General features: G+C 43.4%; 4 protein-coding genes and 1 pseudogene across 8 annotated transcripts; 3 read left to right on the forward strand and 2 right to left on the reverse strand.

The window, feature by feature from the left end:
- Positions 1–2,992: 2,992 nt before the first annotated feature.
- Positions 2,993–9,768, forward strand: LOC308434440 (vomeronasal type-2 receptor 116-like; the record flags this gene model as incomplete). Its single annotated transcript, XM_080934707.1, is given in 4 exon segments — positions 2,993–3,232; positions 6,227–6,350; positions 8,869–8,918; positions 8,920–9,768. Coding segments are annotated over 4 exon segments (1,263 nt in total).
- Positions 9,769–11,623: 1,855 nt separating this feature from the next.
- Positions 11,624–15,919, reverse strand: LOC308434102 (granulocyte-macrophage colony-stimulating factor receptor subunit alpha-like). The gene is made up of 12 exons (XM_080934294.1): positions 15,866–15,919; positions 15,670–15,764; positions 15,362–15,513; positions 15,141–15,261; positions 14,632–14,761; positions 14,187–14,356; positions 13,769–13,896; positions 13,567–13,596; positions 13,010–13,145; positions 12,642–12,738; positions 12,091–12,157; positions 11,624–11,982 (listed from the first exon to the last, which is right to left on the reverse strand). Exons 2-12 carry the CDS (start codon positions 15,746–15,748, stop codon positions 11,953–11,955), a joined length of 1,140 nt encoding a protein of 379 aa, XP_080790420.1. The 5' UTR covers positions 15,749–15,764; positions 15,866–15,919; the 3' UTR covers positions 11,624–11,952.
- A 1,606-nt stretch (positions 15,920–17,525) lies between these two features.
- Positions 17,526–22,069, forward strand: LOC308433992 (cytokine receptor-like factor 2). Of its 2 annotated transcripts, none has more exons than XM_080934157.1 (8): positions 17,526–17,688; positions 17,915–18,017; positions 18,788–18,951; positions 19,592–19,725; positions 19,838–19,991; positions 20,116–20,233; positions 20,371–20,455; positions 20,776–22,069. In XM_080934157.1, the coding sequence occupies exons 1-8, from the start codon at positions 17,622–17,624 to the stop codon at positions 20,992–20,994; spliced, it is 1,044 nt and encodes a 347-aa protein (XP_080790283.1). In that variant the 5' UTR covers positions 17,526–17,621; the 3' UTR covers positions 20,995–22,069. The 2 variants fall into 2 exon arrangements, with proteins under 2 accessions (XP_080790283.1, XP_080790282.1); XM_080934156.1 differs by having other exon boundaries at positions 20,579–20,944.
- A 47-nt stretch (positions 22,070–22,116) lies between these two features.
- On the forward strand, positions 22,117–27,487 carry LOC308433991 (serine/threonine-protein phosphatase 2A regulatory subunit B'' subunit delta-like). Of its 3 annotated transcripts, XM_080934155.1 has the most exons (13): positions 22,117–22,335; positions 22,544–22,741; positions 23,078–23,181; positions 23,325–23,427; positions 23,535–23,609; positions 23,880–23,966; positions 24,214–24,370; positions 24,477–24,525; positions 24,735–24,815; positions 24,930–25,105; positions 25,397–25,509; positions 25,718–25,806; positions 26,094–27,487. In XM_080934155.1, the coding sequence occupies exons 1-13, from the start codon at positions 22,123–22,125 to the stop codon at positions 26,170–26,172; spliced, it is 1,524 nt and encodes a 507-aa protein (XP_080790281.1). In that variant the 5' UTR covers positions 22,117–22,122; the 3' UTR covers positions 26,173–27,487. The 3 variants fall into 3 exon arrangements, 1 of the variants encoding a protein (XP_080790281.1); XR_013975459.1 differs by lacking the exon at positions 26,094–27,487 and having other exon boundaries at positions 24,930–25,086; positions 25,718–25,800; XR_013975460.1 differs by lacking the exon at positions 26,094–27,487 and having other exon boundaries at positions 25,193–25,509; positions 25,718–25,751.
- Positions 27,488–44,988: 17,501 nt separating this feature from the next.
- LOC308434442 (serine/threonine-protein kinase NLK-like) lies at positions 44,989–54,212 on the reverse strand (annotated as a pseudogene). The gene is made up of 3 exons: positions 54,176–54,212; positions 48,203–48,532; positions 44,989–46,519 (listed from the first exon to the last, which is right to left on the reverse strand). The product of its transcript is annotated as a serine/threonine-protein kinase NLK-like (transcript).
- Between the last annotated feature and the right edge of the window lie 16,412 nt (positions 54,213–70,624).

Genomic DNA, 70,624 nt, shown 5'->3' on the forward strand with positions numbered 1-70,624 from the left:
TCTCAGCCATTTTTTTTCTTTAAGTAGAGAAAGGCTACTGATTTCTTTGAATAATTTTATATCTGGCCACTTTACAGAAGGTGTTTATCAGCTGTAAAAGTTCTCTGGTGAAATTTTTGGGGTCACTTAAGTATACTATCATATCATCTACAAATAGTGATATTTTAACTACTTCCTTTCCAATTTGTATTCATTTGACTTCTTTTTGCTGTGTGATTGCTCTAGCTAGTACTTTCAGTGCTATATTGAATAGGTCGGGAGAGAGTAGGCAACCTTGTCTAGTCCCTAATTTTAGTGGAATTACTTCAAGTTTTTTGCCATTTAGTTTTAAGTTGGCTACTGGTTTGCTGTATATTGCTTTTACTATGTTTAAATATGAGCCTTGAATTCTTGACCTTTCCAAGACTTTTAACATGATGTGGTGTTGAATTTTGTCAATTTTTTTTCAGCATCTAGTTTTTTTTTTCTTTGAGTTTGTTTATATAGTGGATAACATTGATGGATTTCTGTATATTGAACCATCCTTGAATCCCTGCAATGAAGCCTACTTGACCATGGTGAATGATTGTTTTGATGTGTTCTTAGATTCAGTTTGCAAAAATTTTATTGAGTATTTTTACATAAATATTCATGAGGGAAATTGGTCTAAAGTTCTCTTTCTTTGTAGGGTCTCTGTGTGGTTTAGGAATGAGCGTAATTGTGGCTTTGAAGAATGAGTTGGGTAGTGTTGCCTCTGTTTCTATTTTGTGGAATAGTTTGGAGAGTATTGGTATTAGGTCTTCTATGAAGGTCTGATAAAATTCTGCACTAAACCCATCGGGTCCTGGACTTTTATTGGTTGGGAGCCTTTTGATGACTGCTTTCATTCCTTTAGAGGTTATGGAGCTGTTTAGATAGTTTATCTGATTTAACTTTTGTATCTGGTATCTGTCTAGAAAATTGTCCATTTCCTCCAGATTTTCCAGTTTTATCGAGTATAGGCTTTTGTATTAGGTTTTGATGATTTCTTCACTTTCCTCTGTTTCTGTTGTTATGCCTCCCCTTTCATTTCTGATTTTGCTAATTTGTATATCCGCTCTGTGCCCTCTAATTACTCTGGTTGAGAGTGTATTAATCTTGTATATTTTCTGAAAGAATCAGCTCCTAATTTTATTGATTCTTTATATAGTTCTTTTTGTTTCTATTTGGTTGATTTCAGCTTTGAGTTTGATTATTTCTGGCCATCTACTCCTCTTGAGTGTATCTGCTTCTTATTATTCTATAGCTTTCATGTGTGCTGTATAGCTGTTAGTGTGTGCTGTCTCCAGTTTCTTCTTGGAGGCACTCAGAGCGATGAGTTCTCCTCTTAGCACTGCTTTCATTGTATCCCATAAGTTTGACTATGTTGTGCCTTCATTTTCATTAAATTCTGAAAAGTCTTTGATATCTTTATTTCTTCCTTGACCAAGCTATCATTGAATAGAGCATTGTTTAGCATCCATGTGTTTGTGGGATTTTTGTTGTTATTGAAGACCAGCCTTAGTCCATGGTGATCTGATAGGATGCATGGGATTATTTTGATGTTCTTATATTTGTTGAGGCCTGTTTTGTGACTTATTATATGGTCAATTTTGCAGAAGGTGCCATGAGGTGCTGAGAAGAAGGTATATTCTTTTGTTTTAGGATGAAATAATCTATAGATGTCTGTTATATCCATTTGGTTTATAACTTCTGTTAGTTTCACTGTGTCTCTGTTCAGTTTTTGCTTCCATGATCTGTCCATTGATGAGAGTGGGGTGTTTAAGTCTCCCACTATTATTGTGTATAGTGTAATATATGCTTTGAGCTTTAGTATAGTTTCTTTTTATGAATCCCCTTGTATTTGGGGCATAGATGTTCAGGATTGGGAGTTCATCTTGATAGATTTTTGTTTTGATGAGTAAGAAGTGTCCTTCCTTATATTTTTGATGACTTTTGGTTGAAAACCTACTTTATTCAATATTAGGATGGCTACTCCAGCTTCTTTTTTGGTACCATATGCTTGGAAAATTTTTTCCCAACATTTTACTCTGGGTTAATGCCTGTCTTTGTTGCCGAGATGAGTTTCCTGTATGCAGCAAAATGCCAGATCTTGTTTAAGTATCCAGTCTGATAGTCTATGTCTTTTTATTGGGGAATCGAGTCCATTGATGTTAAGATATATTAAGAAATAGTAATTGTTGACTCCTGCTATTTTTATTGTTAGAGTTAGTATTATGTTTCTGTGCTTTTCTTATTTTGTTTCTGTTGCAACAGGATTAGTTTCTTAATTATTCTAGGGTGATGTTTTCATCTTTGTAGTGGAGTTTTCTGTCTATTATTCTTTGTAAGGCTGGATTTGTGGATATTGTGTAAATTTGTTTTTGTCCTGGAATATCTTGGTTTCTCCATCTATGGTGACTGAGAGTTTTGCTGGATATAGTTACCTGGTCTGGTATTTGTGTTCTCTTAGGCTCTGTGCGATGTCAGTCTAGGATCTTCTAGCTTTCATAGTCTTTGTTGATATAATTCTGATCAGTCTGCCTTTATGTTACCTGTCCTTTTTCCCTTACTTCTTTTAGTAGTCTTTCTTTGTTTTGAACATTTGTTGTTTTGACTATATGTGTCAGGAAGAATTTCTTTCCTGGTCCAAACTATTTGGGGTTCTGTAGGCTTCTTGTATGTTTGTGGGCATGTCTTATTTTTAGGTTAGGGAAGTTTTCTTCTATAATTTTGTTCAAGTTATTTTCTGGGCCTTTTTGTTGGGAATCTTTGCTCTCTTGTACACCTGTTATCCTTAGGTCTGGTCTTTTCATTGTGTCCTGGATTTTCTGGATGTTTTGGGTTAGAAGCTTTTTGACTTTTGCATTTTCTCTGACTGATTTTTGCATTTTCTCTTACTGACTTTTGCATTTTCTCTGACCCATTTAAAAAGCCAGGGGACAATCTCAATTTTGTATTGCCTTAATTGATATGCATATATAATTATTTAATGATGCATCTTATTTACGTGGCTTCCTTGTTAAAGACCAGGATATTTACTAACCCTGATGGAGAACTTGTGAACATGAATCATAGGGAAAATCGGTGTGCAGAGTATGACATTTTCAACATTTGGAATTTTCCACACGGCTTTGGATTAAAAGTGAAAATAGGAAGCTATTTTCCTTATTTCCCACAGAGCCAACAACTTCATATATTAGAAGGCTTGGAATGGGCCACAGGAAGAACATCAGTGTGTATGTGACAATTTTCAGTCTTTTTGTAATTGTTGTTGTTGCTCTTTCTTTTTTTAAAAAAGAAAAATTCCTTCTTCTTATTTAATCTTTTTTTTCACTGCTGATATTTATAACCCTCCTAGTCCACTCTCTGATTATTCTACATCCCATACCTCCTTCCTACCCCACCCCCCTCCATGAGGATGCTTCCTCCCCACCCACCCCACTAGATCTTAAACTCCCTGGGGATTCCAGTCTCTCATGGGTTAGGTGCCTCTTCTCTGACTGAACCCAGATTTAGCAGTCCTCTGCTTGTATGTGTTGGGGCCTTCATATCAGCTGGGGTATGCTGTGTGATTGGTGGTTCAGTGTCTGAGAGATTTCAGCAGTCAGGGTTAACTGAGACTCCTGGTTCTCCTACAGGGTCGCCTTCCTCCTCAGCTTCTTCCAGCTTTTCCCTAATTCAACCACAGGGTCAGCAGCTTCTGTCCACCGGTTGGGTGCAAATATCTGCATCTGACTCTCTCAGCTGCTTAAGGGGTCTTTCGGAGGGCAGTCACAGTAGGTCTCCTTTTGTGAGCACCCCATAGCCTCAGTAATGGTGTCAGTCATTGGTGCCTCCCCTTGAGGTAGATCCCATTTTGGGCCTGGACTTCCCTTTCTTCAAGCTCCTCTCTTTTTCCATGCCTGCAGCTTTTTTTTTTTTTTTTTTTTTTTTTGGGGGGGGGGTTGCTTGTTTGTTTTTGTTTTGTTTTGTTTTGTTTGTTTTTTAGACTGGAAAAATAATAGATCAGAGTATTTGTAGATTGTCCTGAAGCTGTTTGTATTTTAGGGTTAATTCCACTTCACCTAGAAGGGCTGGCTAGTCATATGACTCCAACTGAACCTTCCCATTTTAATTAGTAAAATAAAGGAAAGCCAGTGACTAGGCGGGGCAAAGGAAGTTGAGAGGTCTGAAGAGGTCAGAGAATGGAGGTTAGGGGTTGAGGAAACTTGGAGCTTCCTAGGGACCAGCTGGACCCCGGTGGAATTTATTGGTGTTAAAAAGCTATGAACATTAAAGGATTTTACAGGTCTAATATCTCATATAGAAGGGCAGTTTGTATTTTTGTCTATTTGATGCAATCTTGTTTCGTAGAGGATTTGTAGATTGAGAGTTGAACACATAAATCTGTATGAAACGCTTATGTGGGATTTTGGGGTACAGAAATACCCCAGGACAGAGGCCGAGAACAGGTGGTAGTAAACCGCCAAAGGAAGGGAGTTGCATGGATGAGTTGAGATGTGGTGGCAGCTCAGACGGGGCGCCAGAGGAGCATGCGGCTCTGAACTAAACTGGGCTGGTAAAGAGATAAACCGATTTTTATTTTTTAATATTTACTGCTTAGTCCCTGGGAGTTCCAAGTGGTTAGAATGATACTGTTTCTCTTCCTATAGGTTGCCATCCCCTTCAGCTCCCTCAGTCCTTACCCCAACTCTTCCATAGGGGTCCCCCAGCTGAGTCTAATGGTTGGCTACATCTGTATTAATCTCAACCAGGTGCTGGTAGAGCCTCTCAGAAGACAGCCATGCCTGTCAGCAAGCAACATTATAGGGGTTTGGTGTCTGTGCATTGACTTGACCCAGTTTGAGTGGTCTCTGGATGGCCCTTCTTTCAATCTCCATTTTTGTCCCTGCATGTCCTTTAGATAGGAACAATACTGGGTCAAAGTTTTTGATGGGTAGGTGGCTCCATCCCTCAACTGGGGGCATGTCTAGCTACTGGTCGTGGTTTCTTCAGGTTCCATCTCTCCACTTTTTGAAATTTCAGCTAATGTAATCCACACTGAGTCCATGGAGCCTTGCACATCCCTGGTGTCTGGGATTTTCTAGAGGATCTCTCCACCCCCACCCCACACTGCTATATAGTTCTATTATTTTCTCTGATCCTTTTGGTTTCTCTTGTGTCACCCCCATACCTGATTCTGATCCCATTTTCCCTCCTCTTCCCCTAACCCTCCCAGATTCCTTCCTCCCTCTGCCTCCCACAATTATTTTGTTCCCCCTTCTAAGTGGGCTTTCCTTCCTTTTAAGCTTCATATGATCTGTAGTTGTATCATGGGTATAATGAACTTTTGGCTAATATCCATTTAACAGTGAGTACGTACCATGTATGTCTTTTTGTTTCTGGGTTACCTCACTCAGAATGGTATTTTCTATGTCCATTCAGTTGCCTGCCAAATTCATGATGTCCTCATTTTTAACAGCTGAGTAGCATTTCTTTGCAAAAGACCCATCCTCAGCAGCATGAAAATTTGATAATTCAAAACTTCCTATGAATCTTGGTCGTAGGGGTCAAAGGTCTGTGGATTCATCCCATGCTTTAGTGTACTCACATGCCAATACAAAAACATATTTATAAAGCTTAGAATAATATATGTGTATATTCATGATCAAATTTTCTAAGTATACATAAGCCATAAAATTTTGTGATTTTGTTTGAACATCGTTATAGCCTAACAAAGTACAGCATATTTCATTAAGAAATACTTCTCCACATTTGTTTTAAACTTAGAAAAAGTTTATTAATTCTATAAAAGTTTTATATAACATTCTTTGTTCATATTCATCAAAGAACTTTTACTTGATGCGGCCTACCTTCCCTTTTCACCCAACTCATTATTATTATTCTTTTACTTATAAATTATGTCAGAGAAACTGATGCCACACAAATGTTCCATTTGCATTTAATCACTTTAGGAAGGATATTTTAAAAATGTATACAACACAAATATTACACACTTAATATTACATGATGTAGTAAATATTTTTGGAAGCTTACACAAAATAATAGAGTATCTGAAGTTAAGTGATTTATTAGAGGAATATAGACTAATATCTGTTAAGTATATTTATACTAAAAATTATGTAACTACATATAAACCTTGAAATTTTGTTACATATATGTAAATATATGCATGTGTGTCATTATATACTTGATACATACATACATTACACAAATATATCCTCAGGTTCCCACCTTTATGTGTAGTGTGACATGCACTGCTGGATTCAGGAAAATTCATCAGAAACAAATATCACACTGCTGCTTTGCCTGTGCCCATTGCCCAGAAAATGAAGTTTCCAATGAGACAGGTACATACTTCCATGTAGAAAAACCCTGCTGAATTCAAGTATCTCCTCTTTCCAAACTAGAAATGTAAAATGTCCTAGATGGAAATGGAATACCTAAAATCTGAGTGCTTCAGATTTTAATCATTTAAAAAATACCAACATTTTTGGACTCTGCAAATTATCTGCAGTATCTTCTACAAACAACTAATTTCTCTCACAATAGTTAGTGACTTCATATTTTGCAGGGACTTATAGGCTGCTTTCAGTATCTGGCTATTATGAATGAATCTTCTATGAACATAATTTGAGCAAGTGTCATTGTGAGATTGTAGAGCATCTTTTAGGTATATTCCCAGGGGTGGTATAGGAAATAGGTGGAAAATATGGTGTAATGCTGATAGATCTGCCATTGTATGTTCCTGGCCCCTTTCCCACTGCTCTTAATGTTTTTCTTTGTTTTGTAAATTTTGTAATTTGATTTTTATGTACTGGTAGAATTTTCTGGTCCATTTTAATTGATGTTCTGTACGTGTCTTGTATGTTTATAAGAATCTATTTCTGTAGGTAGGAAAAGATTTCTTCTTTGATTTTCCTGAAAATGTTATTTGGGACTTGGACCTGGAACTCCTCTTCAATTCCTATTATTCCTTGGTTAGGTCTTTTGCTAGTATCACAGATTTCCTGGGTGTTTATGTCAGAATTATTTTATATTGAACATTTTCTTTGATGTATTAATTTATTACAGTGTATCTCCTACATCTGAGAATATCTTTTCCAGCTCCTATACTCTGTTGGTAATACTTGCTTCTGTTGTTTTCCCTAGGTTTTCCATCTCTAGGATTCCTTCAGATTGTATTTTCTTTATTGCTTTTGTTTCCACTTTCAGGTCTCAGTTTTATTTTCATCACTTGTTTAATTGTATTTTCATGTATATCTTTAAGTAATTCATTTTTACCTCTTTAAAGACCTCTACCTATTTGATTTTATTTTCCTGTATTTTTTAAAGGAATTTATTCCTTTATATTCTTTATAACATTAGATTTATGATCATTTTCTTGTGCTTCAGTTGCAATAGGATATCTTTGGCTTGCCTTAGAAGTCTTTCTGTGCTCTGAAAGATGTCATATTGTGCTGGCTTTTGTTGATTCTGTTCTTTGAAGGGCCTTTAGCAACCAGGATGTGTTAGGTCACTGGATGTTATTGTTGTAGTAGGTATTCAGGGGATTAACCTCTATGGTTCTGGTGTTGGTTATGGCAGGCCTTTGATGACTACTATCCTTGGGATATGTGTTTCTGGATCTGCCAGCGTCTTTGGTTCAGGAGCTACAGATCGGATGAAAGTGGGCAGAGAGAGGCAGCAGAAGAATGAGGTAGCAGGCTCTTCATGGCAGCTTGGCTTGCTCCAGAGAACTCAGCAAGCAGGGATAATGGGTGGGATAAAGGAAGCTTATATGTAATGTTCAGCATTCAAAAATGTGATGAAAGTAAGGGGAAGAATGGAAGTCCTCCTGAGATAGCACGCTGCTCAGAGTAGCTTGGTTTGTTTCAGGACCTCAGCAAGCAGGGAAGATGGATGGAGGATGAGATAATTACATTTATAGTTCATGCTCAGCAACTATAATAAAAGAGAGATGGAATCCTATAAGCATTCTTTAAACAATAAATTTTTAAGCTTAGACTATGGATATGTTTAATCTTCCTTGATTCTTTGAACAAAGTAACTTGACGACATGATCCGTTCAAAATGTCTCCCTGCTATAATCCAGCTTGGTCCCTCACAAAGACCAGATGCTCAGGGTAACAACTGCCATTTAATTAAATATATTTTAAGAGCTTAGATGTCTTAAAGGATGAAACATTTGCTGTCAAAGAATTAGAACACCAGTGAAGATTTTTGGAATGCACCCAAAAATGTGATAGTGCTCATCAGCAATCACAGCCCAGCCAAGGAAAGAGGGATGAATGTAAATATCCACAAACTTCATGCTACCTGGCTTGTAATGTGTAGTTGGGAGAAAGGAGACCTAGCCACAATGAGAGGAACCTTCATAGGTCTATGAGGCATATAGTTTCAATAATGGAATTATTGCTTTATGCAGAGTATTTACATGAGTAATGTTATGGTCTTGTACATATGTGATAATATTGACAAATGGTACAACCCTCAAAGCCAACAAAGTACATAATGCATTTCATCATCTGCCATTGAGAACTATGTCAGCACACTGCACAGATCTGTGATAGTTAAAGGTTCAAGAAATTAAATAATATGACTTCATGCATATTATTATATTCTATGCAATTAAAACAAAGTATGTTAATTGACTGTATAATTAATAAGTATTTTTCTCCTCCATTCCCCAAAATGATATGTTGTTCTTTCACCAAGCATAGGGTAAGACTGAGCAGCCCTAAGTCAGTGGTCCCCACAGCAATAAGGAATTACATAAATACTCAACACCAAAATATTCTGAAGTGTTCTCTGAGTAATAAAGATACTCAATATTAAAGAATATAACTATGGTATCTCATTTTCCAGTAAATATGGAGCAGTGTGTGAGGTGTGCAGATGACACATATGCCAACTTAGATAGAGCAAACCCACTGCCTCCAAAGAGCTGTGTCATTTCTGGCGTATGAAGATCCACTGGGGATGGCTCTAGGCTGCATGGCCCTGTGCTTCTCTGCCCTCACAGTCCTTTTCACCTTTGTGAAAAACAAAGCTACTTCCATTGTGAAGGCAAATCACTGCATACTTAGCTACACCCTCCTCATTTTTCTCATCTTGTGCTTTCTCTGCTCATTGCTCTTCATTGGACATCCCAACCAAGCCACCTGCATCCTACAGCAGACCACATTTGGAGTGTTTTTCACAGGGGCTGTGTCTACAGTGTTGGCCAAAACAATAACTGTGGTCATGGCTTTCAAGCTCACATCTCCAGGAAATCAAATGAGAGGGATGCTGGCATCAGGGGCACCTAACTTGGTCATTCCCATTTGTACCCTAATCCAACTTGTTCTCTGTGGAATCTGGTTGGCAACATCTCCCTTTATTGACAGAGACATACAATCTGAACATGGGAAGACCATCATCATTTGCAACAAAGGCTCGGTCATTGCCTTCCATCTTGTCCTGGGACACTTGGACTCCTTGGCTTTGGGGAGCTTCACTGTGGCTTTCTTGGCTAGGAACCTTTCTGACAGATTCAATGAAGCCAAGTTCCTAACTTTCAGCATGCTGGTGTTCTGCAGTGTGTGGATCACCTTCCTCCCTGTCTACCACAGCTCCGGGGGGAAGGTCATGGTAGTCGTTGAAGTCTTCTCCATCTTGGCTTCTAGTGCAGGGTTGCTAGGTGTATTTTTTTCCCCAAAGTGTTATGTTATTTTAGTTAGATCAGATTCAAAATTTCCCCAGAATTACAAAGATAAATCTTATTGAAACTTTGCTACTTTAAAAATATTCAATTGTACTCAATATATCTTCCTGCTTTGTCTTACAAATGTAATACTAAATCATAAAAAAGGTTAAGTAATAAGGATCATACTCACACAGGACAGCACTGCCTGATGAAATAGGAAATACTAAGGCTCCGTGGAAAATGGGTTCATTCTTGAGTACACAAACCTCAACTTTTAGACTAGGGGAATCTCAGTTGAGGAATGGCTGCCATAATGTTGACTTCTGTATGTATGTAAGTCATGTTTGTAATTAATGATTAATTAAAGTGACCCTACTGTCTGTGTACAGTGCCACCTCTACTCAAGTTGCCCTGGGAATTATAAGAAAGAGGATTTTAGACAACATGGACATGAAGTTAGTGATGAGCATTATTCCATGGACTCTAATTGGATGCCTACATTCATGTTCTTGCCTTAGCTTCATTCAAATATTTGTGACCAAGGTATACAGGGAAATCACCACATTTTTATATGTTCCTTTTGACCACAGTATTTTGTTACAGCAAGAGAAACTAAGTTTTAGCAAAATGATAAGTTGTGGGAAGCCACCGCATTTGCCATTACAAGATGGCGCCCAGCCCGAAGGGAGGGTGGCCAGTTTTGAGATAAACAACCTAAGTGCGCATGCACATATGCCTGTTTTGCTGACTCATGCTGACTCCAAGTATGCTAATTAGGGCGCACAGAATGCACCAATCAGGTGGCGACACAGTCCTCCTAAGCATATATAAGGAGGGTTGGTTTCTGGGCTCAGGGTCTTTGGCCACTGCAATCAAACCCGCAATAAACGCCTGTAGAAGGATCCTGTTGTGGTGTGTATTCCTTGCTGGCGAGATAGGTGATCGCTACAATAAGTTGCCTAATTAGTGACTTGGAATACCACAGATTACTGATGCAATAAAAAGAACCAATTTGAAAAGAGAAACAAGAGTGAATGTGAGTAGAGTGTGGAGCATGGTGGCAGCACTGCATATTGTTGAGGCTGTCACTGAGGAACTGGCTTTTGAGTAGCTCTACAGTGTGTTATGAACATGGTATCAATATTGAATAACATACTCAGAAGGCACAGTACATGAAAAGGACGATGGAGTTCAGACTGTGCCTGCAATATAAGACTCTTGCACTTTATATAAAAACCCAGCATTGTAACAGGAAGTAAAGGTACTTCATTCCGAGAGCAATTAACAGTAGTGAAAATAACATCATGCCCAATACCTGTATCACAGTGAGGTCAGTGAATTCTGTGAACATAGATGATGGGTCTTATCAATTTTATCAGAATAAGAGTTACTGAATCTTATTAGAATTTCATCTTACACCTAAAACACACATACAAACACACATTATTATTATTATTGAACATTCGTTGTTGAACTCAATGTCATTTTTCTCTCAAATTATTGTTTGTTGCTCTATTTTTAACTTTTCTAGTTTCTTTTTTTACCTTGTGATTTAATTGTTTTTTTTTTTTTTACATTTTGCTCCTAAAATATCCTTTGTACCCCTTTCTGCAATCCCAAAATGCCCATTGTTCTCTTATTTCTCATTAAATGCCCAGTGTATTTGTATACACTATGGTTTTGGGAGACGTCTGCAGGCTGGTCTTTGTGGTTCACAGACCTGGCACTGAGCAATGACTGTCCACAGGGATGACAGAGACATCGGAAAAAGAACTTGGTTTGTCAATCACGGATGGAAAGCAGGAATTCCTATGGGCAATCACAGATAAAAAAGCCAGATTCGGGGGATCTGTCAATCACTCTCTCTAGAGTGCGACTGTTTAAACTGGCAAGAAAGAAAACAAAACAGAAAGTCTGTGTCTGTATGGGGTGAAGGTTGTCAATCACTGTACATGGGCGGAACTTCCTGTCCGCGGTTCTAATACCAAAAAAAAAAAAAAAAAAAAGTCCAAGATTGTCAATCATAGGGTTGGGGGCGGGACAACCATTAGGTGATGTCACTGATAAAGAGAACAAAACAGAACATCACATCTGTCAATCACTCTCTCTAGGCGGGACTTCCTGTTTCCCATGAAGAATAGCAGGTTGTCAATCAAGTGAGGGGGGCAAAAGCACCAATAAAGAAAAGCCTGAAGTGGTCGAACAACCGTCACACGGTGGGGGCGGGATCTCCCTTCTGTGATGACATCAATGACTGGACTGGGCTACAGGCGCTGCAAGTCCTTCCTCAGCGTCTGCAGGGGAAAGGAGGTGTATTGTCGCGCCCGAGGGGGTGGGTTGTCACAGTGGAGGCACAGCCTCTGCCACAAAGAGACCCCACCCCCGCCACTGCACCCTCCAACCTCTGGGTTGACGCACGCGTTGTCCGACACTTTGTCCGGGATGCGGGGGATTGGGGTGCAGAGGCGCCTGAGGGAGAGGTAGGGGATCACAGCGGCCGTCTTAACCCGGCTGGAAGTACCCATCCCAGAAATGGGGAAACGTCCCGCCCCAGACAGGAAGTTCTTGGTCCAGACCCAAATTCTCATCCATAAGACAGGAAGTCCTCATCCCTTCTTTCAAGCTAAACCCTAAGACATAGGAAGTCCAGCTCCCGACAAGAAATTCCAAGCCCAACGGGAAGTTCTAATCCATGACAAAGAATAAGTCCTGCCACCAAGTAGAAATTTCACTTTTGATGGACAGGAAGTCCACATCCCTGAAAGTTGTCATCCCAGGGAAACAGGAAGTCCCACCCCAGACAAAAATCATCCCTGACAAAGGAAGTCCTTGACCCTGATGTACAGTAAGTCCCACTCGTATGGGACATCCTCAACAACAAAAATTAAGTCCCGTCCCCAAGTAGAAATTTCAGTCCTGATGGACAATCCTCGCCCCACCCCCGACCCCGCACCTGATGCAAGTCACTCCAAGCCCAAGCACACACAATACAACAGCAATGGCCGTGGCTGCTGACACCAGTGGCCCTGGAACTCTCACGTCCTCGGACCCTTGAGGGGGAAGAGACAGGGTCAGAGGTTGGAAGCCCTGCATCTAGGATAGACATTTGCGGGGTCTCCCCTGCCCTGGGCTCCTCTCTACCCGGAATATGGGAATTTGAGAAAAAAAATTTGAGAAAATGGGTGGGAATTGCTGTGTGACAGTCAGGAAATTCCTGCAGGTCCCACCCTTTAAAAAAAAAAACAAAAACGAAACTGAAAGTGGGAGACCAGACTCCCTGTCACAGTGATTTCTGGCTCAGGGCGGAACATGAGAAATCACCGAATCGGAAGGCAGGGCTCCAGCTGCTCCACCTCTTACTCCTCACATCACCCGCACGGACACGGACCTCATGGCGTCCCCGGGGGGCGGGGCTGGGGAAGTCAAAGGTGTTAACATCCTCGCCCCCAATGCGCACCTAAGGGTGGAGATGGTGGGCGTCACTTCCTGTTCTCAAATCTCAACTTTCTGTGCTCAAATCTGCAGTTCATGTCCGCCAAACTCCATTTCCTGTCCCCAAAATGCCACTTCCTGCTGTGATGTCACTTTTTGTTCCTTCATTGTACTTCCTGTCCCCATAAAATCACTTCCTTTCCCTTAAGTTCACTTTTTGATACCATAACATCACTTCCTGGAGTTGAGCTCATTTCCTGTGTCTGTAATAGCACTTCCTGTCCCTACAAGTATACTTCCTTCTCGTGACATCACTTTGCGCCACTGATGCCATTTCCTGTCATCAGGCTCATTTCCTTTGTATGACATCACTGTGCCCATGACATCACTGACAGTCTCCACAAATCCACTTCCCATCATTTGTAAGGGGTCAGGGGTCACCCTACCGTGTGGGGGAGGCTCCCGGGCGCTGAGCTCTGCAGGGGGAAAGTGGAGGGAGAGGGGCTGTGTGAGGGGTGGAACCAGATACATGACTGCCCACCATGAGCTGTCACACCCAAATCTACCCCGCCTACCCTTCTGTCCCCACCCACTCTTTAGTCCCTGCCCACAACAGGAAGTCTCGCCCACCATACCAACCCTACCCACCTTCCACTCCACCTCAAACAGGAAGTCTCGCACGCTCATGGGTGCCCAGGTAGGGGGCGGGGCCCAGGCGACACTGCAGTGGGAGGAGTTACAGGAGGCGGAGACCTCACGGGGTGGGCACAGCCGCTCTGCGGGATTCAGGATGGGGTCAGCAAATCACTCTGCCCACCAGCCTGTCAGACTCAAACCCTGCCCCTTAGCTGTCACCCAGGCTTACAAACCCGGCCCACTGAGCTGTCACTCATACCCGAGAGCCCCAACAGTTGGACGCCAGAGCCCCGCCCGGCAGGAATGCCCTCAGTTAGACAGTAAGTGGGCGGAGCTCATCCAGAAAGTAGGTGTTTCCCCACAGAAAGTATGATAGTGGACTGAAAGTGGGTGTGGCTCGCTCTACCCCCGGCCCTGGCCCCGCCCTCACCGATGAGCTTGGTGTTGACCACGGCATCCAGGAACTGCACAGGCCCCACCCGGCTCTGTCCCCTCACGATGATGTAGGCACGACGCGGCAGCCAGGACAGGTCCTTGGCCTGGCAGCTGAGGGCAGGGTCAGGGCCCAGGGGGGGAAAGCAGTGCGCAGCATCATGCCCCCTGCGGTGGGCGGGGCCATCTGTGAGGTCACAGGCCATGACCCCAATGGGGAATAACTTGGCCCCAAGGGACAGGAAGTCCCGCCCCACACCCTGATTACTGAGAACCAAGAAGTCCCTCCCCCCACAGGAAGTCTCAGCCCTAATAGACAGGAAGCACCACCCTTGACACAAACCTCATCCATTAGACCGGAAAAGCGAACTCTGAGAATCAGAAACTCCCCACCCCCACCCACCAACACCATTGGTCCGTCTCCACCCCTCCCTGTCACTCACGTGGCGTTGAGCACGTGCAGCGAGTAGTGCACGTCAGTGGGCGCGGCCGGCCCCACCCCCCACTCACAGGACAGGAAGCTGGCATCATGGATTTCACAGGTCAGGTTCATCGCCCCCGAGCCGGGGTGACCTGTGGGGGACAATATAGCCACCGAGAGGAAAGACAAGATGGCCAGGTTATGGGGAAAACAAGATGAGCACCAAGAGGACAAATTAGCCGGTTGGGACACAACATGACTGTTGAAAGGGGAGACAAGGTGGCCAGCGTCAGTTTAAGATGGCCACCGTGGGAACAAAATGGACTTACGAGGTGACAGACAAGATGACTGCCATTACTGAAAACAAAATGGAGAAGGTATAGTGGGAGGGTGGCCAACATAGGGAACAAGATGGCCGCCTAGAGTCTGAAATGGCTGAGAGGGCAAGATGGCCACCATAGAATGATGACGTCATTCCAAGCCACCCTGCCCACCCCGAGGCTAAGCCCCCTCCCTGAAGGCCATGCCCACCTGCGTTGACAAATCCCAGCCGGTGCCGCCGGGCAGGGCCATGACTGTAGTTTGCCTCCACCTCCAGCTCTGCCCCAAGGTGCAGCTCCAGAGGTCTGAACCGGCACAGGCCGCCCCGGGGCTGTGGGGTGGGGGTCAGCGAGGTCGGAGGTGATGTCTCCAGGAAATCCGGACCATAAGGAAGCCCTGTCCTTGCTATCCAGCCCCGCCACCCCACGCACCTGCACCCGCCAACGGACCCTGAAAGGGCTAGGCGTGGTCACTGTACAGGACTTCACGTCCATGCCCACCGGGGGGCGGGCCCAGGTCAAGGTCCAGGTCCCAGGGTCAAAGGTCAAGTTCAAGGCTGTGCCCCAGTCGGGTGGGTTCTGGGCTGCGGGTGAGGGGAAAGAACACTGGGGCCACGCCTGGTGCTGGACTTGCCCACTGCAGTAAAGAGACTCAGGGCCACTTCCTCCCCAAGCCCCAACCACAACATTCTCAGTTGCTCAGTGGTAATCAAGCCACGCCCACCCCGCGAGTGACTCACTGGTTGTGGCCCAGGCACCAGGGACAGTGAGGAGAGCAGAGTAGAGCAGGAGCAGTGGTGGCCAGGGGGCGGCGGCCATGGATGAAAGGCAGAGCCTGTCAATCAGGGGAGAGGGGCAGGACCAGGTCTGTGGTGTCAGCAAGGAGGGAGTCAGGGGCCTCCTGGTCAAACTGGTGGGCGGGGCCACGGAGCCTACCTGTCAGTCAAGAGGGGCAGAGTTGGGGGGCTGTCAATCAACTTCAGGGGCGGAGTTAAGGGCCTGGGCTGTCAATGAAGCTGAGTGGGGAGAGGGGAGGTGTGGGCAGGGTTAAAAGAGATCTGTTAATCAAGGGAAAGTTGGAGTAGTCAAACCTTCAGAAATGGTTGTGCAGTGATGTTGCCTGTCAGTAAAGTGGATGGAGCCAGAGCCAGCTGTCTACCAAACATCAGTGGGCGTGTCCAGGAACCTCTAACCTTTGCCGGCCCCGCCCCCACCCACTCTTTGCTTAGGCGTGGAACCACACTCCCCATGGTCGGTGCAGGTGCGTGGCTGGGTTCTGGGGTCTCCCCACGGCCTGAATGTGCACTGCCCTCACCCCAGGAGCCGCCCTTCCCTCGCCTAGGCCCAGGCGCAGGCAACTTCCTCTTCCCACACCCCGAACCCCCCTCTGCTTCCTGTGCAGCAGGCGCTGGAGAGCAGGGGTGGGAAGGGGGGAGGCACAGGGGCCTGGGTGGGAAACCGCGCCCTATGCACCTGCTCTTTTCCACAAGACCACCCTGACAAACACGCAGTGTCACCACAATGACTTCATGCCCCACAGACACTGACCTCAGCCGCGACCTCACTGTGTGCTCATGACCTCCAACCCCTCAGGGGTCCCTCTCACCACCGGGACCCGCCTAGGGGCCCATTTGAAACTGCCCGGGAGGCTGCACACAGTAGGTCCGTAGGTCCAAATTCATCTCTTGTCCCAGAGGCCTCCGGTTCCCCCACCCCAGATCCCTCTGCTGGCCCTGGGCTGAAATGGGGGGTTTGGCACACAGTAGGGCAACAGGGCGTCTGTGGGGTCGGTGGAGGATCCCTCTCTTACCCCGGGTCCCCCAGCCTTCACCCCACCCCAGGCGCACACAGTGTGGCAGCAGGGGCAGCTCACCGGGTCTGGATGTCTGCATCAGTGTCAAGGGCCAGCAGCATCTGCGTCTCAGGGCCGGCAGCTCAGCGGCCACACTGTGCGCCCACACGACTCGCACTTCCTCCTCTGCAAGGTTGGGAAACTGGGAAGGGAAGAGGAGGCGGGGTCGGGGCTGCATGACAGGCAGGCGGGCACACAGTGTGGCCACAGCCTCGGGGTGGGGGGGGGTGGCCGGATATGCGCGGTTTGACTCCAGGTGCAGTACACCTGTTTGGATGACGCGGGACGTGGGGGAACGCATAGCGTGACCCCGGAGCACAGAGTGTGACTCTTGCTTGAGGTCCAAACCCCCTCCCCTGTACACAGGGTGGCCTCAGAGGCTCTGAGTGCGACTTCATGCCTGGACAGTGGGGACGCCCGCCTAACACGGCCCCTGCAGCACTCAGCCCCTGGCCCTAGTGCACACAGTGTGGCCTCAGGCACACTCAGCCTGAGACTTGGAGACAAGAAAAAGGGCTCCTGTCAATCAGCGTTCAATCCTGCCTACTGCTGCCTTCAGTCGCAGGGCCACGCCCACCATCCAAGTCACGCCCCCAGCGGTTGTCACGGAAGCTCAGCCACATTCAAAATGTAGGCTCTGCCCCACACACGTCACTGAGCTCTGTCACTCACAGGTCTGCCACGCCCACAGCCCCTATAATTAACTCAGCTGCGTTCAGGCCCCGCCCCCGCTTCTGCGCCTGTCCATCACCCTGCCACTCCTCCATCGGTCAATCACTCGGTTCCCCGAGCAGCACCCGCCCGGCACCGCTGCCGTCAATCGCGCGGCCCCGCCCCCTCATGGCCTTGGCGGCATGGGCCTTCGCCTTCATTCTCCTACTAAAGAAGCGGACGCCGCAGGCGGCGGGTGAGGGGGTGCGGAGGGTGAGGCGAGCGGTGGGGGGGGTGGAGCCACTTCCCGTTGCCCTGTGACGTCACCGCCACGTTCGCGACTCCGGGGGACATGGAATGAGGTCATTTCCGGGTTAAGGGCTGTCCGTACAGGAAGTTCCGAACCGGCGCATATGGCGTGTCCGGACACTTTGTGGCCTGATTCCCGGGTAACCCCCTACCCCTCCGGGCCCCGCCCCCAGGAGCGGAGGTCACCGTGCATGTCGTCTGCCATGATCTGAAAACGGTGGAAGTGACCTGGGGCCCTGCCTCCCGTGCGCCTGTCAATCTTAGCCTGTACTTCCGGTGAGTGGCATGGCGGGGAGGGGAGATTTCCAATTTCTCATCTCTCACTTCCTATACTCTGTTCCTGTCTTGTGATGTCACTTCCTTTCACTTTTTATCTCCAATTCCTGTCCCTACTGAGGTCTTGCCCTTCAGTCAGTTCCTGGCTCAGGCTCCGCCTCTAGTATTGTGGCTCTCATTTCCTGTTCCCGGTTCCCCTCAAGTGAAGTCACTTCCTTTCATCAGTCTGTTCAGACCATGTCCGGAACCTTCCTGTCAGTCGCTTCGACCACCTATGAAGTTCACCCTCCAAGCCCCCTTTATTTTTCCAACCATTCACCACGGCCCACAACATCACTGTCTGTGATTTGGCTTGCTGTATCCTCATCCTCCACCGAACCGCCCATTAATCTGTACTCCGGTCCCTGTCACCCTCTGACTTTAGTCCTGGCAGTATTGTCACTTCCTGTTTCCTAAAGACCCTGGCTTACACGCCCATTTACCGCTACTTTATCTGTGACCCTGGCCACATCTCATGATGTCACTTCCTATCAGTTTCTATTCTCATTTTTTCCCGTGCCCTTCTGTGATGTCAATTTCTGTTCATGCATTTCAATCATTCCGTTCCCCTTATCCTTAGTCCATCTCCCTATGACGTCACTTCCGGTGGGTGTTTTCTCCCATGTCATGTCATTGGGCAAATCTTCATATGACGTTCTTCCTGTCTGCTTCTGTCATTTTCAGTTCTAATCGCGCCCCTCACCTCCTGTTTTGTCATTCCTGACCCGCAGGTATGCAGACCATGCCCACCGGCCCTGCCCCCACTACTTCCTGGGCTTGTTCGGGCTAACAAATGGCTGTGTCCTCCCAGCAGGACAAGGGCTGCTGGAGCTGCAGCTGCGTGACGGGGGCGGGGCCACGGTTTTCGCCAAAAGGAGGCTGGCGTCGGCATGGTGTAAGTGTTTTTGGGCAGGCAGGACAAAGGTGGGACGTGGGTGCAACATAGACAGGTAGTGCACTGGTTTGAACTGGAAGTGCCTATCTGATAAAGTGGGCTTGATTTTGGGGGGATCTGTGGGTGTGGTTTGGAGTGGGTGGGGCTTAGAGAAAAATAGTTTTTAAGACTTGTAGTGGGCCTTGTTTTCCTTAAATTTTTGTGGGTTTGACCAGGAGTGCGCGGGTCCAGCTTCTTAGATTTGATTGTAGGTTGGGCTTAAACAGGAAGTGGGCATATGAGTCACAAAGGAGCCTTGTTTTCTTTTCAATTTTGTGGGTTTGGCCCAGGCCGACTTTTGGTGCAATTGTGGGCAGGGCTTAGACAGGAAGTTCCCTGGTTTGGACAAAAAGTTGGTCTTGTTTGCTCTTCCCAAAGTGAGTGTGGCCTGGATTGGGAGCCTAAGTGCCTCTGGGTGGGACATGGACAGGGAGTTCCCTTCTAAGACCAGAAACTGGGTGGGCCTATTGAACAGGAAGTGGGTGTGGCCAGGATTGGGTTGTGAAACTAAGCTGGATTTAGGCAGGAAGTGAGTGTTGGAGATGGAAAGTATGCGGGACTCTAAAAGTAAACACTGAGGCCCCGACCCTATCCCCTACAGTGCGGCCTCGACCGCCATGGAACGTCACTGTCTTGTGGGATGAGGATGGCATAGCCGTCACCTGCCCTGCACACCCCTACCCGGGCCTGGACTATGAGCTGCAACTGCGTGGCCCCGGGGACCTCGGGTGGCAGGTGAGAGGGGGATGGACCCCAAACTTGACCCTAGCCCCCTTGATTTCGCCCGTGACATTTGACCCCACTCCTGACCCCGCCTTTCCCCCTGACTTGGCTCGTTCCCCTGCAGGCGATCTCGGCCTCAAGATGCGACCTCCGATATGGCGGGCTCGACCCCAGACACTGCTATGACCTCCGGGTTCGGGCGATGCCAAGAGGATCCCACTATGGTCCTGAGGCCATGCCTAGCGCCTGGACCAGCGTGCGGGGTGCTGGGCCTGCGGGTGAGTGGCTAGAGGCAGGGCCTGTGGGTGACATCATTGGTTCCTTGAGGACATCGCCAACCTGGGGATAATCTACACTCTGGTGTCCTTGGCCTCTTCAACTCACCTGCCCTTGCCCCCCCAGCCTCCTGTGCAGACCCTACCACCCCACAGCCCCTGCTGGCACCGCCCCTCGCCCTGGCCCTGGGACTCGCTATGCTGGCGGCCTTGGCACTGCTCCCCGCCCTGTTGTGGCTCCGCAGGTGAGGAGGGCAGGTTCGGATTCAAAGGTGAGGGTCACAGGGGTCACCAGCGGGGTCAAGTGTTAAGCTAGATATCTGAAGTTGAGGGCGGAGTCACAAAATTTTTGACCGCCCCCCTCAACTTTTATTACCCCCAGGGTGAAGGAGGCACTGCTCCCCTGTGTCCCTGATCCCCGCAGCTCCTTCCCAGGCCTCTTTGAGACGCATGGCGGGAACTTCCAGGTGACCACATCACATGATTGGAGGTGGGGGCTGGGAGCGGTGCCCTGGGTCAAGTAGAGGTCCCACCCACCCATGTAGCCCCCGCTTGGAAAAATGTCACTTTTTGTCCCGCTCATTTGCTAGATTGACATCACAATGCTCCATCCCATTTTCTTGCCACTTCCGGTTCCGGCAGAATCAGGTCCAATCCACTCAGACAAGCATTGCAAGCTGCGACCTCTTCCTAAAGTGAACTTTCTTGAACAGCGGGTGACTCCACCTCTTTCTTCTTCATTTCCTATCTTGGCCCCACTCCCTCACTATGACCCCGACCCTTGCAGGCCTGGATCGCTGGGGACACCATGGTGGCAGCCATGATGAAGGGGGCAGAGTCCGAGGAGGACAATGTCATCCAGCCTCTGGCAAAGGGGGTAGAGACAGAGCAAGAGGCCGCCCCGGGCTCTCTCAACCTCCCACCTGTGAGCGCAGGGCACAGAGCCACGGTTTCAGTGGGCGGGGCCGCCTTCCTGGTAGATGACAGCGGATACCTGACCCTGTGACTTTTCCCATGGACTTCCCTCACTGCCCATTGATCACCAAAGCTCCATCCACAAGCCATCCAGGAAGTCATGCTCTCCGCCTGCCAATTATCACCTAAACTATGCCAGCTGCATAATCAATCATAGCGTAAGCCACGCCCAATCCCTATTAAAGGAGAAAACTAAATCCACATCTCCTGTATTTTCTGTCGTCATATGGGTCACGTGGGGGTTAGGGTGATGTGCATTGATCTTTGACCCGGGAACACTCAATACTTCAGGGCTTTGCTGTCTGTAAGGCTACGCCCCTGCTTGTCAATGCAGTGGAGTTACAGCCTAGAATCTGCCCACCACCGTGGTGAGGACAACCATTTATGCAAATATATGCGGATTTTGTGAGCAAGGCCATGCCTCGCCTCCTTGGCTTCAGTAAATCGGGTTCTGAGATCAGGGATGCCAAGGGTGCGATGGACGGAGCCAGGTATCGCTGGAGGTGGGGCCTGTTGCTTGGGCTTGTCAGGCCGAAACCATTGCTGTGACCCCGGGAACGGTGTGGCGCCTGCGGAGTGTGGCAGGAGAATCCGTACCGCTGGGCGCTACCTCTCTGCCACTGTTTCCGCCACTCCCGCGTCACCACCGAGCGCACGGATCGCAGCATCACTGCCGTTTGTCAACCACTGCGGCCGTGTCCTGGGTTCTGTGGTTGGAGTCCCAGTCCCCGCCTCAAGCCGCGCAGCCTGTCTGTTTCGCGTATCTGCCCATGACGCTGCAACCGCGCCCGCTTTCCTGACTGCGTTCCAGTTGTGACGCCTCAGCCCACGCCCTGATCGTGCTTATCCGCTGGTTCTGCCTCATTTACATAATCACCAAGAGCCCGAAGGCGGACGTCACGTGGTTTCGAGACTGGTACTGGTCCCGGGTCGGTCCGTGTGCTGGCCACGCCCCCTCACCCGCTGTTCTGTTTCAGACTCTTAAGATGTCATCATTCCAAACCCGGAAAACTACCGCTGTTTCCGCTACCCTACGTCATCGCCCCGCGCCCGGATCTCACACTGGATGTCCTGAAGCCTCTACTTGCCCGGTGTCCGTGATCCCAGGTCTATCTGTGCGTCCTTTCGTCCGCCCTCAGGCCCCGCTCCCGCCGTCGCGATGGCCCCCAGGAAGGCGTTGGAGCCGCGGCTGCAGCTGAAGGTGGATGAGCTCTTTCGGCGCTGGCTCAGCGATCCCGGCACGCAACGCGCGCTACGCCGTGGCCTGCGCCGCATCCAGGCCGCTACCCCCGACCCCGCCCCAACCCGAGACTCCGCCTCGGCCACGCTCCCCAGATCCCGCCCTTCGGCGACGCAGGGACTACGCGAGGAGGTGAGGATGATGGGAGTCAGGAGATCCGCAGCTGACAGGGGAAGTGGCTGTAGTGAGAGTAAAAGAAAGGGCGGGGTCACTGTAACTGGGATGAAATTGACAGGAAGAGGCGGAGCTTCCGTTTTCCTTGGGCATGAGTGAGAATAGGGAGTGGGCGGCGCCTAAGGCTGACTCCTGACAGGGCAGCTATCTTTCCCCCTCTCCTCAGGTCCCGGGCCACAGGGAGAAGCCCCCGCCCCTGACACCGCCCCCTGATCCGGAAGTCCCCGCCTTCTACTTTCCCCAGGGACGCCCTTGTCCCGGCCCCGCCCCCGACATAGATGTCATCACAGCTGCTGTGAAGTGTGTGTTTGCCAAGCTGCCCCGCGGGAGGGCGGAGCCGTCTGACTTGGCCGCCATTGCCCAGGTTGGCCAGTCCCCGGCGTAGGGGGTGAGGCCAGGGGCTTCAGCGTCGCTAACGGAAACAGCTTCAGGCCCAGTTGGAGTGGTCTCAAGGGTGTGAGCAGGGCTGGGACTTAGTGTGTGGGGACTTAAGCTCGTGGGCGGGGCCTCACTGATGGCAATTGAAACAGGTTTTAGTGCTGGCAGTGGAAAGTGAACCGCAGCCCCAGTGGGAAGGGTCTCGCGTTTGAGCTCAGCTGGCGCCTGATGGGCGTGGCTTTTGTACAGTGGGAGGGGCCAGGCCTTATGGCCTGGTTTTTTTTTTTTTTTTGTCTTCCTCACCTGACGGCCCCGCCCCTAGGCCTGTCACCTCCCACGCTACTGGGCTGCTCCACTGTTCATTGTCGCGGGTGGGGCTCGAACTGGCTCCATCTCTGGCTCGGACCTTGTCAATGCCTGGACTAGGTGAGTGGGCAGGGCCCAAGCGATGACCACAGTCGTGTCACGGGTGATGTCATTGGCTGATTCTGAGGCAGTGGGTGTGGCTGAAAGGCGGGGCTGAGTTAAAAGGAGGCAGGGCCTGAATGATGTAACGGCCTTGTCCCCAGGGTGCTGCGAGGTGGCCATGATGAAGCTTCCAGGTTCCTGTTCCTGCTGGGCAGGCCTGGGGCTCGGGGCCTGTCCCCTGAAGACTTCCTGCCTGTTCTGCAGGTTGGCTGGGCTCCCCGACCATGTTCCTGGTGTTTGCCCTTGGCCCCGGGAGATAGATTTGTCCTAAGCCCGACCCCCTAACACTGAACCTTGTTCCCCGCCCCCAGGACATTGTGGACTCCCACCCCTGCCTGAGCCACCTGAGGGAGGAGGCGGATCTGAGGGAGGCGTATGTCATCACGGTGAGGCCGTTCCCATGCCGGCCACGCCCACTGCATGCCACTCCCACAAATGACAATGGGTGGGAGGGCAGGCGGAACTTGGCCAAAAAGTGCTGTATGTATGGAAAAAAGTGGGCATGGCTTCCCTCCTGTTGGGTGGGTGTGGCCCAGAGTGGGCTTGACTTGGACAGAAAATGGGTTTGTTTGGGCAAAGCAGGTGTGGCTTGATTTGCACTGATTGGGTGTGGCCAGGAGTGACCTGGCCCCACCTGATGCCAGCAATGCCCCCAGGTAATACAAAGAATCTTCTACACCGCTCGCCACCCATGGTCTGGGCAGATTTCATGTGAGGAGCTGAGGCGGAGCCACTTTCTACAGGTGGGCGGGGCCGAAGGCTGTTTAGAGTCTTGTGGGTGAGGCCTCGCTGTGTGCATATCCAGAAGTAGATGTGACTTTCTGTTTCCTACAATAGGCCTGTCCTCAATGAGGGCGTGGCCTGCAGGACACATTTTGTGGGCATGGCTTTTGTTTGCTATGTGTTTGTGGGTGTGGCCTCATGGGCGTGGCCTTTTGTGGATGTGTGCTGCAATAGTACTACAGTCTACTTTGTGTCTCCTTCCTGCAGGAGTTGGCGCAGCTGGGAGAAGGGCCGGCCACGCCCCCCGTGGGCGGTATCTTCTGCCTTCCCAGTGCTGTAGTCATCCACCACGCCTTCCGAGAACTTGGCCCCACCCCTGACCTCAAGATTGATAGGCGGGGCCTGGGCCGGCACTGGGATGGAGGTGAAAGGAGTGGCCTTGTGTGGGGGTGGGGCCTGGGAACTAGATAGTGTCGGGGTGGGCGTGGCCTCTCGGTGAGCACGCCTGACTGCTGGTCCTGCTTCTGCAGCCATCAACCCTTTGGTGATCGACAGGATCTTCTCGGGGGCAGTTACCCGGTGAGGTCCCAAGGGGCACAGCTATGGTGGAACCAGAATGGGGAGTGAACCAGGAAGTGAAGTCATTAGGGAGAAAATGAAGTGAGGACATCAGGGAAACAGGAAGTGGTGAGGGAACCAGGAAGATGTGTAACCTGAGGAACAGGAAGGGAAGGCGTTGGCGTGGCCCACTGTTGTGGCATCCCCAGTGACCCCGGCTCCTCCCCCAGGGGCTACTCACATGGGAGTCTCAGCCTAGAGGACTTTGTGTGGTTTCTGCTCTCTGAGGAAGACAAGGACACGCCCACCAGGTGACGCCTGACCCCTCCCTTCCTACCCTGACCCTGCCCACCAACCCCAACTCTGACTCTGATTCTGACCCTGACCAACCTGGAGTCTGACCCTGGGCCCGGCCTCGCCCCCAGCGCGGAATACTGGTTCCGCCTCCTGGACTTGGATGGTGATGGTGCTCTCTCCCTGTTCGAGCTCGAGTTCTTCTATGTGGAGCAGGCGCGTCGGCTGCGGGCACAGGGGGTGGAGCCTCCGGCCTTCCCTGACCTCGCCTGCCAGATGCTCGACCTGGTGAGGCCCCGGTGCCCTGGTGAGCAGTCCCCCCCCCCACGACCCCAGGGCGGCCTCTGACCCCGTGGGTGACCTCTGACCCCAGATGATTGTATGTGTCCCCTAGCATCCACTGGTGGGAACAGCCCCGGGGTGATTGCTGAATCCATGGATTACCCCAGATGACCTCAAGTGTCACCCCGAGTGACCCCTTTGCTGACCCCGGGACTCCAAGTGACCCAGTGTGATCCCAGTCTATAATATGGACCCCCGGTCCCAGCGTGATCTGCGACCCCGTCCCGTCCCACCCCCACGCCTCCCTCTCCCGCAGGTTGCATCACTCTTGGCGACCTGAAGCGATGTGGCGCAGCTGCCATCTTCTTTGACGCCTTTGTCAACGTTTACAAGTTCCTGGAGCGAGAACAGCGGGAGTGGGCAGTGCGGGTGAGGGGTGGGGCTGTGAGAAAGGGGAGGGGCCTCGGTGCAGGGGCGAAGTTGGCTGGCTGTGGGGGCGGGGCTTTTGGAGTGAGCAGAGCCTGGTCTTTGGTTGGGGATGTGGTCTCAGAATATGGTTTGTCAGGTGAATGTGGGCTAGGCCTCGCGTTTGGGCGTGGCCTCACAGGATTGGGGTCGCCTGGCCCTGCCCCTGCAGGACGCAGGCACTGACCCCAATGCCTCCGCCTGGGACCAGTTCGTGGCTGAGGAGTATGCCCGGCTGAAGGCCGAGGAGGCGGAGTCGGGGTGAGTAGGGGGTGGGGTGGGCGGGAGAGACCACTCTCCAAACATACCTGTTCCTGATGAGCCCCGCCCTCATGTCATCCTTTGTTACCTGTCAGTCATGGCTTGGTTCCACCTCTGCTTCTCCCACATCCCCAGCCACGGCCCCTGCCTGTCAGTAATCGGGCCTTGTCCTTCATCCGCACCCCTCAGCCCAAGCTGCAATGCAGGCCATGCCCCTCACCCTGGACCCTGTCAATCAATTCAAGCTCTGCCCCTTTTCTGGCCATGCTCCTTGGCCCCGCCTCCAGGCTCGAGTCTCCACCCAGCTCCCCTGAGCTTTCCTACCATGATGATGATGAAGATGATGATGACCTGGAACCGCTGTGAGGCTGACTTCACGGACCTAATGTGTTCCCCGACCTGGATGGCCCAGGATCTCAAGGCCAAGACTGACATCACCGCAGTGTCGACTCTTCTCTCCTGAGTTGGGCCCTGCCATGTGCAGAGTGGCGCTATGTTTGTATTTTCAAATAAAGAGTTTGTTTTTTTTTTCATCCTGCGAGGCACACATTCAGACTCTGGGACACAGCGGGTTTGGGTTGGAGGGCGGGGTAGAGTTTAGGGTTCGAGTTCAGGGTTAGGCCAAAAACATCTCCTTTGCTACAGAACTCTGCCATACAAGTGGTGAGCACTGTGTCTATGGCCAGGGATCCAGACTGTGTTGTTGCTGGCAGTAAATTGGAAAATACGACTCTTAGATTTGAACAAACAACAGGCTTGGGACACATCTTTCATCTGGGGTCCTCAGAGCCTGTGGCTTCTGACTCTGCTCAGATGTTTGAAAACAGAATGATGTGCAGAGATTAGGATCTTAGAGGCAGAGCTTGACATGGGGAACTATCAGATATACTATGGTAACAAGGCCCTGTGGAGTCATAAACACAGTTTGGCATTTATACATGACCTTTCCCTGGACAGACTAACCAGACTATGCTTTGTTGTGTACTTACAAACCTAGAAATTCTATCTCTGGGGTCTTTGACTGTTACCAATCTCACTACCAGGTTCAGGGTCAGGGCGTGTCAATAGGTCCAGAAGAATGGAAAGACACTGGAATTTTATGAGTACAGCCAAGTTCTGGGTGATATTGGCATGTATAAAAAGAAAGTTTTCTTTACATTTCTTTCCTTGCCTTGGCTACATTTATAACCATCTTGTGTGGCTGATCAGTTATGTGCACTAAACATTTAAAGTGAGGAACATAGACATACCTCCTATGATGGAAGATATGGATCACAGACAATTAACTTTCAGTATATTCAGACCACAAGGCACCTTGGACCCATCAGAGATGTCTAAAAGAAAAAAGACAACATAGGGGAAGGTAAACAAGCTTTCCACTCTTGCTTTGAACTCTGATCTTTTTGTCATGCCTCCTTGAGATTACTAATGGGCACTTCTTCAATATCCAGTCTTTATGCCACATATCCTATGAACTCCCAAACTTTATGGAGTACCCATAATGCATTTAAAGATGTACAATAAAGTATATGTTTCTCTACTACATAAAGCATTTACTTTACGAAAAATATTGTATTTTAAGTCTTCAGTTTTAAAAAAATGGAAAAAAAAATCACCCAAGGCCTAGTCATTATACCCCTTGTCTATATAGTAAACTATCAATAAAGTAATTTATTTTTGAGTGGTGTTTGTATTTATTGAATTATCACTGTATTTATTAAATATATAAAACATGGGTTCTTTGTTTAACTATCATTGTTATTGTCTGAATTGGATAACATCTAAATTTAAGGAATCAGCAACAAATGTCTGGAGAGAAATCAGAATGAACACAGTGATGCCAGAAATGTATGCTTGCATGGGTGAATAAAAGCATCAGAACCCTGTATATATAGTTGTGAGCTGCCAGGTGCTTATGTACAATTGAACTCAGGTTGTCTGAAAGAGCAGCCAGGACTCTTAGTTACTGAGCCATCATTTTTCCTGGTCCATGTTTGACAATGCAAAAAGCACTTATGGCTATAGGATCATAAGGAATTAGATGTCTTTTTTTTTTTTTTTTTTTTTTTTTTTTTTTGCATAAAGACTTACCAGTGTGGCATGACTTTAATTCATTACATTTTAAATGTTTCCTGTATATGTATGTGTTGATGTTTTGCTTGTTTGTTTCCCCCCTCTCTCCTTCCCTTGTCCCCCCCTTCTTTCTTTTAGATAGTCACTATCTAGATCTGCCAAAGCAATTCTAATGTCCTGACATTCCAAGAAAAGTCTGGATATACTTTATAAAGTGCTTACCTATCCATTCACTGGATCTGTGAACACCATTAAACAGGGTATGATAATATGTAACAGTTATCTCAGCACACTGCAGGTTAAGACTTAAGAGCAGAAATTTAATATCATTCTATTTACTTAGAATACCTAATATGAAAATTCAAGAAACTTCCTCTTGACATGGAACTAGAGTCCCTCAGTACTTTCCTTCTGGTCTCTCTGGACTTCATCTAATCTCTGCTCAGGAATGGAATAAAAGCTGTGAAAAATAAGTAAAAAAAAATGAAAATAATAAAAAAAACCTCAACAGTTTTTATAGTATAAACTTTAAGCATATATTGAGATGAGAGGAGAAGGAGAAAATGCGCAGAGGAAGATAAGAAATAAATATACCCTTACTTACTTATGTCTGTAGGAAAATGTCTGACTGAAACTACATTGGTTGTGTAATTTACATATGCTAATATGTTACAAGTACATACTAACTGTAGCCACCAAGCTTCACGACAATTCTCATAGCTTTATCTTATAGCAAAAAAAAAAAAAAAAAAAAAAAAAAAAAAAAAAAGAAAGAAAGAAAAGTATATTTAGTGATATTTTACTAAATAGTAATTACAAGTGGCCCATGGAAGCATATGTTGCTAACATGTTTCAGAAAAAAACTGTTTCTATTCAGTGTGCAATGGACAAAGTTTAAATGTTAAACATATTTAAGTGTGTCCAGAGCTTGGTGCCATGCTCTTTCCCTCCTTCATATAATCACAAGGTCATGAGGTGCAGCTAAGACTGCAAGAGGGGCTTGTTATAGTCGTCCTGGACCCTCTGTGAAGCACACTCTCTTGACGCCAGTCAAGGCCAATATAACATTTTGAACCACAGAAAAATTGTGGCCATAACAACAAGTAGTTTTTCAAAGATGGGCAGCCTTCTGGGACCAGGCCCACCTAAGACAGGGGCTCTGAAGACTGGCAGGGTACCCAGAGACGGGCAAGGGCCTTGAACCCCCAGATTGATCCTAAGACAAGGCGCTATTTGAAATTGGAGTTATGCCTCTTTTTTACTCATTTGAGCCTCTAATTCCCTCTACAAACTTGTCTTTTATATAATATATAAGGGGGAGCTGTTGTAACCTGCCATTGGAGCCTGGCCTTATTTTCCCTTCCCCTGCTTGATTTGCTAAGAACTCCTTCCTTGTATCCGCTGTGGTTCTTAACCACGCCCCAGAACATTCCACCCGAGCTATCTCTACCCTGAAAACAACTTGTTTTGCACACTCTTAACTGCACCTGGCCTCCCCAGGCTTCCTTCTTTACCCCTTATAAAAAACAGTCCCGACTAAAACCTGGGTGGTATTCACCCATTACTGAATGACCCGTGTGTGTGTGTTTCTTTTTCAATCCCCCAGGCCTCTGTCCGAGGCTCGGTGACAGTGGTGGCGCGGGCATCATCAGGCAGTCAATGACTAGAGATATTACTGAACAGGCAACAAAGCTTATATTAATGGGGCTGGCATGCTCTGTAGTCAGCAGGAAAAAAATGAACTTTTAACTCCCTGTGGCCTGTGATAAAGACCAGAAAAGAGAAAATTCAAACATACACACACTGAATCGATGAATCAAAAAGCAGAGTCCAGTAATTTCAAACACAAGAATAAATACAGACACTCATACATATATACATACATGAATAATACAGAAATACAGACAGAGATATATCCATTCACACATAGGATGGTTAGAGCAAAACTCCAGCAAGCAAGCTCCAAGCAGTTCACACATACGTAGGTAATTGCACACAATGAGAAATCTCTAACACCTACCTAAACAAGCTTTACAAATATTCATGCATGCACACAGTTGATGGTAGAAGGAACAGTGTTGCAGCCCATCACACAGGGGCCATAACAGATGCACATAGTTGATGGATGTCTAACCCTCTTACTTTATTCTTTGTTCCATCACTTAGATACCCCAGAAAATATTTGAAGCAGTATTAAATTACAATGTGATTATGTTGTAGTTTTCTTCTAGTGAATGGTTACCAAGAAACAGTGAGTTTAGCAATATCTTTACAAGAAACAATACTATGTAGTAAAGAAAACAAATTATTACCCCAAACCTATGTACACTCATAACTAAGTAACTTGTTACAGATTAACAAAGTTTAAGCAAGCAAGGTATTTTTCTCAGCCAGTTTCTCTTACTGGCAGGCAACAATTTATGGTTACAAAGACACAAGTAATTATTTTACCACTTATCCTTAAAAATTAATAATTTTAAAATTAATCTTGTAGGAATCTTAAAACACTCACAAATCTAAACACTTATAAAAAATCAGTCATGCTTACTTTAAATCCTCAGAATGAATATCTACTCAGGAGCAATTCTTAATAAATCCTATGAGGAAACTGAGGGAAAATGCATATAAGAAATCAATTATTAGTACCAGGGATGTTGCCGAGTGAGTGACATGAAGCTCCCTTAGAGTTTTCCATAGTTCTTAGATTAAGAGGAATGTGAGGGCAGTGAGCAGAACAGAGCTCCATAACAGCATAATAGCATAAAGTCCTCAGGACACACAGTTCTCAGGACACGTAGTCCTTGGAGCTATGTCACACCAAGGCACTCTCATGTGGCTGTGGTAACCCAGAGGCTGCATTCTTGATCCTCTCCATTTGAGACTTGATACTGAAATAATTTATTTACATGAAAAATGCATGTAGCTTTGGATACGCTTCTTAATAACTTAAGTTTCTTAATTGTTTGTAGTTCTGTGTGGTGATGTGAATGTTAGGAGAGTCCCAGGAGCCACTGAGTAATAGAAGAATGCTATTTATTCTCCTGATCTTAGCAAGAAGTCAAGAAACAATTGTAGCTGTTTGTTATGCAGACACACCTTCAATAAGTTTTTTACTGTTTTACAGTTTTCATGGCACACGGTTTTCATGCCTTTGCCATATTTATTTCAAGTTTTTTGTTGTTGCTTTGTTTTGGTTCAGTTTATTGAGAATAGTTTTGTGTCCTTGCTTTTTCTGATTGTCTTTTGTATATAAAAAGGATACTGATTGCTGTGTTTTGTGTTTTTTTTTCAACTTTTATCAGTAGTTATCAGCTCTAGGAGTTTTTATTTATGATTTAGTTTTTCATGTATATAAACTTAACATCTGAAAAAATATATGTTGATTTCTTCACTTCTCATTTATTTGTATTTTTTTGATTTCTTTGACTTCTTTTATTGCTCTAGGTAACATGTAAGAAGTATGTTAAGAAGTGAGAAGAGTGAACATCCTTGTCTTGGTCCTGATTTTAGCATAAAAAACTTAATTCTTCCCGTTTTTGGATGACTTTCGCTATATATTGCCTTTAACAAGTTGAAATATATCCCTTGGATCTGCAATACTTTCATCACAAATGGATGCTGTGCTTTGTAAAAGGTTTTTTATGTATCAAATAGGGTGATTGTCTTTTATTTTCTAGTGGTAGAGTATGTTGGTTAGTTTGCATGTATTGAACCTTTCTTCCATCTCTGGGATGAAGCTGCCTTGAACCTAATGGGAAAACTTCAATAGCTGAACAACACTTTCAGAAAAGTGGCTGGATTGGAAATTAACTCAAGAATCAGTAGCTTGCCTTTACACAAATCATAAATGGGTTGAAAAAAATTAGGCAAACAATGCCTTTTACAATAATCACAAATAATATTAATTATCTTTGTGTAACCACCAAGTGAAATATAGGTATGACAAAAACTTCAAGACTTTGGAGAAAGAAAATGAGGAAGATACCAGAGTATGGCAAGATTTCCCACGGATCAGTATTAATGTCAGGTGCATTGTGTGTATCAGTGTGACTTCCAGGGTGGAGTCACAGTAATCAGTACACAGGACATGCATAACAACAATGAGTGAATGCAGTTTATTAAATGTTCAAGCACCTTTTATGGGGAAGCTGAATAAAGACTTTTTATAGCTTCTAATTCTCAACAGCCTCCATATCACAAGCAATAACTTGTCTAGGTTCAAGCTGACCAAAACCTCCTTGTAGACTAAGAAATCTGTCAGCAGTCCACCTCTTTTAAGTGTTGCTTACATCAGTTAAAAACAAAGTAAGTTTCCCATGAGAAAATGTTTGTGAAGTTCACTTCCTGGGGTATGTATCTGTGATGGTTTCATATACTTGGACCAGGGAGTGCCAATATTAGAAGGCGTGGTCTTGTTGGAGGAAGTGTGTCACTCTGGGTGTGGGCTTGGAGACATTCCTCCTAGCTGCCTGAAGATGCTCAGTCTGTTCCTGGTTTCTTTTGGATGAAGATGTAGAACTCTCAGCTCCTCCTGTACCATGCCTACCTGGATGTTGCCATGCTCTTGTCTTGATGATAATGGACTGAACCTCTGAACCTCTAAGCCAGCCCCAATTAAATGTTGTCCTTGTAAGGCTTGCCTTGGTCATGGTGTCTGTTCACAGCAATAACACCTTAACTAAGACAGCAGCTAAATTGGCAGAACATCGACATTCTCTACTGAGAAAGTATTCTTTCTAGATGTGCCAGTATGCTGAGAGTTACAGAAATCTTTGTGTCATCTTGCAGGTAGCAGGCTGGGAGACATGCCATTTCTCTACAGATTGGTAGAATTAACATACTGAAAATGGCCATCTTATCAAAATCAATCTACAGATTTAATGCAGTTTTTATTAAATATCCAGCACAATTATTTTTAGTTCTTGAAAGAGCAATTCTCAATTCTGCATGAATAAATGACAGATCCAGAACAGTTAAAATAATCATATACAATAAAAGAACTTCTGGAGGTATCACCATCTCTTACTTCAAATGGTACTACAATGCAATAGTAATAAAAACTGCATTTTTTTTGAGACAGACAGGTCAATCAGTGTAATTGACTTGATGACCCAAACAACTATGGACACTTAATTTTTGACAAAACCAAACCATACAACAGGGGGAAAAGGGGATTTTCAAATGATGCTGGTCTAATTTGATATCTGTATGTCTAAGAATGTAACTGGGATGCCTTATCTGGTCTCAGCTGGAGAGATGTGCCTAGACCTGCTGTGACTTCATGTGCCAGGGTGAGGTGGTAACAAGCACTAGCTTATGTGCCTTTGTTTAAGCTGATGATTACTTTCTTTTGCCTTCAGTCTAATGATATGAATTAATAAGAAATTGTTAATGAGTAGAAGTGCACTCTGATTATTTAAGGTAGAAATGACTGGTTTTATATAGAAGTTGAGATTTATGATGCTCTTACAGATTTTTTGGTAAGATTAGTTTATAACCACAAATTGCATCCTTTTGTTTTCATTAATTCATTTATTTATTCACTTTACTACTGATCACATCCTGCCTTTCCTTTTCTCCCAGTTCTACCCTCTGACCCTTTCCTCTCATTTCCTGCTCCTATTCTCCCAGAGAAGCAGAGGCACCAAGTCCCCACCCCCACCAGATACCACACCACCTTTGGACTCTAAGTTGTATCAAACTAAATGCATCCTCTGTCACTGAGTTCAGACAAGGCAGCCCAGCTTGGGGAAAAGGTTCATAAGGAAAGTTAACAAAGTTTAATAAAAGACAGCCCCTGGTATGGTTTTTATGAGACCCACATTAAGACCAAGCTTCACATGTGCTCCATATGTGTAGGAGGCCTAGGAATAGACCATGCATGCTCTTTACTTGATGGTTCATCTCTGTGAACCCTCAATGGCTCCAAGTGGCTTGGCTTTGTAGGACTTTTGTAGGTATACTTTACCCCATCTGCCTCAATCCTTCCTCTAACTTTTCAACAAGACTCCCTGAATTCTGCCTCATGTTTGTGCATATTTATCTGTTGCCAATGAGATGCCAAATCTTTGAAATTCAGATCCCATTTTAGAGAACCTGACCTACGTTTGAACTCAGGTAAACAGGCATTAATTTCAAGGTTGCACCCCAACAAAACCTGAACTCAGCTCTAGTTTCTAGGCTCATCCCCAACAAAAACAGCACTCAATAAGACTAGTGTCATCAGGTTTAACCTGTATCCCCTGTTTACAAAATGACCTCCTGCCTAATGACCACCAATGCAGACGGGAGTAGATATTAACTTTGTGATATGACTGCCAGCAGTAGCTAATTATGTTACAGGCCACAGGAACTTTCCAGTTAAATTCTTGCATACATACTCCCTGCTTTCTACTTAAAGCCTTGCCCAGATAGATATTTGAGTTCCCCCACAACTAAAACTGACCTTTGCTCTGCAGTGGGCGAGGGGCTGAGCTAGATGCAATAGAATAAAACCCTGCTCGGAGTTGCTTTATATTTGCTTCTGTCTGGATTTGGGGGAATAACTAACATTTCTCTGGTACAACATTTTGCTGCTACGATGTATAAGACTACCAATCTGGTTGATCTTAAAGCAAAAAAAGAAAAAAATTCAGCATTTGTGTTCATATGTTTGTAACACTGTGTTAAACTTCCTGCTTTTTCCCTCTCTGAGGGCTCAATTTGTCTGAACTTTCTTTGTGATATGAAGGGCAGAACAGGAGCAAGCTTCTGCAAAGGCAAATGTGATAATTTCCATCCACAGTAGAATTTCTTTTTGTCGAACATAGTGGTTTTGCCATAGTAATTCTTCTAAGTTTCAGCTTCTGTGTGAGTGTAAGAAGTTTTCTATGTAGTCTATAAGCACTTGAGCATTGGCTTAAAATCTTGTGATTTGTGTAGCGGCTAGTTTGTCTGAATGTTAGAAACTTTGTGTGAAATCCACAGAGCAAAATGAAAACTTGTGTAAAGATATGTGACTTATACTGCTATGCTGATTTTTCCAGGACTAAGTAAAATGTCCAATACTGAGGGCTGCCGTGTGTGAGTGCCACATACTACTAGTAGGTTCTTGTTACTAGGGTCCGTATCATTTTCAGGTCTGAGTGGAAGGATATCAGTCTTCTGTGACTGCTATGTTATTCTGATTGTTTCTTGTTTCTACAGACTTTTTTGTTTTGTTTTTTTGTTGCTGGCTGTCTCTGTTTTAGATTCTGAGTGGCAGCACATTTGTCTTCTGTGAGTGCCATGTTCTGGTTGGATTTTGTTACTACAAACTGTATTTTTTTATTATTTTATTTTTTTGGTTTTGGTTGATTTATGTTTCTAATTGTGCCGTTTTCTGTTCACCGATTCTAAATGGTATCATATCCTTCTGGTACAAGGTCTTAAATTTGTAAGTCTATGCGACTTTCTGGTTATTTCTCAATTCTGCCTGATAGAGAGAAAGATTGAACTTGTGTTTTGGGTGTCATAACATGGTTTTTGCATGAGCACCACTTTCTGGTTGTTTCTTGTATCTGCTCCATAGGAAAAAAAAGGTTTTGTTTGTATTTTTATGTGTTGTTTTTGTGATTCTGGTTACAGGATGATGTTGATGAGGTAATTTTGAGAAGATAGCTTTGATGAGATGATTTTGGCTCGTTTTCCTTTGCTACTCCTTTTTTTTTTTTTTTTTTTTTTTTTTTTTTACTCAGACAGGCTTTATTCAGGAGTCAAGGCTGCCTCCTTTCCCTGTTCCCTGTCTCCCCACCCACAGAACCCCACTTGGTTGGGGCTTGTTCTTTACTTGCCCCAAGGGACTGCTATCCAAGCAACATGAACACTCAAAGATGGGGAGCCTTAGAGGCTGTGGGCAGACAGCACCCCCCACCCCACCCTGTGGAGCAGACAAGTATCCTGAGAATCATGTTGTCTGTGGAGCTCCACTGTAAGGGGCAGGAAGGGTCCTGGTGTGCAGTTGCTGATGAGTTGAACCCCACTAACCCTAACCCTAACCCTAACCCTAACCCTAACCCTAACCCTAACCCTAACCCTAACCCTAGCCCTAGCCCTAACCCTAACCCTAACCCTAACCCTAACCCTAACCCTAACCCTAACCCTAACCCTAACCCTAACCCTAACCCTAACCCTTTCCCTTCCAGAGGCGCTTAAGCCAGGTGGTGGTATCTTGTTTGAGGGACAGGATAGGAGAACAGCAGTTGGGTAGTTAATTTCTTCTCCCAGGCCTTGGGGTGTCCTCCTCAGAATATGCCAGCCAACAGCAGGGGAGGCAGCAGCAGTCCTAGGAAAGGGCCCCACACATGAGCAGAATTCTTCAAATCCCAGCCGGCCTTTTCAGAGTCCTCTGCACCTGTCCAGGATGACTGTAGGGCCAGGGTGCGCCCACCTGTGGCATTACCCGAGGCACTAGGGAAGTTGGGCACGGATGTGGAGGCAGGGTGGCCGGACTGTTCCAGTGAGGCCTTCTGCCCACCGTACTCTTGGGCTGGAAGAACTGGGATCAAAGCCTCACTGGAAACAACTCTGCCTCTGCCTTAGGCAGCTTGGCCTCGAGAGTTCAGGCAATTCGGCCGCTGCCTCGGGCAATTCTGCATCGGGCAACTCAGGCTCAGGCAACCGGACCTTGGGCTCAGCCTCCTCCTGCATTTGGAGTAGGGAACCTGTCTCTGCCAGGGACATCTGGTGCAGAGATTTCTCTGCGCTCACGGAGGTTGCACTGGACTTGTTGGCTCCTTTGTCCGCAGATTTGGGGACAGGGATATGTGTTGATGTGAGAAAGTTAACTGGCCCCTCATCCTGTGAGGGTTGGATGTGCCTACTGCTCATTTCTATGAGGCTATTCATAGGGAAAAGGGCCTTCTGACAGCAGAAGGAAGATCTACTACTAATAAAGAGGGAATCCTCTCCCTACTAAGGGCTCTAGAGTGGTGTAAAAGGCTTGCCATCATTCACTGTCCAGGGCATAAGAAGGAAAGAAACTCCATCTCATAGGGCAGCAACAAAGCACATGAAACAACCCGGCAGGTGGCCCTAGAAACTGGACCCTCATGCATTTGATTGCTCTAGATTCAGAGAACCTCACACTCCATGACCAGCATAAATATACTACTGAAGATAGGATCTAAAAATCAGCCCATGTCTCAGTGCCATAGGCATGTTGGAATACAGCTGACCACAAACTTATCATACAAGAGAAAATGGGTCTACATATATTGAAATAGTCCATCATTCTTCACACATGAGAGCCAGTATAATGAATGACAGTCCAACAGCAGAATCAAAAATGCCAATTTGAAAATAGCAAAAAAATTGAAAAATTGTAAGCCCTCTCAATTGGCCAATGCAGTGGCCAATGTGAAGAACCCCAGTACTCAATAAGAGAACAACAACCAGGAATCTATCAAGAAATCGACTTTACAGAGATAAAAACAAGAAAACTTGGATACAGATATTTGCCAGTATTTATACATACATTTTACAGAATGACTAAGCCTTTCCCAATTAAATATGAGATTATATAAACAGTAACAAAGATATTACTAAAAGAAATTCTTCAATCATATGATTTTTCCAAGTTTATAAACTGATGAAGGGACTTTAACTTCAGATTTTTGCAAGACAGAATGTTGAACTTTGTCAGATATTGAATCTGTGGCTTCTGTTCTTTCATTGGCTTCTCCTCTATAGTCTCTCATTTATTAGATACTCTCTCTGCCACTATTACTATAGCCTGAGTTCCTCAGGCTCCTTTTTCCTAACCTCTCAACCTTCTGGGGGTATCTCTCATTATCTGGTGCTACCCGATTAATAAATTTAGATTGATTTCTGCATTTGCTTTTGATGATTCAGGGTTTGTGTGAGTGAATTGTCAAAATGCCTCCATGACTCTCTAAAAAAGCTGCAGGGAGTTCCTTTACTCCCCAACTAATGACATACACTCTGACCAAATTGTAGGGCATTGTGGCCACTGTGTGACCTTTTAGAAGAGCCTAAAGGTAGACCTTTTATTTTCAAGTGATATAATCTCAGCCTGGGCATGTCAGGGGAAAGCAAGCATATTTGGGAACTTCTGCATGGTGCCAGGAACCAGATTCTTTGGTTCTAATGTGGTGAAGTGGTCCATAAAATGTGGAAGATGCAGTCTGTCTCATGTTAATGTCTATTAAGTCAAAGTTACTTTGTCAAAGGCATCAGTCAAAGTCATGTCGTCAAAGTTTTCTTGTCAAGGTTTTCTTATCAAAGTCATTTTGTCAAACTCATTTTGTCAAATCATCATGTAATGAGAAATATAAAACAATCTATAACAACACAAATATAACCTTCCCTGTCTATGAAGCAGAAACAAGACACAAACAGAAATTGGTACTCATGCAAAAACCACTCAATGACACCCAAAATACAAGTCCAACCTTTTCTCTCTATTAGGCAGAAATGAGAAATAACCAGAAAGTGGCACACACCTACAAGAAAAGTACCAGATTGGTGGGCATCTCTTGATTTTCCTGAGCTCATGCCCAACCCAGACAAAGACTTGGGGTGTCTCCTGGCCACACTTTGGCCACAGATCCCAGACAAGTCTGTGTTAAAAGCAACCAAACAAGGAAAATAATTAAATGCCTTGTACGGAGAAGGATGTGGTGCCGTTGTCAATCTGTGAACAGAAACAGACAGCAACAACAACTAAAACCAGAAGAAAGTACACCCTATAATAACAAGAAACATCCAGACTGTGGTGTTCACAGAAGACAAATGTGGCACCACTCAGACCTGGAAAAGGATACAGCCCGCAGTAACAATAACAAACCAGAAGGTGGAAGGCACATACACATGATTAGTATCAGGACTGCACAAATGTTTACTCAGACCTTGAAAAATCATCATGGTATCATAAGTCACTTACCTTTTCACAAGTTTTTGTTAGGCTCTGTAGATCTCACACAAAGTTTCTAACATTCTGACAAATTAGCTGCCACATAAATAACAAGATTTTGTACTAACACACAAGTACTCACCTGCTCAAACCACATAGAAAATTTCTGACACTCATAGAGATTTCTCAGTGTAACTCAAAGCTAGAAGAGTTACAATGGCAAAAACAAGCCACCAGTTTCTGCACAAATGAATTGTTGTTTTGATATGCAGGTGAAGGAAGGCACAGACAAAGCAAGGCATATACTGGGCAGTGAAAAAGTAAGGCAGGGACAAAGTTTTAGAAAGGCAGGAGAGATAGGAGAGGAGGGAGAAGAAGCCAAGATGGAGCAGGAAGAGAATGGTCTATCTCCTGTGGCTTTGGATAGCCACAGGAGCAATAAATGTCGTGATATGGATGGATTATTATGGGCAATTTGTCTTTTCTAGATGGGCAGATTGTATCATTTCAATTGGACCTGAGTTTATTGTGTAGACATTTTATGGAGTGAGAATTTACTGATATAAATCTGATTGGTGAATTACAAACTTCTAGAGTTTAGATTTGATGGGCTATTGGGAATTATGACAGTAACCACAGGCAGTGGTTGTGGGGAATGTGAGCAGAGTCTGCTGCAGAGAGTCTCAGTAAGGTGGCCACCACTGAGATGAAAACATGCGGAAGATGCCATATGGCTCTACAATGCTGGCCATATCGTGGGTTGGAAGATCTTTTTTTAATATATACTGCAACAGGTGGCAAACCAACATGTTAGACAAGAGTCCACTAAAAATTTAAGATTACCAACCTGAGAGTTAGAGTTTTTTTTCCTAAGTTAAAGAAGGGTGGTGCCATGATGAGTCACATGATGGCTCAAGTGCAGGAACCTTAAATAAAGAAACAGACAAACTCAGCTCACAAATAAACGAAGTAAAAGAAAAAACAACAACAAAACCCAAATGGCAAAACAAATAAAACTCCTAAATGAAAACCTAAAGAGAGCTTTACATCCAGTGATATGGCTCAGAGGGAAATGGCACTTTCTCACAAGCCTGAATTCAGGAATGAGGCCCACAGGTATACTGAGAGAAACCACTTCAGGTTCTTGTCCTCTCACCTCTACGTGCATGCCTCCCTGCTGATAAACCAAAGCACAAATTAACTAGTACAGTTATCATGCAAAGAACAGCAGGGGAGTTGATCAAGGATGGTGGTGCAAGCTTCAGGGAACTGATAAAGAGTGGCCCCCAAACTGAGTCTTGCCTAGACAACATAATGCAGTTAGGTCTCATTCAACCAAATACCATTAATGGGAGCTGGGTGTTAAATAGGCAGCTTAGCCCCTTGTCCTGGGCTTCATGAATGAAAATAGCTAAAGTAAGGGTTCCAAGCTCATTGGGTCAAAGGGTGGCGGGGGGATGCTTCAAAAGTGTTATGGATGTCTTTTGGGAAGAGTAAGGAGAAATCAATAGTGGAAAGAACAATTTTCAAAATTACATGGGACCAAGAGAAAAGAGATTTTGAGCTGGATGGGACACATGGGCAGGGAATTAGGGAGCCTAGGGGCGAGCGTTTACCTTGACAAGTTAATAGACACCTCAGTTATTAATGGAAAAGCCATGAGTACATCTGGCCATAAATAAAGAGAAGGACTCCATAATTAACAAGCATGAAACATTTCCAGTCTCAGAGGGCATGGAGGCCTTTGTCTAAATACCTGATGGTAGGAAAAGGACCTTCTTCAGGTCCAGGCTTAAATGGGCTCAATAGGAGTGGATAGACCCCTGGTCCTATTATATAGTTGAAAGCTTCTTTCTAAAGTTTTTTTTCTATAATTGGCCTGTGCCCCTCTGAGGAGCTTGTCCAGGGTTTTCTTGAGCAATTCCATGCTAAGTGTGGACCACAGTAGATGCTGCTGTTTGGGCAGCATAGTTTCACCACTGTGGTAGAAGCCTTGACCTGCTGATTTTGAACTTCTGTACCATGCTCTTCAGAGTAGGAGGATTGAGCCTGAGAGGTTTTCTTCACCTTGTTGTTGTTTATTTGTTTGGTCATTTATTTGGTTTTGTGTCTTCTATCTTTAGTTGAGAGTTTTCTCAGGACATGTCTGAGGGTGAAATCACACAGTTAAGCCTTATTCTATGTCTGGCCATGAAACTTACAATTCCCTGGCTAGCCTGATGCTCAGAGATTTTATTCTGGTAGCTCACTGCACTCTACCACCTTGTGCAGGTGTAGCAGCAGCTTCAGAGTTGTGCCCTTAGTATTTAGCCATTCACATCTACCTACTCCATGCAATTCCTTTCTGGTTTCAATCCTGAGTCTGTAAAATAGGAAGTGAGAAGAAACACTGTGAGCCTCAGAGAAACACCTGTTTGCAGCCCAAAGCCAGGAGTAGCAATTTCCTTTCTTGCTTGGCAGTTGTACTCAACTGGCAGAGGCATGGAACTAAAGATCTGGATTCCAAAGGAACTTCTGAGCTTGGCTTCTCCTTATTATCTCTACAGAAATTGGGCTGTTACAGGACACTGGCCACATCTAGGGTTGGTCTTCAATGTTTGCAAATCTTGAAACTCTCTGCCAGGTGTGCCTAGAAAGTAACCTCAAGGGTAACTTTAGCATTCCTTTTTCTAGAGGGACAGCATCAACCACACAGTTCATAACACAAATCAGTTGCCTTCCAATCTAGGGCAAAACTTTGAATGACTTACCAACTACACATGTTTAAACAACCTTTCCTTAAGAAAAGTGGCTAACTTTAAATTGGGGTATTTCTTGTGTAACTATCTAATATTTTGTTGTATTTATAGGGTATTGTGCATATTGTGCATTTAAAACCTGAGATCCACAGGGGCCTGAAGAAATGGGCCTAGAACCTGAAGCCTGAGTTCCAATTGAGAGCCACTGATGATATTAGTTCTGAAACCAAACATTGGTCTTCTTTTATAACAACATGTGTTCTTAGGGCATGAGGCATCTAAGTTCACCTATGGCTTGCTGGGCTTTTTTTTATTTGTTTGTTTTCTCAAAAGCACAAAAGATGTTTATTGTGAGCAAACTTCCAGCAGGTTCACAGGTTCCAATCAAAAAGGCCACAAGGCTGACAGGCAGAGAGGGAGACAATGTATATGTGGGGGAACAAGGAGTGTGAGAGACATAGAGGTTGTTTCAATGATTCTTCTGTATGACAGGAAACTTATATGTCCCTATGTGAACCACCTTAACTAATAACTTTCAATGATGACATGCCTGGCATCAATTTGTATATTTCAACTCTCTCAGGAGGACATTTCTGGCAAATTCCTTAAACTTAGTCCCTTTATTCCACTCAGACAACAGTCATGACATCTAAAGAAAGTATCAAATAAATTTTCTCCCTTCATTTGCTTAATTATTACATAGTTTTGACTTTGGCACAGGACTGTGTCTTTCTGTGAAGCCAGGGTTGTTTTAGAACTCTAAGTTCTAGCAATCCTCTTGCCTCTGCATCCTTCTAATGCTAGGATTGAGGTCGTGAATCAATATAACTCATGGTTGTGTAACTCCATAATATTAGCAAACCTCAGAACATACTCAATACAACAAGGTATGCTGTGAGCTTGGCCCTGCCCTGAGAAAGTATGTGGGGGAGAAAAACAGGAATCTGAGAGACAGAAAGGTTGTTTTAATGTCTTTCTTTGTACCCCACATTAATCCATATGTCTAACTATCTGGGATTCTCAGAGATTGTGACTTCAGACACTGCTCAGATGGTTGGAAACAAAAGGATGTACAGTGACTGATATCTTGGAACTGGAGCTTGACATGGTGAACAGTCAGATGAGCTGTGGGAAGAGGGCTCTTGTGGGAACAGAAGCACAACTTGGCAGTTTTGAGTGACTTCTGACAGAATAGTGTAAATAGGTGATTTTTCATCTTTGTGCAGCCTCCTTCAGTTCCTTCTGTTCTTCCCTATCTCTTCCATTGAGGTCCCCAGCCTCAGTCAATAGTGAGTGTCTGTAATTGCCTTAGACAGATGTTGGCAGAGCCTCTCACAGGACAGCCATACCAGTCTCCTATATGTTGGCATCAGCAATAGTGTTGGGGTTTGATGTCAGCTGATAGAATGGAACCCAAGATAGGTGGTCTCTGGATGGCCTCTCCTTCACTCTCTACTACAATTTTTGTCCCTATTTTTTCTTCAGAGAGGGATAATTTTAAGTTAAAATTGTTGAGATGTGTGAGTAGCCCCTTCCCTCAACTGGGAGACCTGCCTATGCAGAGGTCGTGGTCTCTTCAGGTTCTATGACCCATCTATTGCACATTTTAGCTAGTGTCATCCCCAGTGGGTCCCAGAAAATCTCTCCCATTTTAGTGTCTTTCTTTCAATAACATATAAAATATGTTAACCAAAAAACTATACAACCCTTTGAGTGAAAGAAAGGCTCCCATGACACCATTGAGGGTACCCGTCTTTCCAATTTAGGATGAAGAAATAAATTTATGTTTCTACAACTGCCAGAGCAGTTAAGTCAGAAGCTTAGTGGTTATGATGGCAAGGAAGGTTTTTGTTGTTGTTTTGTTTTGTTTTTTTTCCATTTTCAAATGTCATGTTAAATGTTCTCACCACTGTACTTCAAATCTACATTGTACAAAGTGACCAGAAAGTGTGCCACGGTAATTGACCAACCTCAGAGTGGACCTTTTATACCAGTGTCTTCTCGGGCTCTTTTGGTACAAAACATGTTTCTCATTCAAGTGAATTGAAATGCTTCGGTTGAGTAGATGCTCAGGAGCCTCATAAACAATAACAACAACAACAAAGATATTGCACCATCTTTGTTTAGTAATTCAGTGTTTGTTTCTTTCACAGCAAATAATTACTTCATTAAAGTTAAAACTTCCAAATATAACGTAATAGTCTTCAAATTGAGTTCAGATCACTCAAGATGAAAATACTCTGCTAAATACCGATCACTTACAATAACTTTAACAGTTAATTGTCCGTAATAAACATCAAGCTTTTCCTAGACCAGTTTTAAGACGATCTGTTAGGACTCCTCATGCAGGTGAAAAACGCTCTTCAATTTTCTTGTCTTTTTATTTTTAATATAAAAGTTGGAAAGGACATTCAAGTTTCAAGTCTCCACATTGAACTTTAAAAAAAAGTCATCATCAGCTTGTGGCGGTGAACAAGTCAAGTTGTGTAACTCCAGAAGGTAGAGGCCTTTGATTGGTGCTCATAGTTACATATGCACAGAGTTCAGTAATAAGTTATTTACTACTGTGACTCCCACAGCTTTGCCAAAGGACACAAACACATTTGACATGGTCCCCTATGTGCCTTTGTGGCTGTAATTTTTTTAAATTGCTTTTTGTCTTTTATTTACTATTTTTCACTGTCTAATGTAGGAAAAGTCTCACAGAATTTCACAGACCAAAAATGTGCAAGCTAGTTCTTTATACAGCAGTGTTGGGATTCTTTTGAAATTAGCCCAGAAATGAATTATTTACACACATGAAAGATGCATGCTTGGGTCTTTTTTTTTTCTTCTTTCTTTATGTAAGAAAGAGCAAGAAAACTTCTAATAAAAATAGATTATATATATTATTACATATATATTATATCAGAGATTAGGCAGCACACATCACCAGCATGGCTCTAATGAGAAGCCAGTTACAGGGCTTGGTCATGAGGTAGCAAGCCCCTCCTGCCCCATGGCACCACGCGGCCACGATCAGCTCATGTGGCTCCATGATTAGTCACTGGCAAGCTTTCTAGATTCTTTAGTTTTAGAAAAATCTTAATCTTTAGGAATGGCTCAAATATCAAAATGTATAATTGTCCTCTGTGTGTGAGTGTATACATGTGAACAATCTTGCTTCATTAAAAAATATTAATAATAAAATAAAAACATAAACCCAAATGCCCAAATCTGGTTCAATTTACATTTGTTCTGAGGTGAGCCATAACATCTGCACTGAATTCTTTAACCATGTGCAACTCTGGGGAAAATATTTTTTCTTCTAAAAGTCTAGTAACATTTCTAAATAGTATTCATATCCTACAAGTATTGGTTGTTAATTTAAAACTCCATTAGTAAAATTACAGTATAAGCATGATTAACCCTCCAGAATTGCAAATCCCAGACTCCAGTGAAAGCTATATTACATCTTCAGTAGTACAGCGTCTTCCACAGTCAGTCCCACACCAGAGGAGACAGCGGCATCTCAGACGGCTGAGTACAGTGGAACTAATAAAGCTCTTAAAGGCGGCGGACTGCGGGTTGATGCAGAGAGGTACTCTGTTTCCTTTCTGCTGTTCTAAAATGAACTGGTGGATACTTTCTTTAACTTGTCAGACATAGCTAAGGTTCTTCTCAAAGCTGTCATCAAATTTGGGGTTGGTGACAGGCTCAAAGTCACTGGTATAGACTCTTCCCATCGAGGTGGAAAAGCAGCATTTACGCATACACGAACGGTATCTCAGCTGCCCTTCATCTAGGTAGGAGTGGGCTAAGGCATCCTTAGTGGATATTCTTTTTGATGGATCAAATATCAACATTCTGGAAAGCAGGTGAACGGCTTTATGCATGGCCTGGCTGGATAGGGTATAAAGTACAGGGTGAGATGACTGTTTATGAGGACCCCTGAGTATGTGTGCCTTAGCACCTTCACAAGCTGTCCTCTTTGCTTCCAGTGATGGCGTGCCAACAGATCTGTGATCAAATCCAACTGCTGAATGGGACTCTGCACCTGAAACAATATTCTTCAGCCCAGTAGTTCTGCAAAGATGCACCCGACAGACCAGATGTCAAAAGCATTGATATAATGGAAGCTGCCCGTCAGGATCTCCGGAGTCCGGTAATACTGAGTAACAACTTCTTGGGTCATATGACAGGATTCACCCAATTTTTCTACTCTAGCCAATCCAAAATCACAAATCTTTAGTACACAGTTGCTGTTCACAAGGAGATTCCCTGGTTTAATGTCTCGATGTAAAATGCCAACAGAATGGAGATATTTCAAACCTCGCAAAATCTGATAAAGAAAAACTTTGACATGATCTGAGCTGAGTGACTGAGGAGAGACGATAATTTTATGTAGGTCACTCTTCATCAATTCTGTGACAACATATATTTTTTCAAAATAGTCAATGTGTGGAGGCTGGAGTATGTCGAGGGCAGAGAGTACATTATCATGTTTAAAAAAAAACACAACAGCTGCAATTTCTGGAAGACTCTTCTGCAAGAGACCAGATTCTGGAAGATGTTGACATCTTTGTGAGTGCTACTCTCTTTCCATCTCTTGGATCTGTTACTAACCAGACAGCACCAAAGGCTCCATGTCCAATAGGTCTATCCGGCTCAATGTCCAGCTGCTGTTGTGGGTGATGTGAGTGCTGATGATGGTGCGCCTTAACCGTAGCAGCTGCAGCAGCCTGTACCCAGCTGGGGCTGCTACAGGGGATGGAAATATGGCTGCTGTTGCCCAGAGTTTAACCTGTCTGCGGCTGCCGCAGCTGTGGAAGACGTATGCTGCTGTACTGGGTGTACAGCAGCAGCCGACCCCTGATGAAGGTGGTGTTGAGGATGGTGGTGGTGGTGAAGGTGAGGAGGAGGAAGGTGTGGAAGATGGTGATGGTGGTGGTGGTGACCTGCTGCTGCTGCAGATGTACTGCCGTTGTAAGCTGCTATCATTTTAAGTTGGCTCTTGTGCCACAAAGAGACACTCAAAAAAAAAAAATGCCCTGTGATTGGAAAGCAAACTGGGTCAAGCTGTCATTTTGGCCATTTAAAAAAAAGAAGAAAAACCACTCACTCCACTTCAAAAAACACAGAGCAGAACTGGTTTTATGTCTTCGTCAGTCAATCCAGACAAGTTTGAAGATCTGGGGAGTTGGATTTTTTTCTTTTCTTTTCTTTTCTTTTCTTTTCTTTCTTTCTTTTTTTTTTTTTTTTTTTTTTTTTTTGTTGTGCGTGGAAGGGTGTGGGTTGTCAAAAAAAGTTAATAATATATAATAAGAAGAAAAAAGAGAGGAAAAGAAAAAGGGAAAGGGGCTTCTTTCCCCCAGAATTCCTGCTACAGGTGGATACTAAAACTCTATTCTTAATGGGGGCAGGGGGTGGAGGTTCCAACTTTAACTGTGGGAATAAAGGTCAAACCTCCTGAACCCCTGAACTTCACACATGAAAAGGATTTGCTAACATGCCACCCTTGGAATCTTGTAAGAGGGTTGACTCATCTACCCCTTCCATTCCCACATCCACATCCTTTTCTAAATGTAGGATCCCCTTTCGGGGACCCCCACTCGAGTCTCAGGACACGGGGTTACCCAATGAAATGCGAAAGACCTTCTTGCTGCAAAAGCACGAGATAGTTTAATGATGGAGCTCCGGGTCGATACATATCTCACACAGGAGACAGAGGCATCGAACCTGAACTCAATTAGGGGAACATATTTATAGGGAAAATTACATAAGCAGTTAGCAACAAGCACATAACAATTTCATTGGTTTATTCAAATTGGCACTCTCTGTCTGTTCTTGGATATGATTCAACTCTAGACCACTCTGTTTTGGGGCACACTGACCTTCATACTTTGTTTCTCTCAGGACTGCAAGGCCAGCCCAGACTTTATCAAGTCTAGCCCGTCTGGGTTTGGGCCATTTCTTTAAACAAGTTATTTTGTTCTTAGCCTTGAAGCATACTTGTCCTCAAAGCAGGGTTAGTGGGAGCTAACTTGAAACTTTAACTCTTTCACTAAACACTTCCCACCTCCTCAAAAACACATTAAAAAAATTCCAACCCCTCTAAATAAAAAAAGATGAGGGAAAATTATCAGAGAAACCAGTTTCTAGCTTTCCTCCCCTCGAACTCTCAGGCCTTCCTACATCTTCCCCTACTCCCAGTCTGACTGACCTGATTGAGGGGGAATTGGGGAGATGTACCAATCTTTCCTGGGCAGAATGAACCAGGGAAGGAGGCTGGAGAAAGAGAGTGAGGAGAGGAGGCCACAGGCAGGACAGAAGAGGAGAGCGAGAGAACCCCAGCAAAGGTGAAGGGAAGAAGGTGCAGGGAGGGAATGAAAGAGCGGTGGGCAGCACTCGAACGCCCAGATACAGGCAACCGCCCAGGAGGAGGTTAGGGTCCCAGGGTCAAAGAATAGGAGCCCCAGAAAGGGTAGGGGGCTGTCGGAAGCAGGCTGACTCCTGCCCCCCCCCCCTGTCACCACTTGCTGCTTGTGCTGAGGAGGATTGGGGAAGAGAGCAGGTGGGTTCCCTGTGCGACCGCCCCGCCGGGCTCAAGGCTGCTCCGTCTCCCCGCTCCCCCCATCCGACCATGGTTGTTTTCTCCACAGCCACTGTGACCACTTTCTATTCAGCCGCCGGTGCCGCCTCAGCCCGGACTCACCTCCCCTAGCAAAGCCGGATAGAGGGTGAGAAGGTTTTATAAACTTTGTCTTGAAAGTACAGTCTTTTCTGACTTGTTCTCCAGGAGCCTTCTGACTGGAGATGAGAGCCCACCCACACTGCAGAAGCTGACAATTAAGATTCTGCTGAGATGAGGATTTGCTCACATCCTCTCTGCAGGAACGGCCCACTGGGCTCTTCCCAGCACTGTTGAAGAAGGCCTGCACTGGCAGATACAAAACGCTTGTGAAGGCAATGGTGGCCTCCTGGTCATTTTCCTGTCTGCCTGTGGGAGCACTGATGAAGACACCTAACCTGGAAACTTTGCAGACTGTGTTAGGTGGAGTAGAGATGTGACTAACAAGAGATTTTCACTCCAGGTATGCAATAACCAAGGACTCTAGAAGGGAGCATGTGGAGTACAGAGCAGAGAATTTCAGGGAGGTTGGCTTGGTTTTAATTGGATCAGATGCTTTCGATAGCATCATCATACATGAATTCTTGAAATCTACCATTTACTTGTACTGAGGACAGTTGGATATAGCTTAGAGTTGAATGTGTAATAAAGAAGATGTAGCCTCACAGTAGAACAAGCCTATATCTGACTGGAATCATAGAGGCTGAGCTTGACACGGGGACCAGTCAGATGAACTGTGGGAACAGGGGGCTTGTGGAGTCAGGCAACTTGGTAAATTTGAGGGAATCCTGCCAGGACAGATTATCTAAATGCTTTCGCCTGGTCTTGTAAAGTTCTTCATTGAAATCTTTAGTAATAAATATAACATAGGTCTTTTTGTGGATGTCATTATTGTTATCTGAGTGGATTAAAGTGTCTAAATTTAAAGACTTTGGCAAAAAAGGCCCTCTGGAGAGATTCATAATGATCACTGCGATGCCAGGCCTGTCACAATCCAAAATATTGGATAGGTGGATAAAGTTATCAGCTAACATGGTTCACATATGGACATGTAGTTTGTACCGTGGTACAGAAGTCATCAAAATAACCTCTATGTCTCTTACACTCCTTTTCTTTAATCCCCAAAACCTTGTTTTCCTGTCTGCCTGTCAACTTAACTGGTCTCTTGCCTGGAACATGTGAATATCCTGGTAGTTTGGTCACAATAAACTCCTTTCATGCTGTTAAAACAAATAAACAGAAAAATTATTATTAACATTTTAAGAGCATAAACTCCTTTAGAAAAAGACCACAGTTTGGTTTCAGAACTAACATCTTTAGGTGGTTCTCAGCTGTAACTCAGAGTTCAGTTTCTTCAGGCCCATTTCTTCAGGCCTTTGTGGATACCAGCTTTTACATGCACAATATGCATAGCACATATGCATATACACCTAATTGATTAAGACTTGGAAGAAAACCCTTCATTTCAAAATCTATTTATTTAAAATGGAGCTATTCAGTAGCAGGGTGCAAGCTTGACTTTTGTGTTGCTCCAATGTTATCCCCACACACCACACAGTCAAGAGAGTATGTGGAGATTTAGGTGTGTCCACTGAGCTACTTGGTGAGAAATAGCCTATTTTGCTCTGGGCTCCAGTTCCATCATGCTCTATGGATGAGTGAGAGAATACTAGGAATTTTTAGTAGGACAATATCTGTCTATTGATCTATCTATCTATCTATCTATCTATCTATCTATCTATCTATCTAGATAATCTATGAGGCCAGAATCATGAAGACACGACCACACAACAATGACTCAACAAAAAGATAAAGAGAAAATATCAAACCAAATTTTTATATAAATATCAATGGAAAATACTCAAAATAATACTGGTAAAACGCATCTAAGAACACATCAAAAATATCATCAATTCTGATCTAGTAGGGTTCATCCCAGTGATGCATGAATGGTTCAACATAAAAAAAATACAGCAGTATAATGCACCATATAATCAAACAGAAAGAAAAAGGCCACATCTTCACTAAGCAGAGGGATATCATCACTCTGTCAGATACAGGGCTCATGTGGCTCTCCCATTCTTTAGGCTGTCATTGGCCTGCTTATGCACTCATTTACTCTATAGAAGCTTTTTAGCTTCATCAAGTCCCATTATTAATTACTGAATTTATTGCAGGTGCTACAGGTTTCTGTTCAGGAAGTTATGTCCTGTGTCAACGTGTTCAAGGCTAATCCCCTACTTTCTCTTTCACTAAATGTTGTGTATCCACTTCTATGGTGAGGTCTTTGACCAAGTGGACTTGAGAAATTAGAGCCTGATAAATATAGAACTTGCTTTCGTCTACATGTCGACGTTACTTTAGAGAGGCACCATTTGTTGATATTGCTTTTTGAACCCAATGTCTCTTTTGGCATCCCTGTTAAAAACTTAGTGTCCAAGGGTGATTGTTGTGTGGGCTTATTTCTGGGTCTTCAGTTGTATTCAATTGATCATCACATGTGTTTTTCTCCAAATACCATGCAGTTTTTATTATACAATGGCTATATAGTACAACTTGAGATCAGAGAGATATAGAAAGAGGTGTCCTCTTTCTACAGATGAATAGCTCAGAAAAGCAGGAGAAGGTAATTGAATGAGTACAAACATGTTATCCTTCCTGAGAGAATTTTGGTTCTGAGGACTACTGTAGGTAAAATGTAAAACAAGTGTGGTAGAAGATGTTTTGTAGTTACTGCGAATCTTTGCCCTAGACATTCATTTGAAAATAGCTGAATATCAAATAATCTCAAATTCTGCTTCTGGAAAATCACATCTGTTCATGATTCTACTTCTTTCCAGAGTGAAGCCTTGCAATACAGTAACAAGGACCAAAAAAAAAAAAAAAAAAAAAAAAAAAAAAAAAAAACAACAACAGAAGAAAATAAAACAAGCAAAAAACCCCACTCAGTTTATAGTTGCTAAGCCAATAACATTGAAAAAAACACCAAAAATAAAAAAAACGAAAACCTCTATCTACTCATTCAGTCTGTATTTTACTAAATAGTAAAAAATGTACAGAAGAAATCTTTTTTGTCATTATATTATATCCATAAAACAGGGTATAATTGATTATTTGAGGGCAGTTAAAGAGAAAAAAAATGTAGATTACTACAAAGTTTTAAAATACAATTATTTGTTCCATTAGGTGATTTAGGATACTTAAAAAAATTCTGTCTTATGTTGAGGTCCTTCATATAACATTAATCACTGAGCATTTAGATACCCAGAAGAATGTGACCCATAGTCATGTGGCAGGCAGGATGGATGCAGCAGTCCATGTTTGTTATCTCAGCACTTAGGAAGTGGAGGCACAATCAATAAGAAAAACAAGAATTCTGGACCATCAGGTTGTGGGGGATCAGCACTTTGGAACATCTCCTTCAGAGGAGAGAAGTTTTGTTTCTTGCCCCAGGCCAGACATCTCCCAACTGTCTAACTCTACCCTAAGGACCTGACACCTCCAGCCTCCAATGCTTCTAGCACTTGCACTAGTATGATGCCCACTCTCATAGCTAAATGATAGAAAGAAAACTATACAACACTTTTCAAGAGTAATAGGTTACCTGGCAACTTGGAAAAGAAAGATACAAAGCAGAGTGAATCCTGTGACTTTATTCAGATACATTCCCCTTGCTCTGTGCTCCTTTCCTTTGACTTTGTTTGAAGCATACAAGGTGCCTCCAGAACTAAGCATCTTGAATTTGAATAGTTTGTAATTTCTAAAATCTCCTTCATAGGAGAGTGTGTCTCCATTATCACTTCAGTGTAACAATTCTGTACACATAAACCACTGAAAAATTCGGTACTCAAGGTCCTGAACGGACACACATGAATGTAACAAATAACTAAAGGCAAAGGGTACATTCCAATTTTCTGCAAAGAGAAGCAAAGTATGGTCTCCTTGTCATGCACAATATTTCTTACATATTTTACAAGCTCCGTTAGCAAAGATTATCTTTTTGGGCTGCCCCACATGCCTGAGTGTATTCATGAACTAAAAAGAAATTTATATGAGTATTTCTTATGGACATATTCCATGTTATCATAGCAGTCCACAGGAAGAGGGAACAGCTCCATAGTCATCTCTCTCTCCCTCAGGAACTCTGTGTTTTACATAACTTCACTCAAGGTATGCATAGAGATTTTTCTGGCTATAATCTGGAGGAAAACTGTCAGAACTTTCTGGAATGTGTCTCTATCATTTATATCCAGATTAGTAGAACATGCCTATATCAATTCCCACAGATTCAGAGCCTCAGTGAACTAAGACAGCAGGACATGAATTGTGTCCAATTCCCTTTACAAATGAGGCATCTTCAAGCATTCAGAGAATGTAGCAGATACTCTTCAGACACTGGACTTTCTGCTGTGTGAGAGAACAGACTCAGATCAATGGCCTCCCACCTGCCTTCAGCTAATCCTTATAAATAACCAATGTTAAATAACCAAGCTTCTCATGGAACCTTTTCCAATATTTGAACCTCTGATCCCCTTTCCACCTACCTAGTGCCTGCATAGGTATGTACCACTATTTCAATTTTTATGATATGTTCCTAAGGTTTTCTGTGTGCTACTTGATATATTGGGCTATATCCCCAGACCAACATCTTCAGTTCTGTTCTTTGAGCTTAGACTTATGTTGTAGCCCAGCCTGGCCTTGGAACTAATTCTAACTCAGCATCCTCAGTGATCTCATTCAAAGTTATATGCATAGAGAGCACGGGAGTGTACAGATTCTGTAATACTGTAATTCCAGAACCTAGGAGGTAGAAGCAAAAGTACAGGACAAGGAGGAACACGAGGCTCCTTGTATATGGCAAACTATAACATGAGTCCAGATAGTACTACATTGTATTTTTAGGACTTTGTTGCTAGACTGTGTCACATGAGAACATAAAATAATAAAAAGAAAAAGGAAGCAAAAAAGAAAAATGGATATAGAAACCAATAAAAGAAAAGAGGAGGAGGAGAATGAGAAGAAACTCAAGAATAATATGGGGGAATGGAAAGACGGCTCTGAGGTTAAGAGCACTAGCTGCTCTTCCAGAGGTCTTGAGTTCAATGCCCAGCAAGGTGGCTTATAACCATTATAATGAGATCTAGTGCACTCTTATGGCCTAATGTCTACATGCAGACAGAATGCTGTATACACAATATATAACATAGGAATGGATACAGAAAATGTGGTACAAGGATAAGTGAGTCAAGCTTATAGAAAGCTGAAAAAAAAAAAAAAAACAACATTGTAGCAGGCAATGAGGAAGAAAACCAAAAGGCTAAAAAGATATATTGAGCTATTTTACCCTCCAGTGGCCAGTCACTATTCATCAAGAGCAGAAAAGAAACAGGAACCCTTGGCCAGCCTGCTCCTTACCACCTTGTTTGATAGTCCATTGCTTACCTGCAAAGAATTTATATACAGATGAATAGGTTTTGCCTCCACAAATACTTAAAATCTGATGTTACAATGCTTTTATTGTCCGTCAATTCTAGGGATCTGTTTGGACATGCAGAATGATGTCCTGCGATATTTGATGTTTGGTGGATGCACAGTGAAATGACAGAGTACTTTTTTACAATTTTATGGCTACCATCATTTAAGATGTTTCATGAGCAAGTGAACTTACATATGAAAGAGTACATGCCTGCACACACACACACACACACACACACACACACACACACACACACACACACACACACAAAAGCCCATACACACCCATAAAAAGATTTCTGTATTCCAACACCTTTCCTTCAGATGGAGGAAGAAAGACCTATAATGTGTACAAGGCTCTGAGACTCAGCCATGCTCTGCTGCCTAGTCCTATATTTTTTCCTCTTCAGAGCATTTTCTATGCAGAGACTCACTGGTCCTACAGTAACTTAGAAGGTCTACACAGCTAAGCTTGAAAACACAAAACCAGCTTTGAAGTTTTGTGTTTTGAAAAAAGAGAGTTCGAAGAGAAGACTCTAGCAAGCTCCAAATTGACCATCATAGTCTCCTCCCCAAACCTACCTTGGCCAGGTAGCACCAGAGGAAGCCAGTAACCCATGGTCATTATTCAGTAACTTTTTAAACACATTACAATACATATGATAGTGAAAGATCCCTAATGTCAAAGGAGGCTAGTGAATTAACCTGGAATGATTTTTCTGAAAAGCAGCATTGTGCACAACTATGAGAGGGAATCTGTCCAGAAACAAAGCCCATGATATCCTCAGCAGCACAGTGTCAGCAGAGGGTTGCACTGTAAGATCTTATGCATCCTTACAGTGAGGGCAATGAAATAAACCAAAAATTCCCAGGGGATTATCTTTGTGCAGGGAAAACAAATAAGAAGTCTATATTTTATTTTTTAAAAGACCTGTGTGGCTTAACTTTTGTGTTGATTACAAACATGTTTATCACAAATCAACAAAAATGTAAAAAATGCCGAGAAAGCCACCATGTGCTTCCACTGTGAGCAGTTAGACATTGTAGCAATTAGTTGAGGCCAAACAAGACAGGGAGCTGTACCTAGGAGGACACAGGGCATGCAAAGTCTGCTGTCTAGCTAGCTTAACCAAAGCAGGGAATTTCAAGGTTAGTGAGAGGCCAGGGTTCTAAGGACTAAGCCAGAGAATAACTGGACAAAACTAAATGTCATTAACTGACCTCCCAACCCACCCACCAAGATACACATTGGCACATACATTTATATCACACATAAACACACACACACACACACTCACACACACAGAGAGAAATCATGAATGAATAGTAGACTGAAGAGACCAATCTGGTGAAGGAACACCTGAATTTAATGTGGAGAAGATGTGGAGAAAGAGCAACATTCCTCCACTGTTGGTGGTATTATTAACTGGTACAACCACTCTGGAAATCAGTCTGGAGGTTCCTCAGAAAACTGAACATAGTGATACTTGAGGACCCAGCTATACCACTCCTGGGCATATACCCCAAAGTAGCTCCAACATCTAACGAGAACACATTCTCAACAATGTTCATAGCATCCTCATTTATAATAGCCAGAAGCTTGAAAGAACCCAAACATCCCTCAACAGAGGAATGGATACAGAAATTGTGGCACATATACACAGTGGAGTACTACTTGGCTGTTAAAAACGAGTTCATTAAATTCCTAGGCAAATGGATGAAACTTGAAGCTATCATCCTGAGTGAGGTAGCCCAGTCACAAAAGAACACTCATGGTATGCACTCACTTATAAGCAGATACCACCCCCCCCAAAAAATAAAGCTCAGAATACCCAAGAAACCATCCATAGAACTTATGAAGCTCAAAAAGAAGGAAGACCAAAACGTGGATGCCTCAGTCCTTTTTAGAAGGGAGAACAAAACGGGAGAAAATACAAGGTCAAATAGAGGAGCAGGGACTGAAGATCTACAGAGACTCCCTCACCTGGAGAACCACCCCATATGCAAGCCATCAAACCCAAGCACTATTGCTGATGCCAAGAAGTGCTTCCTGGCAGGAACCAGACACGAATGTTTCCTCAGAGGCTCTCTCAGAGACATATAGATATAGATGGGGATGCTTGCAGCTAAACATCAGACTGAACATGGGGACCCCAATGAAAGAGCTAGAGAAAGTACTGAAAGAGCTGAAGGTTTTGCACCCTCATGGAAAGAACAACATCATCAACAGTAGAGGCACTGAGGTGGAGAGAATGATTGGGAGAGAAGCACCTTCATACAAGCAAGTTGAGGGGGAGGAGGAAGAGGAGTGGGAGGGAGAGGGTATAACATTTAAAATATAAATACAGAGAATAACCAATAAAATTGGGAAAAAAAGAAAATTTCTGAATGCTGACATTAAAGGTGTGTGCCAACTCTGACCAGCTTCATTGGTATTTCTAATGAACAAACAAAAATCTTGCAACAGTTCTAACAGTTGTAACAGAGTTTTGAAGTACTGTGTGCTACTTCCTTTCACCAGAAACTCTGAGGCTTCCGGCCTGTACCAAGTGAGATGAAACTAAGGGAAGCCTAGTTGATCTTCCTGATGCCATGCCATGATTCTGCAGCAACCTTTTCCTAAATTAAAAGGAGCCTCTATGGAGTAGGCCCCTTGGTGATACATCCAGAACCTTTCAGACTAAGAAATAAGCCAGCTAACATTAGTGAAAGAGGAAAGGAAAAGTCACATTGAAAAATATGTGCCCTAATTGAAAAGAAAGACCTCAACTTCTAAGATATCAACAATTTCCCCCTCTAATTTTTGAGCTTTGCATAGTGATACTTGCAACTCCAGGTGGTAGTCAAAAGCAGAGTTCTTCCCAGAAAAAACATACATGATTTTTCAATCTTACATCTGAGAGGTAGGTGGCATTATAGCACAGATTCAACCCACCCAGTATAAGGATGCAGAAGCCATAGATGGCAATGCCAAATGGACTCCCTCTTGAAGTTATGGACCCATTAAAATTGAGGTTAAAACTAAGCTCAGGCCACTCCACTCCCTGCCCATTCTCCTGATTCTTATGTTTGCTATGAGGAGAGTATCTTGGGACAACTCCAACATCCTCATGTCTGGACTTGTGAGCTCATAAAGATAGATATTGGAGAAGAGATGGCTATGTGGGTTCCTTGTAGTAACACACAGTCCAGGATGACCTTTGCTCATTGATGCCCACTTTTTAATTGACTGTTTATAGTTGAGAACAGAAGGATGTCCAAGATGATATTTTAAAGAAGGAACAGAAAGTTTATAATTTTATATTTTTCCTGTAGTTGATCCCCTATGTGTTCAAGAAAAAGTTTTCATTGCAAAAAATAAACCATAGATTTTTCTAAAATACATGAATGTGTATATGGAAACAAGGAATACACAGTAAGTAAATATTATCCATGTTTTATACAATTAAATTTATAGGAGAAAAATATTGGCCTCTAGGAAACAGGGAAAACCTGGGAAATTGCACTCTATGTCACATGCATTGTCTCGTGTGAACTTATTATTGAGAAAAGTTGTCCTCATCTATGGTCCCTAAAAATTTGGGTGCTAAAAAAGTCTCTTACTCATGTCAGGGTCCTAGCCAACTCTCCCCATGTAAAGCATTCATGACTTCCAATGAAGCAGAGAGGAATCTCTAGCTTTGGAAGGAAAGGTTGCCAAAGGGTATTCCCTGGGTCACATGTGAGGTTGTAGAAAAGGGTCCCACAAAAATTGATCAATTCGAGGAGAGCTATTTAGCAGGTAGGCCATAGCAGTTCCCAGTTACATCATCAGTAACCCCTTTCTTAGACATTCTCTTGTATCTAGGAGAGAACTAGAATCTTCTGTGATGTCACCAATGTTGTGGTGACACCAACAGCCTGTGGAATATTCCTTCAGTGTCTTGTGTTCACAAGCAGGCATGTTTTCCTGGCTGCACAGGCTAGTTCAGAAGAAGGGAGATCAAGGAGAGAACAGACAGAGGCAGAAGGAAGCTGACCTTCTGTCTTATTGTAAAAATGAAAAAGTAAAATTATTCTGGGGAAAGCACAGTGAGTCCTGGGCAGAGGTGGGAAACTTCCTGGAGGAGTTAGGCTTGAGCTGAGCTTTCCAGGAGTAGTCCTTACAGGATGGAGCCTTGGAATTTCTCCATGGCAGACCAAGTGTCAAGAATTTCTGATGATTAGTTTGACAGAGACCCAGAAAGTGACAAGCCTGCAGCTACTTTTCTAGGAGCTCTTTAATTTCTTTTTGAGTGGCAGAGAATGCTAGGAGGAGGCAATGTGATAATAACAACGTGTCCCTTCATAGTAGGGAGCTGAAGCACTTCATCCTCTAGATTACTGTAGGTTACATGAGTAAGTTCTGATGATGAGAACAGAAAAGGATGCTCCCCTGGTCATATATGGATGTCTCAAACACCTTGGGTTTGAACACACATGATTAATGCTTGATGATACTAAGCACTATGAACCCCAGGATTTACCTACACCACATTTGATATGAGATGACAATATCCGCAAATCTTTATGTCTGAGGCAGCTTATGGATTTCAAGGCAAGGGGGCTGTAATAGGGACAGTTGCATACATATGGAGATGGTGGCAGGGAAGAGAAACATAGCTTAGCAGCCCAGCTTGAAGATACGTTTTATTCCAATTTCAGGGATTCACCCTAATTTTAGCTCTTTTTCTTCCTCTGCCCTCTTCTTAGAGCTCAGAATGATCTATTCTGCCCCTGGGCCATCAAATGTGCAAATTCACTTGTGTTTATCTATCTACAAGGTCTGCAAGGAAGGCATCATCCCAAAATTACACCAGTAAAAAGGAGCAGTTGAGAAAATTGGAAGAACTGAAAGTAGCCATTCAGAAGATGACTTGTGAGAGGGATGAACTTTGTCAAATCCTTAGCCTCTACAATTATAATGATTTGAACTACAGGGATTCATTTGTGCCCAGTATCCTGTTGACTGTATTGTACCCTCTCTATTAAAACAAGATTTCCTCACATCAAAGGAATGTGTCACCTCTCATCTAGGATTTTAAGAAGCCTTGGCAGGTGATGGCTTGTGAAATAAACTAGGTGCTATGTTCAAACTCTTTTATACTCAGCCTTGAAGTGCTTGGAATCTGGTTGGGTCTGTCACCAGCTGGAAGGGCCTGGTCACACTTGCTGCCTCTCAGTGTGAGAATAGCAGTCTGGTTGGTCTGTCACAAGCTGGAAGGACCTGGTCACACTTGCTGCCTCTCAGTGTGAGAATAGCAGTCTGGTTGGGTCTGTCACCAGCTGGAAGGGCCTGGTCACACTTGCTGCCTCTCAGTGTGAGAATAGCAGTCTGGTTGGGTCTGTCACCAGCTGGAAGGACCTGGTCACACTTGCTGCCTCTCAGTGTGAGAATAGCAGTCTGGTTGGGTCTGTCACCAGCTGGAAGGACCTGGTCACACTTGTTGCCTCTCAGTGTGAGAATAGCAGTCTGGTTGGGTCTGTCACCAGCTGAAAGGGCCTGGTCACACTTGCTGCCTCTCAGTGCCTGCGGGTCATGACCGCTTTATGCTGATTTTGTTCATGATTCTATGGCACCTCCCTGGATTTTTTGGCATTGTTATTTTTTTATATTTGTGCGTGTGTTGGTGTGTAAGTATGTGAATATATTTGTGTGTGTTTTGTTCAGCATCCTGGGGCCTGGCTTTTGTTGGGGCCGGTGGATTTGTCTGATGCACAGATGGCAAGTCATGATAGTGATGAGTCCATGGAGGCCTACACTGATCAACAGAGAGCTTTCTCCATGTGTTTACCTTAGTGGCACATAGGAGTCTTCTAGAGGATAAGGTATTATAAAGCCTCTTCCATGTAAGACTAGCTATGTCCTCTGGAAATTCATGGAATAATAGGAACCAAGGATAAAGACATCTGCAATAAAAACAAGAGAAATGTCATCAGAACTATCTGTTGGACCAAAGCCAGTGGTACAGAATGGTAGAAACTTCTTACAGAATTAGTCTCTTCCTTCAGGATTACCTGAGGAGTTCTTGAACTTTAGCTCCTTCCATTTGGTCCCCTGGCTCTGCTGTCCTGTGTCCAAGATAAGAAGTTTAATCAGCACTAATAAGACTCAGTTTGATGGAACAAGGGTGTGGCATATACTGGGCCGGGTTAGTAGAGGATGCAGCCTGATTTCACATAGTTCTTGAATCCTGAGTTCAGAGAGTTATTTGTTCCTTCAGGCCATGCCCTAATACAGGCTGAACACTGAATTTCACTTGCTTAAATCACAACCTGAGATGAAAATGATGGACATGGAGAAAATGACCCACTTGATAATTAATGCCATAAAGAAGTTCAAGGAGATAACAGAAGAGAACAATTTCTACCAGTGAGTCCTACAGAGTTGAGACCCCAGTACTAGGGAGGGAATACTTCTGTCCTGTTAGACCTTTGAACATATATCTATACTGTCTGCCTCTTAACAGGAAACCTGCCTGGAGGCACGGGCCTTTCATTTTTGCCTCTTGGACTCAGTTGACTTACGTGTGAAGAGTGTATAAGAACAATATTTATTCTTTAAAATTTAGGATCCTCTGGACAGAAAAGTTATGCATCATGATGGGAATATCAATCAACCCTGAACTTCTAGGGCTATAACAGGAGATTTAAAATTTGAGATCCATGAGAAACACATGGAAAGATTATAACTTTTGAGTTTTCTCTCATCTCTCAGATGGGATTTGCTGATGGTTTTAGTATACCAGGATCATGTGCTCCCATACAGTCTATTTCCTTTTCCTTCATGCACATTAACCCTCTTAGTGTCAGGATTTTTAGAAGTACTTTGATTCATGTGTAATGGGGTTGGTCTCTGGATTTGACCAGCCTCTAATTGGTGCTGTGTCTCTAATTGGGGATGTCTGGGGATCATGTCCCTTGCAGGGATGATGGTACTTGGAAGATTAGCAGGCAAATGAATGCTGGCTGGGATTTCTTTGTTGTTCAGCATGAGGCACTGCCACCTCCTACGTAAATGTACTCAAGTGAAGAACAAAGTAAGAACCTTGCTGAATGAGAACAGAAAACTGCTGCTGGAGCAGAGTGAACTGCAAGCAGCCATTGAGGAGGCAAGGAGGTTCTGTGAGGAGGCCAGAAAGAACACCTCTGTCCCAATTGCCAAGCAGCAGCAGGTAGGATTAGATATCAGGGGATTGCTAACCTCATGTCTAACCATAAACATACATAAATCCACTGCACTGACCTATGTCTCACCTAACACTACATTAAGTTTGAAGCCTATGTGGGAGCCCCTCTTTAGAATAGCACAGAGCTTTGAAGGATGAAGTAAAGTAATTTTTTTTAACAGGGATCATGCAAGTTCAGGAAGAAAGTAGCTTGCAAGGAGGAGAGCTAATGAAAATGCCAAATAAATGGTTCTCATTGTCCTCATTTGGTGGGTTTGTTCTTTCTCCCCTCTTTTCTCTGTATGTCAAGATGCTTTGTGTATCTTGGGCCGCTCTGACAGAGCCTGAGTAGCAGCTTGTTAGTCTTGTTATCTTGAATGCTACTGGAGAGTTGGTCTTGTTGTCTCTGAAGCTTGTCCCTCCTGTGGGCCTGTGAGCTTAGGAGTTAGAGTGCTCCTGGGTGCTCAGTTCTCTGGGGGCATGTTGTGGGTCCAAATGATAGTGGGACATTTCTAGCTATGGTTGCAATGGAGAACAAAAGGTAAGTTATTTTCTTATCTTTCTGCTGTATCTACTTTAAGTCTTTTAGCATCATCCCAATTATTATTATTAATTATAGTTACTATTTTTTAAGAACTCTTACTTGTGTAAGCAGGTTGTTATATTTCAGGTTTGTTATATTCATAGTTTATTTTCCCTTAGAATTTTAATGACCAATGAGAAGGATGCAGCTGGTACTGAGGGGATGGAGAAGGAGCAGGGCATTTACAAAGCTGGGATCCTGTTGTCTAGGCATTTCTTAGGCACTGCAGATATGGGCTCACAAATGCATCTTTGCATTCAGATGACATATACTGTTTGTAAAATCAGAATTACCTTTATTCTTGTTTTTTCTTTAAGATATGAAGTAGTTGTTCCTTCTTGGGGCAAACATTATTTTCAGTTTTTTTTCAGCACTTTTACTTTGAATTTTTTAAGATGACTTCCTTGTGATGTACAAACTGTGATTCCTTATGCTCATACTGAATCTCCTTTACAGTCTTGACAGCAGGTTGATTCAAACTTAGGGATCTCTGAGTGAGCGTGCAGTGAAACCACAAAACTGAACACATTCATGTGTAGAAAGAAGAAAACTCATGTGGAAGTTCAAAGCTGCCATGATCATATTTCACAGGACAGAGAGAATAGCAAAATTTCTTGCCTGTTATAGACAGAGTGGAGGTAGCTGCTGGCAGGAGTATGTAAGCTGAGCAGATTGGTAGACTTACAGTAGCAGTGGGGAAGTGAGTAATGTCAAGAGAAGGGTCAAATACAAATAACTCAGGTCTTCCAGAGTGATCAGGCAAAGGAGATCTGAAGAAATTTCTTGGTTTGTGACATGAGACAGCCACTGATTATTTGTAAGACCCCAGTTTAGGGTAATTATCATTTCATAAAAGATTAGTAATACAGGAAGTATGTATGCCTCTCTAGAAGTAGAGGGTAAGGTGAGATATAAAAAAGAAGTAAAGAAAACCTCGAGAATTATGTTTCTTGAAACCCAGCAAGAATTGTTTATATTCTGATGATGAAAAACAGCAAAAGAGAGTGAGTGCAGGTGAAATGGAGAGGGATTAACAAGGAGGCCCCAGTAATAAGACTGCTTAACGTTTTAGTACCAAAAGTTAGCACCATAACAGAATGCACCTCAAGATGTCCAGAGTATCCTTGAATAATTGTATAAAGTATACAGAAACAGTAGAAATAAAATGTGGAAATGTCAAATATATAACAAAGTTATAATAAGAGCAATATAAAACACATCAAAATAAAATTAGGAAGACAATATTTATAGATTTTCTTATGTGATATATATACATCATCACATACATTAATAACATTAATAAAAGTACAACAATCAAGTTAGATTTTTGTGTTTGAAAAAATAAAATTAAAGACATCAACTTTTACTCACTGAGTAGAAACACAGTATATACACTCTGTACATGATTGCAAGAAAAATAGGAATCTTTCTGGTCATCATTTATGGCAATGTAAAAGTAACTAATGCTTTACAAACCACAAATGCCAGATATGTCCCAGCATCCTTCAAACTTTCAGGGTACTTTCTGAAGATGAAAAAAATTTAATTAAAAAAAGGGGTAATCTCGCTTTAACATCCCGCATAAAAGGGTACTATTTTAAGATTAAATAAAACTTTGCAGTTAATAAAAACACACTTCACATTTTTAACCCTAAAATCTCTCTTGTTTGGCCCCTCAGTCTCTTCATTCCTTCTAGTTGAGAGGTCCTTCAATTCATAGGCATTCTCTTTCAGAGAAGTCTCAAATTTTCTGCCCTCCCTTCTAGAGTAAATTGTCCCTTATTATCTGTATTTAATCATGTGCTTTGTCTTCTTACAGGATGTTGTATAACTGTTTAAGCAGCTTCAGGACCATGCATCTTAGTGCATTTATATCAGATTGAATGGGATTATCATTTCAACGACTGCAGATGATCTCCAGAGAACACTGAAAAAAAATAATAAGGAAAAAGTTTAAGAACATGGATTCTTTGCCTGTTTCTTTGACAAAAAAAAAGACCTGGAAAATCCCTAAGAAGCTGAGTGTGATATGAGACATAGTACAAGGTCTATTGTCACAGAGTCTAATTGTGAAAAAACTTAGAATACTAACAAAGAGGAAACAAATCGAGTCCATCCTGAAGCAGGGGAGTCAATAAACTATCCAGAGACCAATGGTGGGATAAGAAAATGGAAGGGAAGAGTGGTAGTTTGTCAGATCTTGAAGTCAGCCTTTGCTCATACAGGGAAGGGGGAGATGGCTCTACAATAAAAGATCCTGAGAGCACACACTGAGCTGTCATCTTTAAACTCTCCCTTATATTGTAGGAACAACTGCACTTGATAAAGTTGAGCTGTCATCTTTAAACTCTCCATTATATTGTAGGAACAACTACACTTGATAAAGTTGCTTACATGCCCTTTACCCCTAGCACTTCTCACTCTGCTACTGTGTGTCATGGTGGCAGATTTTCTCAGGGGTTCTTATTTTCAGCTGTCATGACACTGTCTTGCTTTTCTGCCTGGTTGTTATCATCTCAACTAAGTCACCCTCATCTACCACAAGACCCCTAGTTGAAATTTAAGCCTCATTTTGAGGTAGCATGAGAGTGGAAACAATCTATGATGTTACAGATGAAGCTTTTGGAAGGCAATGTGGGTTGGATGATGTCATCAGAATAAATTCCAATGTGTCTATGGTATGATCTGATCTAGTCAAATTCCTGGCCTATCCATTCTTCCTTCTATAAATTCGTGGGATGTTCTTTTTCTTGTAGTCATTAACTAAAAAAAAATAATGATCTACCCAGACATGGGACTAAAACCTAATGTCTCCTAGTCTCTCTGTGGAAACCAGCTTCTTACTCTGGAGTCACTGGGTCACCTGAAGACTGAAATTCAACTTTCTGAAGAATTGTACAGGACTTCTCACAGGGCTGTATCACTTACTACCACCAGCAAAATCTAAGGCCCAAATTTTCATGAAGCCAATTTTAACTCAATGTGAACCCGTATGGAATAAACCAGTGACTGAGTGCTGCAGGTACAGTGCACTAAACTGTCCTGGACCTCATGTGGCTAAAATTGAACACACACACACACACACATGCAAAAAAAAATACAGTTGTGTATATGAGCATACAGAGAAGCAAAAGAAGAGACACAGACTCACAATCTCTCATAAAAGTATCCACACCCACAAAACCCCACGTAGGCACATATATCTACACATACTTAACATGGGTACACACATGCTCTCCCACACCTGCACTTAAGCATGTATGTGCATGCATGTGCATTTATACACACAAAGAATATTGTACAAAGACCTACACACATGCCAGGCATGCAGGCATGTATACACACACACACAAGCATATTCACATGTATATAAACACACATCGAGGGAGACTAACACCTACACACATAGTACCACAGAAATACACAAGAACACACCACAAATAAAAGCACAAACAGCAAGAACAAGACACACAGAGAGACAAAGCCACACAATCCCTCCATTACTCTGAAATGCCAGAGAGAAGACTGGCTTGTTGCAGCAACCTTTCTGCTGAAGGAGGAGGTACTGGGTCCTCTGATATGTCTACAAGGTTCTTAGACTCAGCCAGGCTCTGCTGCCCTGGCTTGAAAGTTATTTCCAAAATAAAAAGTTATGTCCAAAAAATAACGTCAGTCCAAGTACAGACAGAAAAAGGAAAACAGAAAGTAAAATTCTGATGCATCCCTGTCACGAATTCCCAAGTCCACACAGACACAACACTTACCGAAACAAAAACCTTAGGTGTCCCTGCCATGACCACCCAAGTCCACAGAAAACAAACAAAACAAATAAGACCAAAACAAAACGTCCTACATGTTATTTCCACAAAAGACTGATACTTCCCATACCAGGTGGCAGCTCAATCCAAGCTGCCGCTGGGTTAAGAAGGACCATGCCCGATCCTGTTTCCCAGCTGGATTCTGGAGCATCCTCCAGATTCCCATGGCCTGTGAAGTCCCAGCACATCTCTGAGACCCTAAGACCTCTCACGAAGGGACGCTAACCTCTTGATACTAGATACTATCACAAAGGGACTCAAACCCCTCAGACCTTGGTCTCCCAAACAGACAGTGGAAGCAGACAACAAAGAACAGAGACAACAGAAAACAGAAAATACACAAATATACAAAATAAACAGACCTGCTCAAGCAAACCTCTGATCTTGCCAATTGTGGGTCTGGGGGAAGCGCTGTTCCCTGCCAATGCACCAAAAATGTAAGACCCCCAAGTCAAAGGGACACAAATCAGAAAGGAAGAAGTCAAAATATCACTATATTATAAATAGTATACCTAAGTGACCCCAAAAATTCCACCAGATAACTCCTACAGCTGATAAACATTTCAGCAAAGTATCTGGATATAAAATTAACTCAAACAAATCAGTAGCCTTCCTCTACTCAAAGGATAAAAAGGCTGAGAAAGAAATTAGAGAATCTACACCCTTCCCAAAGTCACAAAGAATATAAAATATCTTGGTGTTACCCTAACCAAGCAAGTGAATGATCTGTACAACAAGAATTTCAAGTCTCTGAAGAGGGAAGTTGAAGAAGACCTCAGAAGATGAAAAGATCTCCCATGCTCATGGATTGGAAGGATCAACAGTGTAAAAATGGCCATCTTGCCTAAAGCAATCTCCAGATTCAACGCAATCCCCATCAAAATTCCATCTCAATTCTTCATAGAGTTGGAAACAGCAATTTGCAAATTCACATGGAATAACAAAAAAATTAAAAAAAAAAAACAGGATAGCAAAAACTATTCTCATCAGTAAAAAAATCTTCCAGGTGAATCACCATTTCTGACCTCAAAGTGTATTACAGATCAATTGTGATTAAAAACTGCACGGTATTGGTACAGACACCAAAAGGTAGGTCAATGGAATAGAATTGAAGACCCAAAAAATGAACCCAAACACCTATGGTCACTTGTTCTTTGACAAAGGAGCTAAAAAAATTCAAAGAAAAAAAGACAGCCTCTTCAACAAATGGTGCTGGTTCAAGTGAGAGTCAGCCTGCAAAAAAATAAAATTGATCCTTTCTTCACTCCGTGTACAAAGCTCAAGTCCAAGTGGATCAAAGACCTACACATAAAACCAGGTACACTGAAATTATTAGAAGAGAAAGTAGGGAAGAGCTTAGAACATATAGACACAGGGAAAAACTTCCTAAACAGAACACCAATAGCTTATTCTCTAAGATCAAGAATCAATAAATGGGACCCCATGCAATTGCAAAGTTTCTGTAAGGCTAAGGACACTGTCAAGAGGACAAAACGGCAACCAACAGATTGGGAAAAGATCTTTACCAGTCCTACATCTGATAGAGAGCTAGTATCATATATATATATATATAAAACTCATGAAGTTGGACTCTAGAGAATCAAAGAAACCTATTAAAAATTGGGTACAAAGCTAAACAATTAACTTTCAACTGAGGAATATCAAATGGCTGAGAAGCACCTAAAGAAATGCTCAACATCTCTAGTCATCAGGGAAATGCAAATCAAAACAACTCACACCAGTCAAAATGGCTAAGATCAAAAACTCAGGTGATAGCAGATGCTGGTGAGAATGTGGAGAAAGAAGAACACTGCTCCACTGTGGGTGGAGTTGTACACTGGTACAACCACTCTGGAAATCAGTCTGGTGGTTCCTCATAAAATTGTACATAGTACCACCTGAGGACCTAGCTATACCATTCTTGGGTATATACCCAATAAATGCTCCAACATCTCACAAGGCCATATGTTCCACCATGTTCGTAGCATCCTTATTTATAATAGCCAGAAACTGGAAAGAATTCAGATGTTCTTCAACAGAGAAAAGGATACATAAATTGTGGTACATTTTCACAATGGAGTATTACTCAGCTATTAGAAACAATGACTTTATGAAATCCCTAGGCAAATTGAATGAACTTGAAGCTATCATGCTGAGTGAGATAACCCAGTCACAAAAAACCTTTCAAGGTATGTGGATACTAGCCCAAATGCTTCAAAATACCAATGAAACAGTTTAAAGAAATTATGAAGCTCAAACAGAAGAAGAGCAGAAGGTGAATGCCTCGGTCCTCCTAAAAGGGAGAACAAAATACTCATGGGAGGAAATAATGGGACAAATCGAGGAGCAGGGATTGGAGAAAAGATCATCCAGAGACTGCCTCACCTGGAAATCCATCCCATATGCAGCCATTAAACCCATGCACTATTGCTGATGCCAAGTAGTGCTTACTGGCAGGAATCTGATATGGGTGCCTCCCCAGAGGCTCTGCCTGAGCCATACTGATAGAGAGGAGAATGCTTGCAGCTAACCATTAGACTGAAAATGGGGACCCCGATGAAGGTCGATGAAGGAGCTAGAGAAAAAACTGAAGGAGCTTAAACTGTTTGCAACCTCATGGAAAGAACAAAATTATCAACTAACAAAAACCATCACAGCTCCCATGGACTAAAGCACCAACAAATGAGCTTGCATCAAGAGACTCATGGCCCCAGGTGCATATGCAGCAGAGGAGAGCATTGTCTGGCATCAATGCGAGGAGAGGCCTTTCTTCTAGCAAAGGCTCATTTTCCCAGTGTAGGGAAAAGCGAAGTCATTGAAGGGTGGAGCGGGTATTTGGGAGAGGGATCACCTACATGGAGGTAATGGGAGGGGGAGGGGAGATGGAATAAGGGGAAAGGGGATAACCTGAAATGTAAATACAAAAAACATCCAATTAACAAAAGAAAAAACAGCTTTCAATTTCTTTTTATACCTGAAATAAATTAAAATGACAATGCCTATTATTATCATCATTATTGTTATTATTATTATTTGCATTTTAACTGGAGGATCTACCATTAAGAACTATTATGTTACTTAAAATTATGTACATGGTAGTATAAATGAAGGACTCAGGCTAAATATATTTTCTTTCATAATATGCATTTAATATGTGAAAATCATAGAATTGACCTGCAAGACTTAATCTTTCTAAAAATATATTAAAATTGACTGTCCATTAAGAATTAGAATTCACTTAGCTTCTCTATACCTACCTTCATAACTACAAAAAGCAATTTCAGCTTTTGAAGGAATCAATTCAAATGTTTTGTCTAGAATCTGGATTCTCCCTTACTGATGAATCTGGTATGTCTGCATTAAAATAAGATTTGATCATTGTTATATCCTTAAATTTTATTAAAGAAGTGCAGTTTCTATTATTTTCATTAGCAAATGTTTATGTTCCAAACACCTTATGAATTCCCATTACTTTTATATTTAGTACAAAAAACTAATAAAATTGCTTTTTACTCTTCAGCAATAGTCAGATAAAAACATGCCAAAAACTCAAAAACTATCCTGTTCTAATAAATGTAAACCATCCTACGGCTTTGTAACACAGTCCCTGGTGTAGGCAAGAATGAAAGTTGTGAGAGAACTGAACATAGGAGAACTATGCAGCTCACTGTAATAGGAAAAACAGGAAAGAAGTTTCTTAACATAATTTATTTTTATTTCCTAAAAAACTTTCTATAGAACTTAAAACTAATATGTTAAAGAAATTTCAAGTTTCTGCCAGCCATTTGATTAAACAATATCTTATTGATCACCTTTAGAAACTTTATTTTTCTGTTCTTCATATCCAGAAATTAAGCTGGTGTAACTAGATAATCTCATCTAGACACCATATCCAGCTATACATGCACACACATATATGCACAGTATGTAAATATTTTTATATACCATGACACTTCATCTTAAAACTCAAGGTTTTTCTTTTATACACAGGTAAAAAACAATCTAACAGTATTATTTTGTACTTGTCATGAAAGACTTGCACCTTCAGCTAAAAACCTGAGTTCAATTATAATCAGTATTAAGTGCTTTACAGAACACAATTCCTGTTTCAATAGAAAAACAGCTTACCGACATTTATAATATCCAAACCAAATTTGCAATCTCACCCAGATGTATAAAAGTGCCCGGCCTACAGAGTCAACTGGTACATGACACCTGAACCATAAAGAGGTCGACTAATAATTGAAAAGTATATTAAAGTAAAATTTTAGTCATTGTCTTTGAATAATACTATTAGGTTAAAGATAATGTGTGCTTTTATACAACTTTTCCTACTACATTTAAAAACATACTACATTCCTAAAACACAATCTCAGTCATGTCTCTACAAACAACACTGTTAGTTAAACAAGACCCAAACCTATCACTTTAGCTGATTCCAAACAAAGCTATTCTGAGTACACTGCAATAGCATACAGCTAAAAAAAAAAAAAAAAAAAAAAAAAAAAAAAAAAAAAAACAACAAACTACACACTACCTCTTTTTCACTTAAGAGCCTCAATGCTCTATGAAAAACAGCCAAGTTAATACTGCACCACCAGAAAAACACAATACAATATCTAGCTTCAGTCAGTTGAGCATGAGACTCTTAATCTCAGGGTCATGGGTACTAATTGTAAAAGGAATTAAACACTCCGGGTAGCCCATATAGAACACACACAATCCAGGCATTTTACTAACAAGCTATAAGCCTAGATTGGGCAGGTTTGGAGCTATACTAACCTATTTCCCAGCCATAATGTCCCTTGTTACATACTGTTTTTCCAGGCCACGTGCTCAGGGTCCATCTCCTCACATGGTGGCTTCCTCCTCCCTTGTTCCCCCTTTCCTCTCTCCTGAGACCCTCCACTCTATCCTCAAGTCCCACCTTTCTCCCTCTACTGCCCAATCACACGCTCTTTTCATGTACTGACCAGTTTTACCAGCAAGGTTCACACAGCATCACCTGGGATACTTGAGGGTCTGCTCTTCAGGGGAAACTCTTGAAACCCTGGGAAGCTGGTATGTGGGTAGCATTTAAATACAAGCATTACCAGACAAACCCCAACAACAACTGTTCCCTATCTGACCAATAAACATTGACATCTTTACGTAATATACAACCTGTACAATTATTTCAGATCCTAGCACCCATAGCTGTGGCTTTTGGTACAATGTATATGTCACATTCTTACAAACTCAAGACAGAAAGTGAGCAGATTAGCCAATGTTTCTGCAACAGTCCACATCTAATCTGTAACAATTTAAGGATTGTCAGTAACAGACCAACAGAGAATACCACTAAACAAAATCAACGGCCAAAATATAATATATTCCAAAGTTACAGCCATGAATTAAGCTTTAAAAGGAAGTCACATGACCTTCATATTTGAAGGACTTTTAA

The sequence above is a fragment of the Micromys minutus genome (genome assembly GCF_963924665.1).
Source record: "Micromys minutus genome assembly, chromosome: 21".
Taxonomy (NCBI): domain Eukaryota; kingdom Metazoa; phylum Chordata; class Mammalia; order Rodentia; family Muridae; genus Micromys; species Micromys minutus.

Bases quoted from the DNA above. Each gene is read 5' to 3' on its own strand.
- LOC308433991 (XM_080934155.1), top strand. From the start codon at position 22,123: ATGGCCCCCAGGAAGGCGTTGGAGCCGCGGCTGCAGCTGAAGGTGGAT. The intron at 22,336-22,543 runs GTGAGGATGATG...CCCTCTCCTCAG, and splicing joins CGCAGGGACTACGCGAGGAG to GTCCCGGGCCACAGGGAGAA. The intron at 23,428-23,534 runs GTTGGCTGGGCT...CCCCGCCCCCAG, and splicing joins ACTTCCTGCCTGTTCTGCAG to GACATTGTGGACTCCCACCC.
- LOC308434102 (XM_080934294.1), bottom strand. From the start codon at position 15,748: ATGGCCGCCGCCCCCTGGCCACCACTGCTCCTGCTCTACTCTGCTCTC. The intron at 15,262-15,361 runs GTGCGTGGGGTG...CCCACCCCACAG, and splicing joins GGGTCCGTTGGCGGGTGCAG to CCCCGGGGCGGCCTGTGCCG. The intron at 12,158-12,641 runs GTGCGGGGTCGG...CCTCTCCCTCAG, and splicing joins CTTGGAGTGACTTGCATCAG to GCGCCTCTGCACCCCAATCC.
- LOC308433992 (XM_080934156.1), top strand. From the start codon at position 17,622: ATGGCCTTGGCGGCATGGGCCTTCGCCTTCATTCTCCTACTAAAGAAG. The intron at 19,726-19,837 runs GTGAGAGGGGGA...GTTCCCCTGCAG, and splicing joins CCGGGGACCTCGGGTGGCAG to GCGATCTCGGCCTCAAGATG. The intron at 19,992-20,115 runs GTGAGTGGCTAG...TTGCCCCCCCAG, and splicing joins GCGGGGTGCTGGGCCTGCGG to CCTCCTGTGCAGACCCTACC.